Source organism: Aulostomus chinensis, chromosome 18, assembly GCF_037954235.1.
Source record: "Aulostomus chinensis isolate RoL2024-O1b breed Wild chromosome 18, RoL_Achi_v1.0, whole genome shotgun sequence".
In the NCBI taxonomy this organism is placed as follows: Eukaryota; Metazoa; Chordata; class Actinopteri; order Syngnathiformes; family Aulostomidae; genus Aulostomus; species Aulostomus chinensis.
In genome coordinates, this window is record NC_141337.1 from 22114610 (window position 1) to 22176717 (window position 62108).

Sequence of the window (62108 nt, forward strand, 5' to 3'; positions counted from 1 at the left end):
GGCCATCCGTTTGTGTAGCGCTTGTTTTGTTTCCCCAATGTAAAGACCGGTGCAATCCTGGCTGCACTGGACCACATAGACTAGGTTTCTTTGCTTGTTTTTGGGTGTGGTGATCCTAGGTTGGGCAAGCTTCTACCTCAGAGTTTGGTTTGAAGTGAACTGGTCTGTGGTGTTTGTTGAAGATCCTTCTGACTTCCTCAGACACTCCTGCCACAGAAGGACGTTGTTCCTTTTGTCCTCTTCCTCTCAGTCTGCTCTGAATCTCTGGACAAAAGCCATTCAACTCACTCAGGCTTAATCCAGCGACGTGGTTATGGAGCCACTCCATTCCATGTTGACAATAGCTGAGCCAAACATTCTGTCACAAAGGTTTCCCCTCAGTGAGTGACTCTTGTGCTCAGGAGGACGATGTGCTCCCCTACCTCATCAGTGCCACATGCTCACTCTTGTGTGGACCGTCTTTTGCCCAGTGAAATGTAGACTGACAGCAGACTTGCGCCGTTGACTGGTCATGTTCACTCGTTAGTGACTGGAAATGATGTCTCCTTTTGGGTCCACGACTTCCCCCTCTGTCGTCTCTGCTCTGTCATACACGCTTTTTCTTGTCTTCCGAAGATCTCTTCAATGCTGACTTCATGATCATAGGTCAGGTCCGTACATACTGAGAAAGCTAGCTGCCAGTCCTCTGTATCCAAGCACGCGGTATCCAGCAGTTTAAAGGCCAGCACTCCACCAGGAAGCTACACCTCATATTCAAACATCCCCACATAAAATTGATGACAGTTCACACTGCTGTCCCTCACGGAGCTCCATCAATCCCAATCACAACTTCATTTGTCAATTTTCACATGGCTTCCCTTCACCCAGGCCTCTGCCGCTGCTGACCAATATCAGAAGTTGAAACTTTTGGTTTATTGGTTTTTGTAAAATTCGGTCAGTCGGTTAAATCATATAATTTCATGGTCATTGCGGCGCACAGGCGGGATTTGCTTTGGACCTGCTCACACAAATTGGCTTTTCTTTCTTTGTTATTCAAGAAACTACCAGACATAAACAGTCCAGGATAAACGGAGAGAACAAGCGTCACTCAACTGGGCTCCCTCACGGCTCCAGGTTTTTGCAGAATGATATGATGTCGAGTCAAAGTTGACCTTTGACCGTTTCAGTATAAAATGAATATAAAACGTCACCATGACACATTTGAGAGAAATTCTGCTCTCATGATCTAAAGTTTTGTGGAGACACTGTGACCTTTGACCATCAAAATCTAACCAGTTCATCTTTGTGTCAAAACGAATGTTTGTGTCAAACTTGGAGGAATCCCTTCAAGAGGCGACTCAGAGATGACGTTGGTGAGAATGGGACTGATGGTTGTGTCGCGGGACACCCTGATAATTCCTCCCACCACGAGAGTCGCCGGCGTGGAGGCCTGATCAGATGAGAGCTGTTCTCTGACCTGAGAGTTTCCAGGCGACAGCGTGGATCCTGCAGTCCAGCAGACAGCAGCTTCACTCCTGAATCCTGCAGCAGGTTCCCACTCAGGTCCAGGTCCCTCAGACGGGAGGACTGAGAGCTGAGAACTGAAGACAGAACTGAACAGCTTCCCTCTAACAAGTTGCACTCCTCCAGCCTGAGGAAGAAACATAAACATCTGAAAACATGGCTGTCAAGACAACTTTTCAATGATTGAATCTGTAATATTTTTCTGGCCAAAGATGAGTTTTTATCTGTCGATTCCAACTGTGGTTGCCAGTCAGCCTTCACCCCCTCTGAGCCCAACATCTCCACTTTTCTGCCTTTGACCTCATCTGTCAGCGCATCTCCACACGACTCTCGAGGCACGACAGTCGCATGAATTCTGGTGTGACGACTCAGACTGAGGTCCCATCGTAAAAAAAAAAAAAAAAAAAAAAAAAATCAGATGTGTGTCTGACTTAGGGTCACAAACGTGAGAGGCTCAAATCTGATGTGAACGGATCAGAGTCCCTGGGGTTTGTGCGGTTCACACTGCCATCAAACAACAACAACAACAAATAAATTGTCAGCAAATAAACAAATCAGATTTGGCTAAACCTGTAGGGAAGAGCAGGTTCACCAGACTCAGAATCTGGACAACCCTTAAATGATCTCTATCTGTACACGGACTGAGGGGCAGGGCTTAGTCCATAAATGGGTGGGACTTAAATGGGGTGGGTGTGGTTTAACATGGAAGCATGTGTTTCAGGAAATGTCAAGTGTCCAGAAATTATTAGGGATTGATTCGAAGTTATAAAGTGAGAAAGGGAGTGTGTGTGTGTGTGTGTGTGTGTGTGTGTGTGTGTGTGTGTGTGTGTGTGTGTGTGTGTGTGTGTGTGTGTGTGTGTGTGTGTGAGACATGAGGAGGACAAAGTAAAAGGGGGTGTCATTTATTTCCAGGCCCTTTGTCAATGATGACATGAACTGACAGTGGGACTGTGGACCTGATGACGATGCTGACGATGCTGCAGTGCTGATCTCCTGGTCTGTTTTTCTGTCCATCCGAAACCTGACGCAGGATCAAGCCAAGCTTTATCCAGACGTGTCTCAGCACCAGGTCCGATGACCTACAGCTCTCTACTTATTTGTCAAGTTCCAAAAATTAGCAGGTGGATGGAGGAATAAATCTAAACTAAACAATGTATCAACAGCAGGGAGAGAAGGAAATCCTGTATACAGAGAATTTGTGTCTGGGCTCAGCAACAAGGACACACATCTGTCTTCTGTGTGATGGCAAAGGCAGCTGGAGTGAGTTACGCCTCTCAGCATTGGGTTTATGTGGGGGGAGGGACTCTGTGTGTGACGGACAGGCCTCCTGCCTATCAGAGAACATTGTGGAACACGACCACTTAATGAGGACTTTCCCTCCAAACACCAGCTCATGGACAATCACACTGTTACTCATTAGTTACTCTGCCTCCCCCCACAGGGGCTGACACTGGAGCGAGTTCAGGCAGACAACGCCAGCTGATCAGCCATTTACATCTGACATTCCCCACTCTCAACATCGTCACTGAACAATCCCTCCTATTCGGCGGTACATTTAAAACAAGGAAATTTCCCAGCTCTACCTCTGCTTGCCAGCGAACTGCACCTCACTCAGCATCATTGCCGTTTCTAAGCCCCACTGCCAACCCAGAATCCCCCTGTAGGCTGTGGGGGATTTTAGTTTAATTGCGCATCGCTCCCCAAGATACACTTCTATTTATTCAAACAACTGTGCGGAGTGATGAGGTCGGAGTCTAGACGCCAAACTCTGAAATTAACATTTTAAATCATGAGTTGTCTGACTGAACTGCAAACTCGTTTCACCTGAGTATTCGGCTCAACCCTACACATTTGCCTGCCACGTGAATGTAGATTCAGGGTCATCAAGTGTACGCAGTGCTCCGCAAACTGCCAACATGGCTCCAACCACCAGCTGTAAATATATCTAAGCCCCCAATATGATGAGGAACCGTAGTGAAGTCAAAGAGCAGTTTTCATGAGAATGGGACAGGAGGACAGGTGGAAGGACGCCCTGAAAACACAACGCCTCTGACCACGACTGTCGCCGGCGTGGAGGCCTGATCAGATGAGAGCTGTTCTCTGACCTGAGAGTTTCCAGGTGACAGCGTGGATCCTGCAGTCCAGCAGACAGTAGCTCCACTCCTGAATCCTGCAGCAGGTTCCCACTCAGGTCCAGGTCCCTCAGACGGGAGGCCTGAGAGCTGAGAACTGAAGACAGAACTGAACAGCTTCTCTTTGAGAGGTTGCACTTTGCCAGCCTGAAGGAGACATGGAGACACTTAGAGACCTGCCCCGCATCGCCGATGCAGCAGCACTTACAGATTTTTGTATTTGAAAGTGTTATTTTTAGACCCATTTAGAAACATTTTCTTCCAAAAAGAGGGAGGAACCATATTTTTGATGGCAGTACTTTTTGACTGATGGAGTGACAAACAGAGACATCTAACATCCCCTGAGTGAAAAACTCTCCTATGTCGACAAAGTGAACAAGATTTCTTTTATTTGGCTTCATCCAATGTTGATACTTCTTATCCGGTAATGGTCATTTGAAAACGTTCAATTAGAAGGCGCCTTATTTGCATATTTCAACATCAGGTTTCAAAAAGCTTTTAATTATCATTAAAAAAAATTTTTTTAGCAGTTTTTGTTTTGCATGATGGAAAATCATCGTTATTGAAATTCCTCTAATCGTCACCAGTATTCAGTTAAACTGTCCAGTGGAACAGTACAGCCCAATACAGGCTGGGGGAAACACAACAGGACATGAGAGACTAGATGGTGGTCATCAGCTTTTGCCTGTCACTAGTCGTCACACACAGAACACGTAGCGTGTAGATCACGTGTCCGCGCACCACAGGACCCCACTAAAGCCACGCTGCCACTGCAAACCTTAACGCTGAAACCCAACTCTTGCTCTCAGCTATTGTGTTTGGCTGTTCACGTTTGCTGTCGCAACGCGGCCCATTTCAGACCCCAGCCTGAACTCGTCACAGTCCTAAACCCACACACGTGTGTAGACAAACAGTAACCATCATGTGACACAAAGCTTGCTGTCTTGTGGAAGTGAAATTGAAGGCAACGGACATCGGTGTTTATGGGTTCATATGCAAGTTGCTGCTCAGAGGAAGTCAGCGAATTCCTGAGAAGATGAGAACGAGATGGGGAACAAGGAGAGAGACAGTCGCATCTTAATGATGACTTTTTAGTGGAGCTGCTGCAGATGTGTGTGTGGCTGCAGAATGGAAGCAGGGATGGTTACGCCAATGGCTTCAGACAGACTTACTGTATTTCATCCAACATTCCAGGGTGAGAGGGTTACTTTTGACCTCATCTGTTCGCGCCTCTCCACGTGAGTCACGGCTCTGATTTGTCCTACAGTAGACCTGGATGTGAATGTTTAGTTGAGCGTGGACCCGATCAGCTGATCTGACTGACGTGACAAAGGTTCACTGCTGGTGAAATTGGGGACTGATCTGAAGACGCCCTGAAACCACAACACCTCTGACCACAACTCTCGCCGGCGTGGAGGCCTGATCAGATGAGAGCTGTTCTCTGACCTGAGAGTTCCCAGGCGACAGCGTGGATCCTGCAGTCCAGCAGACAGCCGCTTCACTCCTGAGTTCCCCAGCTTGTTGTCGCTCAGGTCCAGTTGTCTCAGACGAGAGGACTGAGAGCTGAGAACTGAAGACAGAACTGAACAGCTTCTCTTTGAGAGGTTGCAGTCCCTCAACCTGAAGAAGAAATGGAGACATTGGAAAACGTGGCATTTAGTACCAACTTTTAAAATACGCAATCTGTAATAGTTTTCTGGCTATTGAGCATTTATGTGTATCTTAATAGTTTGTTATTCTTGGTTAAAACGGTGTTGATGGTTACACCAGTGAACAAAGACATCCATCCAGCCATGTTCTACCGCTTATGGACAGTGTGGTTCAACGCCAACACACAGCTGCAATGTTACAACCTTTCATCTTTTTACAAAGATCACTTCACAGTTTCAGATCAGAGGGCCTTGTCGCCACTTCCCTCTGGGAGCGGAGGAGTAGAGAGTTTCACTCTTGGTGTCTGTTTATTCTAAATGAATTGAAATACGTTTATTCCATTCTCTAAACTGCTTCAGAGGCATTTCTACTGGCAATGATAAGAAAAGCTTTCCCATCAGGGCTGGGACTTTTCCCTTTAGCAACCCCTGGGAAAGTTTCAGGACCTGATCCCTGTCAAAGAGCAGAGCGCAGCCGAAACAGGATTCTCAAAACCTGTTGTCATGTTGCCTCATTGTAATATTTCAGAAAACTTTAACAGGATATAAATATGTCATTTTGGAAAATTGAGATTAATATTTCCTCCAGATGGGCTGCACGGTGGTGCAGTGGTCAGCACTGTGGCCCCCCCAGCAAGAAGGTTCTGGGTGGAGCCCCGGCTGGAGCACAGGATCTTTCTGTGTGAGTCTCCATGTTCTCCCTGTTCCTGCTGGGTTCTCTCTGGTACTCCAGCTTCCTCCACAGTCCAAAGACATCAAGAGGGGACCAGGTTAATCCAGACTCTAAATTGACTGTAGGTGTGGCTGGGAGAGCCAATGGTTGTCTGTCTATATGTGTTGGCCCTGCCATGGACTGGTGACCTGTCCAGGTGAACCCCGCCTCTCGCCCGTTGACGCTAGGATAGGCTCCCCCCCCATGACCCTTAATGTAGGAATAAGCGGAAGACAATGGATGGATTTCCTCCAGACATTACTGAGATGGTGTTGAATAATGGATGATGACTCATTGATGACCTTTGACCTTTTGAGTCACTTAAAGTCACACAAATAGACACGGAGTGAAATTCGTCAAAAAGGGAGTGACTACTCATTAATGGCAAGAAAATGTGTTGTGCAGTCATTGTGACCTCTGAAATACAGTCATCGTTGTCCATGGAAGGGTTGTGCCAAATTTGAAGAAATTCCCTCAAAATGTTAGCGAGACGTGATAAGGATGGATGGATGGATGGATGGATGGATGGATGGATGGGAGGGTGGAAGGGAGGATGGATGGGAGGATGGAAGGATGGATGGATGGATGGATGGATGGATGGATGGGAGGATGGATGGGAGGATGGAAGGATGGATGGATGGATGGATGGATGGGAGGATGGAAGGATGGATGGATGGATGGATGGGAGGATGGATGGGAGGATGGAAGGATAGATGGGAGGATGGGAGGATGGATGGGAGGATGGAAGGATGGATGGATGGATGGGAGGATGGATGGGAGGATGGATGGATGGATGGATGGATGGATGGGAGGATGGATGGATGGATGGATGGATGGATGGATGGAAGGATGGATGGGAGGATGGATGGATGGATGGGAGGATGGAAGGATGGATGGATGGATGGATGGATGGATGGGAGGATGGATGGGAGGATGGATGGATGGATGGATGGGAGGATGGATGGGAGGATGGATGGATGGATGGGAGGATGGAAGGATGGATGGATGGATGGATGGATGGAAGGATGGACGGATGGAAGGATGGATGGATGGATGGATGGATGATGGAAGGATGGAAGGATGGATGGATGATGGAAGGATGGATGGATGGATGGATGGATGATGGAAGGATGGATGGATGGATGGATGGATGGATGGAAGGATGGATGGAAGGATGGAAGGATGATGGAAGGATGGATGATGGAAGGATGGATGGATGGATGGAAGGATGGATGGATGGATGGATGGAAGGATGGATGGAAGGATGGATGGAAGGATGGAAGGATGGATGGATGGATGGATGGATGGATGGATGATGGAAGGATGGATGGATGGATGGATGGATGATGGAAGGATGGATGGATGGATGGATGGAAGGATGGATGGAAGGATGGAAGGATGATGGAAGGATGGATGGATGATGGAAGGATGGATGGATGGATGGATGGATGGATGGATGGATGGATGGATGATGGAAGGATGGATGGATGGATGGATGGATGGATGGATGGATGGATGGATGATGGAAGGATGGATGGATGGAAGGATGGATGGATGGATGGATGGGAGGATGGATGGGAGGATGGATGGATGGATGGGAGGATGGAAGGATGGATGGATGGATGGATGGATGGAAGGATGGACGGATGGAAGGATGGATGGATGGATGGATGGATGATGGAAGGATGGATGGATGGATGGATGGATGGATGGATGGAAGGATGGATGGAAGGATGGAAGGATGATGGAAGGATGGATGATGGAAGGATGGATGGATGGATGGAAGGATGGATGGATGGATGGATGGAAGGATGGATGGATGGATGGAAGGATGGATGGAAGGATGGAAGGATGGATGGATGGATGGATGGATGGATGGATGATGGAAGGATGGATGGATGGATGGATGGATGATGGAAGGATGGATGGATGGATGGATGGAAGGATGGATGGAAGGATGGAAGGATGATGGAAGGATGGATGGATGATGGAAGGATGGATGGATGGATGGATGGATGGATGGATGGATGGATGATGGAAGGATGGATGGATGGATGGATGGATGGATGGATGGATGGAAGGCAGATAGAATAGATCGGCACTGTGGAGGCCTGATCAGATGAGAGCTGTTCTCTGACCTGAGAGCTTCCAGGCGACAGCGTGGATCCTGCAGTCCAGCAGACAGCCGCTTCACTCCTGAATCCTGCAGCAGGTTCCCACTCAGGTCCAGGTCCCTCAGACTGGAGGACTGAGAGCTGAGAACTGAAGACAGAACTGAACAGCTTCTCTTTGAGAGGTTGCAGTCCCTCAACCTGAAGAAGAAATGGAGACACTTAGAGACCTGACTCTCAGTACCAACTTTTCAATGATAAAATATGTTCTACTTTGGCTGATGATCAGCTTTTATAAGTTAATATCAATGCTGTTTGTGAGTCCGCCTGAAAAATGACACTTGTCAGATTTTGTTCTTATTATACTCAGTTTTAATAAAGAGTTGCAAAAAAAAAAAAAAATTCCAGAGGAGTTCTTTCTGTAGAAATATGATCATGAGTTATTCCTAACATGCTGTACCACTTCAGAGTGACAGCTGTCAATCATCAAGTCCCAAAAAAAAAATCTTTCCACGATGTCATCACTTCATCTGAGGGAGAGTTTATGAAAGGATCCAAAATATACATCGGTCCAGCTCAGGGTATTAAGCTCTTTGGACCAAAACGTAGACAAAAAGTTTCCTTGATGTTTCGGAAAAATTCTGAACTCAGAAAAACAAATGCATCCGTAGTAAAACTTCGAGAGCAATGCCCGTCTTCATGACCACTGAGGCACGCAAGAGGCAACCTGTTTCAAACAGAGGGTCTTCCTCAGGGTCGTACAGAGCCGAAAGCATGACGCTGATGATCTTGCATAAAAAAGCCTACATTGACGTCACAAACCGCCATCTTCCACGGATTTTCTCTGCAAACTTGATCAACTCCAGGCCACCACGGACACTGAATCCCTCTACACTCAGGATTCCACAGCAGGCACCGACTGAAAACATCGAACACACCGACAGAACGTCTGACAAGCTCCCTCGTGATCTGATAAGTGCTCTGGCTAAGATGTGTCTGGAGACTATTTCATGTCAGGTGATGATTCTTTCCCCAAGACATCAAACATGGCACAGACGGTGGCGCTGCCCCCGGCATAGTGAGCCAGTATTTGGGATCTCTTGACTATGACTGGATGAAACCCTTCTATAATCCAAATCTGTCGTACAGAGTTTGATGGCTCCGATCGATAGATGGTCTGTTTCTCATTCCTCACAGCTCAGTTGAGTTCAACACTCTACTCATCTAAGTGGATGAAACCACTGCTGATATTGCGATGGACAGCAGAGCCACAACGTCAGCCATTGAAGCTAAAAAAACAAGTACACGCCTCAACATCACAATTTGTGACAACTGTGGGAGTTGCAGGCAGGCGGGCGTGGAGCCAGAGTCTAAGAGGTCTCAGGTTACAGGTCAAAGTACAGAAGTACAACATCCATGTTCAATTTCTGAAAAAAAGCCCAATCAACCTGATGGGTAGCGACTGCTTTGTAAATCAAATGCTACAGTTCTTTGTACTCCTGACGGTTTTTATTCAACCATTTCTGATGATGAGGCCATGCTGATTGTCTGCTGCTACATTTGAATTCCCAAAGATCACCTTAACACAGTTGCATCCCACACACCAAACGAGGACCTGGGAAAACCTCGCCTTTTCTGAATACCCAGAGCGTAGCCGTCATGCGTTTGTTTCTGTGAGGGTAAAGACTGCTATTCTGTTGGCTGATCTGAGGCCTATATTTCTGTGCCACACCTGACGCATCTCACCTTCAAATCTGTGTCCCTCCCGTTGAGCCCTGCCTCTGCTCTGTGTTGCATGTAGGCTTCCTATGGAGGAGCAGCATAATCACAGCCTCGTGCAGCCCGGGTGGTTTAAATGTGGTGTGTTTTGTGTGCCACAGTGGTGATTATTTGTTACCTTTTGTTACACATGTACATGTACTCAGTGGGGAAGCTCCATCCCTTCATTTTTGTTCATTGCACTTAGCCTGCATAGCTTCCAGCTTCACTTTCAGCACTTTTGGACCTGACTCGGACCACATTCTTTGTACGTGACATCAGCCCAATGTCCACCCCGGTAGACCACATTCTCAGCCTAATGAATCCGTGCTGCAACCACACTCACACACTCAACTTCACGATGACAAGTTACAGCGACTCAGCTTCTTAGAGGATGGGAATGGAACGAAAATGTGGTATTTGTCATGTATTCAGTTAAATTCGCTAAACTGTGTTCATTCATCAGTTGTGCATCCACTTACAGAGATTTAGTTGAAGCTTTGACCACTGGCAGCAGCCTCACAAGACCCTCCTCTGACGCGGAATATTTTTTCAGGGAAAACACTTTACGATCCTCCTCTGATGACAGTAGTATGAAGACCAGAGCCGACCACTGAGCAGGGGACAGTTCATCTTTGGAGAGAGGTCCCGATCTCAGCTGCTGTTGGATCTCCTCCACCAGAGATCGATCGTTCAGTTCATTCAGACAGTGGATCAGGTTGATGCTCCTCTCTGCAGACAAATTCTTATCCATGGTTTTCCTGATGAACTGAACTGTTTTCTGATTGGTCTCCGAGCTGCTTTCTGTCTGTGTCAACAAACCTTTGAGCAGAATCTGATTGGTCTGCAGTGAGAGACCCAGGAGGAAGCGGAGGAACAAGTCCAGGTGTCCATTTGGACTCTTCAAGGCCTTGTGGACAGCACTCTGGTAGAGGTCTATTGCTTCAGGTTTCTTCCTCAAGACTTTGGACTGTTGGGAGGTTTGTTCTCCAGCCAGCAGATTAACTCCAGAGTTGACAAATTTTAGCAGGACATGAAGAGCAGCCAGAAACTCCTGAACACTAAGATGGATGAAGCAGAACAAGCGGTCCTGGTACAGTCCTCTCTCCTCCTTGAAGATCTGAGTGAACACTCCTGAGTACACTGAGGCTGCTCTGATGTCGATGCCACACTCTGTCAGGTCGCATTCATAGAAGATCAGGTTGCCTCTCTGCACCTGATCAAAAGCCAGTTTGCCCAGGGACTCGATCATCCTCCTGCTCTCCGGAGTCCAGTGTGGATCCGTCTCAGCTCCTCCATCAAACTTGACATTCTTCAGTTTGGCCTGAACCACCAGGAAGTGGACGTACATCTCAGTCAGGGTCTTGGGGATCTCTTGTCCCCCACCAGTTTTCAACACGTCCTCCAGGACGGTCGCAGTGATCCAGCAGAAGATGGGGATGCGACACATGATGTGGAGGCTTTGGCACTTCTTGATGTAGGAGATGATGGTGTTGGCCTGCTCTGAATCTCCAAATCTCTTCTTGAAGTACTCCTCCTTCTGAAGGTCGGTGAACCCTCTGACCTCTGTCACCATGTCAACATACTCAGGAGGGATCTGACTGGCTGCTGCAGGTCTTGTGGTGATCCAGATGTGAGCAGCGGGAAGCAGTTTCCTTCTGATGAGGTTTACCAGTAGGACATCCACTGAAGTGGACTTGGTAACATCAGTCAGGATCTCACTGTTGTGGAAGTCCAGAGGGAGTCGACACTCGTCCAGACCGTCAAAGATGAACAAAACCCGGAACTCTTCAAACCTGCTGATTCCTGCTTCTTTAATTTCAGAGAAGAAGAGATGAACAAGTTCCACCAAGCTCAACTTTTTCTGCTTCAGCACGTTCAGCTCTCTGAAGGTGAATGGGAAGATGAAGTCTATGTCCTGGCTGGTTTTGTGTTCTGCCCAGTGCAGAGTGAATTTCTGTGTTAAGACTGTCTTCCCAATGCCATCCACTCCCTGTGTCAGAACGGTTTTGACGGCTTTCTTTCCTCCAGATGAACCTTTAAAGAGATCTTCTCTTCTAATGATTGTTTCTGGTCTGGTTGGTTTCCTGGATTCCGTTTCAATCTGTCTGACCTCATGTTTGTTGTTGACCTCTGCAGCCCCTCCCTCGGTGATGTGCAGCTCTGTGAAAATCTGATTCAGCAGGGTTGGGTTTCCTGCTTTCGCGACCCCCTGAAACACACACTCAAACTTCTTCTGCAGGTTGGACTTCAGTTCACGCTGGCAGGCTGAAACTAGAGTTCCTAAACAAACACACAAGGGAATCAATTAGATGACGTCTCAGGAAAGTCGACAACATTAAACTGCAGGTCTCTGCGTCTTCCATCCCTATGAAGTCTATGTAGCCTCCCAGTTGTGGTCAAACAGTTCCTGGTTGCTTTGAGCTTGAATGCTTCTGAGGGATACATCATAGCAGGGTGTCAGACATGGCAGTGAGGCATCAACGACCCTTTGAAACCACTCGCCCTTCCATTTCCTGTCTACTTAAAAACTGAAGGGAACATCAACATATCCTGAACATTTCCTCCTTCAACATAAACCTGTATGACAGGTGTCTGAGCATGTGGATCAAACCAATGTGAAAAGAACATGAGAACCGTCAGAAATACTCAGACGTTGTTTGAGAACACACAGGGATTTGCTAATGACTGCTGCCAACACTGATTGTATTATTTCACCCAGTTACGATGACTGGAGGATGCATGATTTCGCTTTACTGTCAGGTTTTTAAAAATGTTGTACTGAAACGAGAAGGTAATGACAGATGTATGGATTTCAACTGAGGAACATACTGTTTCAGTATGGCCACGTGTACTCGTCATCCAATCACACTGAAGTGCCTTTAGTGAGGAGAGGGGGAAGGGGAGTGGGGGTGAATGCAGGAGTGTCTGCATGTGTTTGGAGTGAGACGGCGCTTCCTTCACTGAAGTCGCCTCCTCGCTGACACCAGTGCCACATCCAGGATGGCTCTTGTCAGGGATTTATCGATACTGATTACACTACTGCTAATCATTATCGATCCTTGATGATGATGATGATGATGATGCTGTAAAAAAAAATTCTCCCTGCTTGCCTCAAACTGGGCAACTCAACACCTCGCGTGACTTCTTGTGCGATGCTGGCTGTTCAAATTTCCTTTGACGAAGTACCTATCAGGGACGGGTCATGATTTTTGACGACTTGGATATTCATTCAATATTATAAAGTTGGAGAACGATGAAACTATTGCGGACTTGGCTTGAGTCTTTTTTAATTTTGCCTGTGCTGCAGGCATGTTCAGCAACCGCTGGGTTGTTTTATGAACGAGGACATTTTTCTATCTCTGTGCTGTGACAAGTAAAGCGATTATTCAGACGGAGTGTGAGAAGCCAAAGAGAATCTTTCTGTGCCGCAGCTCTGACATCATTAGCTATGTTACACTGACTAATGATACATTGTCAACACAGATAGCAGCACCGCTTGTCAAGGACCTTATTGTCACTTCAATTCTGATGTAATCGTGTCGTGGGACCAATGAATAGCGGGCCTAAGTTCCCATCTCCACCGCCATACTTCGGTGAATTGAATGTGTGTCACTCGTTGTCATGGAAACATAAGGCCCGTGTGTAGTCTTTTTATCTGGCACTCCCCAGTGTGCTGTCGCGTCTTTTCACCCCTAAACACTCTTAATGAGGCATCTGTTTATACGGCCAGCAACCATGTAGGCAGCAGCCTTTGGTGTCTAAAGCCCCTTTCACACTGCACCAAAAACGCGGGTCAACACAGGTTTTTGGGGCACTCTGAAAGGGTCCACTTGGTATTTCGACTCGGTCAACCGACTCGCCAAGCGACCCGGGTGTTTAGTGGCTCGGCTCGCCTGCAGTGTGAACAAGGCAACCCCCGTCGTCTCAAGTTTCACGCGACCTTCCTGCCGCATCCTGATTTTGTCACTGTGCCGCCTGTCAGACTTCGCCTGGAGCGTCTTCGGCTCCCTTCCAGACGAGTCGCTGCAGTAGCACTCGGACATGTTCCAGTGTGAGTTTGTATGCTTTGCAAAAGAGACAACATAGCAATACACACAACGACAACACTAACGTTGGACTCAGCGATGTCCATGTTGTCGTTTGTTTACCTCTCAGTGTTCTGGCGCACGTTTATGTGAAATGATGACGTTGTCAGCGCGATGATGTACAAGAGAGAAAAACACAGGCACACAGCCTCACAGCAGGAGCTCAGACCCGGGTCTTCTGGAAGCTTGAATGCGCCCTGATGCCGAGCAAACGCGGGTCCAGAAACACACGTTTTTCAGTGTGAAAAGGGTTTACCAGACCCGTGAATGCCTCCCATGTTGCCTCTGTGCCTCCTGTAAACACTGAATCATCTTACTGCTCTGTAGACAGGCAGCCAGCTCCTCCTGCTTCATTCTCCTCAGGAAGTGGAGTGTGAGCTTCTGAAACACCTCTCTGATGCTCCTCTTCTGCTCCTCCTTCTCCTCACCACCATCCAACTCCTCACCATCCTCAGTCTGACTCCCCAAGCATTCTGGGTAATGTGGACTCAGAAGCCTCCGGACCGTCTTCAGCTCGTTCTTCACAAACGTGAGCAGGTTATCCTCCAGCAACTGGAAGAGAGTGATGAACTGGAGCTTTATTTCATCCGTCAGTCTGAAGGTTGCTGCTCCGAACACAGCAGCACCGACACTGAAAGGACCTGAAGGAACTTTGCTATTTCATCTCTAACTCATCTGAAGTAGGAGGTGAGTTTGTAGAAGTACAGACCATCAGTATGGAGTCCAGCTGTGTTTGATGTGAGCTCTGCTGCTCCTCGCTGCAGAGAAACACTTAATGAGTCAGACCTGCACACTGCTCATCACAAAATTGAAGATTTTGTCAAAAAACAAAAATGATAACTAAAGTAAATGCTGCTCTGATTACTGGGCATCTAATTTTTACCTTTTTTCAGCAAAGTGTCCTCCACTAAACGTGATAGGGACCTTCATTGATCTGTCACTCCTCATGGACACCCAGCTGGGCTGAGGAGAGTCTGGCCTCTCCTGCTGCACCCTGATTCAAATGAAGGAGTACACAATCACGTTCATAAGAAATGTCGTCCCCAGACTGAAAAAATTAGACGTTTGATTCATATTATTTTTATTTAAGCCAAGATTAAACGGTTCTGTACGTTAAGTGTTATCTTAAGTGCGTTGGTTCTGGGTAGAGGGAAAGTAAAGTGACCACTTGGCGCCTGTCTTGTGTTCTAAGCGTGTTTCTCATTTGCAGGTAAAAACTGTAAAAACAAACTGAATGGTTTGTGTGACAACAACCTTTAAGAACAGAAGGAGGCTGCAAGCCTTTCATCCTCCCTCCTCCATGAAAGCCTGGCATGCAGAGCATCCACACGCCTCCTAACAGAGCAGCGCAGTGCCGGCCTTGCCGCTCTGTTCTGAGCGAGCTGAAGTTTATTAAGATCCTGCTTCCATGCACCAGACCAGAAAACAGGCCAAGGACAAGCAGTCCAGATTTGACAGCACTGGAGACTGGAAGAGGAGTCTGATTGTTGCATTCGTTAGCAGATGAGCACTCCTTCTAACTGCATCCATGCCATTACTCATTCTCACCACTGTATTATGAATCTGAGTGGACCATGACAGGGTGTTGTCAATAGAGACACCCAGCAATTTGACTTCTTTAACTTGACCAATAGTGGCATCCTGCAAAGAGAGGCTTCAGTTCTGATCCATCCTGACAGCAGATTTAGAACCAATGATCATGCATTTAGTGTTTCAAACATTCAACTTCATCCTATTTTCCATGATCCATTCAGAAACCAGGTTTAGCTCCACTTGAAGCTCATTATTAACATGTTCAGTGCTCTCTGATGGAGCATACATGGATGTGTCATCCCCATAAATCCCCATTCCTGCATTTTTCAGTACATGTGGCAAATCATCGACAAAAATAGAGAAGAGAAGCGGACCAAGGCAACGTCCCAGAGGAATTCCACACTGAGGTGTCTCAGCCATTGAAAGGGAGCCACTGAACATCACACATTGTTGCCTGTTCAGTGAATAACCCTTCAAGATCAAGAGGTCTAAGTCCAAATGTCATGAAGGACTTATTGTCTCTCTATGTCCCTGACTTAGATTCTTATCAAGATTTACTGTCCAAAAAAAAGATAACAAAAGTTTACGCTGCTCTGATGGATCTGCTCCACCTTCCTGCTGGTAAAGGAAGGTTCTGGTGGCTGCTGTTGCAGGATGTGCTGCTGATGGAGAATTGTTGGGTGGAGGTTCATTGGAGGAGCGATGTGCTGGACCTGCTCTACTTGGAAGGAGTCACGAGATCACTTTGGTTGTGGTTTAGCACCGTACAATCAAAACTGACTTGACTTGATGACTGAGCAACTAATTTTTACCTTTTTTCAGCAAACTGTCCACCACTGAACGTGATAGGAACCTCCATTGATCTGTTACTTCTCAAGGACACCCATCTGGGCTCAGGAGAGCCTGGTCTCTGCTGCATCCTGATACAAACATGAACAGCAACAGAACAAAGTTATTGAAAAAATGTAAAACTTGCAACTAACATCCACACTCATGTCAAGTCAAGTCAACTCATGTGTGAACGCTCATCTTCCCGCAGAACTCACTGTTTGCCTGAAGCGTTACATTGTTAGCTGCAAACAAACAAACAAACAAAAATTTTTGTTTGTTTGTTTTGTTGCAGATGGTCATCTCACCTCTGAGCTCTGGTCTGGCCGTCAGCTTCCCCACACAGAGAGCTTTCAGTGGGTGGGATCTGCTCCTCTCTGTCGTCACTCATAGTTCCGGCTTCAGCTGCATGGACACAGAGACGCTGCTGATTCTCCTTCTCATTTCATCCCTCCATTTTGAGTCAAGCTACTCTCACAGGCTACAAAGGTCTACCTTCTGCTGATGGTTGAGGGCGACATCACCACAAGGGCTGTCAACAGTCACGTTTAAGTATTCCTTCTATCGTGAGACTTTGTTTTGCTGGAGCCACTTTATCCAGAACGGAAACTCCAGTCAGAGCGCATACGTTGACACAGGGACAGTTCAGGTTCTTTAGATAGAATTCAATGACTGGCAGCATTACAGATGAATCTTCAGGTAATGAACTGTAAGATGAGGGATGGAGAACATGGAGTGTAGAACACAGAATGAAGAATGGTTTCTGTAAGACCAAGTAAAATTATACAAATAATATTCACAAAGTTTAAATACTGACAGCACTGAGTTTACTGGTCAAGCAATAACATGCAAGTGCAACGTAGAGAGACATGGCTGACAGAGTAACCAGGCAGAACAGCTTAGTATAACACGTATACACACAACACAAATTAGCAATGTAAGACAGCTAGCTGGCTAGCACTACCTTAGTTTGTGAGTGAAGTTAGTGAGTGGAAGCGTGGATCAGCTCTTCACCCTCGCTGGGGTACTGGAGGGGGCATGGGAGTTTGCACAACCAGTCCACATGTGTTTTGTGGATCTGGAGAAGGCTTACGACTGTGTTCCCAGGAGCACCCAGTGGGGGGGGGGGGGGGGGTACTCCGGGAGTATGGGGTGGATGGCCCCTTACAAAGGGCCATTCAGTCTCTCTTTGGGAGGAGTCAGAGTCTGGTTTATGGTGCCAACAGTAAGTCGGACTTGTTCCCGCTGAGGGTTGGAGTCTGCCAAGGCTGCCCTTTGTCACCGGTTCTGTTCATAACTTTTATGGACAGAATTTCAAGGTGCAGCCGGGTGGTGGAGGGGGTGGAGTTTGGTGGCGGGTAGATGATGTTTTTGCTTTTTGCAGATGACACGGTCCTCTTAGCTCCATCAAACCACGACCTCCTGCTCTTGCTGGGACAGTTCACAGCCGAATGTGAAGCGGCTGGGATGAGAATCAGCACCTCCAAGTCTGAGGCCCTGGTCCTCAGCAGGAAAAGGGTGGTTTGCCCACTCCAGGTCGGGGGGGAGGTCTTACCTCAGGTGGAGGAGTTTAAGTATCTCGGGGTCTTGTTCAAGAGTGAGGGTAGGATGGAGCGGGAGATTGACAGGTGGATTGGGGCGGCGTCCACAGTGATGGGGGTACTAAAGCAGTCCGTTGTGGTGAAGAGGGAGCTTAGCCAGAAGGTGAGGCTCTCAGTTTACCTGTCAATCTCTGTTCCAACCCTCACCTGTGGTCATGAGCTTTGGGTAATGACTGAAAGAACAAGATCCTGAATACCAGCGGCTGAAATGAGTTTCCTCCTCAGGGAGGCTGGGCTCTCCCTTAGAGACAGGGTGAGAGGCTCAGTCCTTCAGGAGGGACTCAGAGTAGAGCTGCTGCTCCTCCATGTAGAGGAGTCAGTGGAGGTGGTTCGGGCATCTGGTGAGGACGCCTCCTGGACGCCTCCCAGCCGGGAGGACGCCTTGAGACTGACCCTGGACACGCTGGAGGGATTATATCTCTCGGCTGGCCTGAGAATGCCTTGGGATTCCCTGGATGAGCTGGTGGAAGTGGCTGGGAGAGGACAGTCTGGGCTTCCTTGCAGAGGCTGCGGCCCCCACGACCCGGATCAACCGGATAAAGCGGAGGACGACAACGACGATTGTGTTGTGTTAATGTAGCTCCAAGTCCAGAGAACACTTTATCAGGATGTTCTATAAATGATTAACACCTTAATTTTAAAGGTTTCAGGACTGAATTCACCAGCAAACACCAGTCTGGATTAAAGTAGTTGTGTATGATGATGCTAATCTATAGTTACTCTGAAAACAGTTTCTAACCATTCAGCATATTAAAATTGCAGTCCTAGTTGTCATGTGTCAACTGGGACTGCAACTCAACTGGAGCTCTCTTTAAACCAGGACAGAACCTCTTGATTGGACAGTCAAACGACATCAGTCAACATCTAAATACTGATTTGTGTTTACAGACACTTTGAACTAAAACAAATGGAAACAGTTACTTACCGGAGCTTCTCACGGATCCCGGCTTCCCAACAGAGGAGCAAGTGAAAATAAAACTTTTATGACACCCAATAACACCATCAGGATGGAATGACTGAACTCTGGACTTCGTCAGCGAGTGTGATAAAGTCCATGATGAATCACCCTCCGTTCAGCTCCTATCTGAGCTTGGACGGTATAAATCATGAGCAGCATTTGTCCCAGTCCAGTCTGTCTTCCAGCAATAAACTGATAAAGTCAGAGTGCAATAAAGATATCAACAGTTTCATTCGCACTGTAGAAACTCTTTTGCAAGATTTCTCATCTCCATTTAAAAATACACCTATAAATTCACACGATGCATCAGCAACTCTCCAGCCTGATTGGGTTCTGTTGAGGGTCACAATGGCGCAGTCATTGTTGGGTGCTGCTTCTAAGTCTTTGTGTACAGTATATGTGGTTATTAAGGGTACACACGATAAGCGAAGGCCTTCAGAAATACCAAAGATGTGATTGTTAATGCTGCAAAACCTCCCAAACTCTTATTATGAACCTGATGGTGACAATGTACTGCAGGGAGCAACATACACCACCAGGGGTCAGTCCAAGCCCCCATTCCCATGGCCTGTTGCAACAAATTCACGGGTTAGAAGTAGCTCTGTTTTATGATGAGGCAGTGCTGTGGCTGGGGTTGGGTTGCAGTTGGGAAAACACTATGACCTGGCTTAAAGTTGTGAAACTAAGAGCTGAAGGGGCGGGGGGGGGGGGGGGGGGGGGCTACAGGACTCTCAAACCGGTGAGCCCCTGATTCCTGCGACACGTCCTGGTGTGTGTTGGTCTCACCCAGCAGCCCAGCCTGTTTACTAATGAAAACTTTCCACAGGCGCGTCATCGTAACATGAACGCCTACGATCACGTCACAGGAGACGGCCCCTCCCCCTCCCTCAGAAAGCAAACACCACACAGCCTGTCAGGTGTGTGTGTGAGTGTGGGTTCACTTCGGTGTCCGTGCTAATTATGTAGAGCGGGAGCAGACACACAGCTGGCATGAGCAGCGTGGTCTAGGCCCACACCCACTCACCATGGGGTCCACTCTGTGCGAGGTCACACTCAACCACCGGAGGGAGTGCTCTATTGAGGGGGAGGGTCTAAAAGAGAGGCACCTGCCCCTTCCCCTGGAAGCAGGGCAATGTGACAGCCTTGGTCATGTCAAGCTTTTCTTTGGCTGCATTTCTTTTTTACAGGTTTTTCATGCTAGCTTGTTATTCTGATGAAGCTTTTTCAGCAGTCACTGTAACTGCAGAACATCCACTCAACCATGAAAGCTGTTTTTACTGATGCTGCGTGAGTCCAGGGAGCACAGGAAGACAGGACACTACTACAAAATAAAGCAGGCACAGGACACAAGGATCATGACAACAGCATGTTGAGGCTTCAGGGCACTCGGATTCCTTCAGACGAGCAGTATGGAGGCTTTATTTTACTTGTTTAGTGACTTTTAAAAACTGCTTCCCATTCAATTCAAATGTTTGAGGTGAGATTATTTACCTGTGGAAGACCAGCAGTGTTGGGCCAAAGCAGCTGGGAAAAAAACTAAAACAGGACAGAAGCACCATTCTGGAGGTAATTAATGCACCAATCAGAAATCTTTGCACCTTCCAGTCGTAGATTTCCCCCTGAGAGCACGCGCCCCCAGGAGAGATACAGAAGAGGTTTTATGTAATATAAAAGTCAGTGAAACAGATGGATGGAGGGATGCCAAGGCTCCCTGGAGGTATTAACAGGAAATGAGAGGGACGGGGACAGACACTGAAAGCTGATGAAAACATCAGACGAGCATTTAGTGGATGGGATGAAACATTTGGTGATTGGAAAGGATTACAGGATTACTGACACAGCTGACCGCACGGAGAGTCTCCCGCCACCGTCATCACCAAACCACATCACTCGGTCTTTGAGTCTGTCTCTGTCTTTGTCTCATCCAACCGAAGCAGAGGACATTTCCTTTTCCGCACCAGGATGGACACATCTTGGTTCCTCAGCAGAGGTGGGTCACGCGTCAGGGGAACGGGATGCTTTTACATGAAACATAGAACCAAAGCGGAGGGTTCCTATTTAGATGGAAACTGACTTTAATTCATTTTTGTTATTTTGATTGTGGTTGGCTTGAGTTTTTATCTTCATAAATGCAGACGTGTTGAAGTCCAATACCTCCTACTCTATTTTTAAAGAAGTACTGACATGCAAATATCTTTGATGGTCATTCTGTAGGACAAACAATAAAACCTTATAGAAAAGGACTTCTTTGTATTGAGACGCTTGTGAAGTTGTAGCTGCTTTCGTGGCAGTGCTGCAGTCAGAGAGGACGAGTCCTGCTCTGCGCTGATGACTGCGATGATGTAATTATACTTGATTGGACAAAGGAGGTGAAATGTGACGAGCGGCCTCAGAGAACCAGACTTTGACAGCAACCATGCAGTGAGGCTGAGTGGCTCTCATGCTTTTTACTGATTGCGTGCATTGCATTGCACGAGTCTGCCACTAATCTGTAGGCTGCCGACTTTGATGAGCGGAATCTTCCAGATGCAGTAAAACATTATGATGGCTTATGGAGTCCACAGGTCTCTACGGAGCCCTGGAGAGGCCACTGACAGAGGTTTTTTTTTGAGAGTGTATATTTCGAGACCTTTAAAGAATTTTCTTATATTGAAGCCACAAGATATAACTTGTTCCCTCCAAATTTTGGGAGGCCACAATATTTGAGAGGTTTTCCCTCTGATTTCATTCATTCTTAGTTACAAGATATAACAGTTATATAGGTATAACGAGAATTTAGTTGTTCTTAAGCCACAATGTAGAACTTGATACCTCAATTGAAATATTTTGAGGGGTCTAGCTACAACTTGTTCCCTCAGTTTAAATAATCCTTGGCTTCTTTCCTCAATGTAGTTATTTTGAGGATTTGTTCCCTTGAGTTGCTCCGGGGCCACAGGTTACATCTCGTGGCCTCTTTATGGCCACTCCAGGGCCCCGTAGTCATGGAGCCACTGTTGACACGGTCTGATGGACAGTTCTCCCTTTAAGTCACACTGGTGGACAGGGAGAGCCCAAACACCACTGAGGGAACGTTCTCCCTGCCAGGACTAAAAGCAGACTAGGTTCCTGCACCATACCAAATATGACTGCTCCTGGCTCCTGATGTGACCGCCCCGGTTACGTAAGATGAATTAGGTTTGTGGTTCGTCACACTGCTGAACATAAAATACAAACAACATATATAAACATAATTGTTCTGAAAATTAGAAAAAAATGGTTCTGAGTAGAACAGTGGAAAAAGGTCCAAGGAGTGGGTGAGGCATCCACGTGGTGCACTGTGACTTATAATGTGAGAGGAAGGTTAGAAACACAGTATTCAGAGGTATTTATGGCTCCTTAAACTTAGAGTTGTATGTTCATGGAAAGAAAAACTTGTACTCTTTTTGGTTTTTTTTACGTCCAGTTGCTTCAATGCTGACCTCGAGCATTGCTGAAGTGAACCGAAGAATCAAACTCTGAAGCTTCACTCAGGGATCTACACTCCTCCCCTGAACGAGCCACCCAAGGAAACATGTGCCTCCTCTTCCTCGTCCTATTCTTCATTCTTTTCACCTTTTATCTGCCCCCTTTCCTCTTCCCATCTGTGGAGTGTTCACAGTCATGCCCACACCAGTGCCTTTGCTACGAACACACTGACCTGGTGGACTGCCGTGTCCGTGGGCTTGTGCATGTCCCCAGGGGCCTCCCACACGGCACCTGGCTGCTCGAACTAGGAGGAAACAACCTGAGTATGATTGGCACCCGAGCCTTCACCGGTCTGTGGTCACTACGGGTGCTGGTGCTGACCAACAACCAGATACAGGACATTCAACCACAGGTATGAAGAGACAATGAGATGGACCAGAAAAATCTCTCGCTTACAAGGGAAAGACTGAGATGTTTTAAAATTCTGACTTTCTGATTCTGTAGTGTCACAGTGAAGATGAAGCTTTGAAAGAGTATTGAAAGTAGTTGCGGTGTTCAGTGTCAGAGCTGAATTCCCAGCAACTGGGGAGAAGAAGGTGAACTGAAAATGAAGGTGATCTGGGATGACAGTATCCAGAATGTCAGTCCATGTGTACGCACTGCAGAGTTGAAGTATAACTTCAAGTTCAGTCCATCCATCCATTGTCTTCCGCTTATTCTTGTTAAGGGTCGTGGGGGGGTGGAGCCTATCCCAGTGGCTACGGGCGAGAGCCGGGATTCACCCTGGACAGGTCGCCAGTCCATGGCAGGGCCAACACATAGAGACAGACAACCATTCACACTCATACTTAGGGTTGATTTAGAGAATCAATCAGCCGAGTCCCCAATTACAGGGAGAACATGGAGACTCACACAGAAAGACCCCGTGCCAGAGCTCGAACCTGGAACCTTCTTGCTGTGAGGCGACAGCGCTGACCACTGCACCACCGTGCCGCCTTCAAGTTCAATATAATCTGAAAATAGTAGTTGTGTCAGATGAAGTGTAAGTGCTGCACACTTAAGACGGCTGATAGATGACCCTAACCTTTGACCTCCAAAGGTGGCTCATGCTAATTTTGATGAGACTCCCTTGAGGAGTTCCTGAAACATCGCATTAACAACAATCAGACAAACAAACTGACTGAATTCCGTCCTTCAGAAAACTGATGGATGACTCAGGTAAAGCCCACTTCACACTACACGATTTTAGGCGTCGGCAACTTCCCTCCCCCAAATCGGGGTGAGGCAGTAACGACAGCAGCGACCAAAGTAATGAGGTGTGAACTCGAAGACAGTGGACTGGGAGGTCGCATGCCGCGCATAGCAAACTGACAGGGAAAATCATGTAGTCTGAACACTCCCGTCCGCCGACAAATCTTGTAGCGTGAACAGCAGCCCGATTGAGCGTCGGGTGGTGTGAACAGCAGGGCGCGTCGCCGACCAAAAAAGTCATGTAGTCTGAACAGGGCTTAAAAGATTAAAGATGGAAGGAGGAAGGACTTTTGGAAAATAAGAACTCTGTCTTTCCACAGGCATTTTTGTCATTGTCCTTCCTGGAGAAGTTGGATCTGAGCTGGAACCAGATAACAACTCTGCCTGTCGACTTCTCAACCAGTCTGTCTGCACTCAGAGAGCTGCGACTGGAGCACAACCACTTACATCATTTATCAGGATACAGGTGACGCAGTAGCCCATCCCTCCTCACTATCTGACTCCATATTCCTCCCAGCTCCCTCCAGATCATCCTCAAGCCTGAAACACACCGGGTCCATGACCTGACTTGAGTCAGTAATCTTGGGAATCAGTCTCAGCCTGACGTGCTTGTGACAGTGCAGCGCACCTCTAATTTTTCGTGGCAGGTCCATTGTTTCCAACACTGGCACCCCAAAACGTGATGCAAATGCACAGTGAGAAACTACGACATCAAACTCCTCCTGCAAGTTTCCTCTGAAACCCAAGCACAACTAATTTCAAGGATGTGATTGGGGGATGTCTGATCTACATTAGTTCCTAGAGGGCAAAAAGAACAACAGAAGTTGATGCCATTTTACCAAAAAGGCAAAGTATGAACAACCTAGAATTCTCAAAGCAACCGTGTCTGCGTTTGAAGCCTGATAGACAACGAAGATGAGCTCCACAAGTTTTCAAGCACTTACTCTGCCTCTGCTGGCATGGCTCCACAGCCCCACCTGCAGGCCTGGAGGGTCACGTTGTCACATGAGAGACGCCTTTAGGCAACAGGCTCTGCATCATCAAACATTCTTGTGAAAACAAAATCCCAGTTCTTTCTGTTATGCATGATCCTCCTTTTTTGTTTTGTTTTTGCTGCAATTCAGACAGTTTTGACTTGTGCTTGTTTCTCTGAGACATTCATATCATGAACTGAAGATTCCATCTTGTTTGTGATTTTTGGGACGTCCTGTCACTCTCATGTTCCCCTGACAACTTTCAGATGGCAGGCCAGAAAGATTTGGCTCATCTTGGTTCAATGACCTTTTATGTGTGACCCCCTACAGTTAAGCACTGTGTAAACCACAAGTTATGTATGGATTTATGATTCAAGTCATGCAAAAATCATACAAATGCACAAAGGGTTACAATCATCAAATATGAGTTGTTGACCCTTTCGACCCTATTTACTGATGCTTCCCCTCCCACTGGACAATTGTTCAGCTGAGCAGTCGTAGTGAGTGGAGCTCCTGCCATCCATTCACCGCCGGCAACAGGGCTATCATTTAGGTAGCCTTGAAGTCTCAACTCAAGATCAGCTGCTCTGCTTGTAACTGCACGGACCGTTTCCAGGCGTCACTGTGTGTTTTTACTGTGCTGCACCATTTGGAAGCATCTATGTCTCTTCATTCTCCACTTTTGTTTTCCGTGAGCTGCGATGCCGGGAGAGTTACGTCATAGTTTAATCCGGTGTCTGTGAGTTTGTATCTGGGAACTTCCGTGACCCTCAAAACTCTTCTTTCCGCTTTTTTTTTCTCTTCCATTCCAGAGTATGAGGAAAACATTGAACTTTTGCGGTGGATTTCAGAGAGACTGAACGAACAGGGTGCCAACGAAAGCTAGCAAAGATGTTATGGTCCCTTGTCTGTTCATGTGTTGTTCCATGCTCCTGCTCCACGAGTGTCATTTCAATCCATTTATGCAGAAATGCAGTTTCTTCAGTGAAACAGCGGTGGAGGGGGGGTAACTGTGTACTACACAGATTGACTGATGCCAGGCAATACTTGACTGTCTGTCTGTCCGTCTTTCAGTCTGGAGTACCTGGACAACATGGAGAAGCTGGACCTCAGCCATAACCGGCTGGTGTTGGTGAGCCCTGGAGTGTTCAGGGGCCTCTCCCGCCTCAGACAGCTCTACCTGCACAACAACAATCTAACCGTGGTGCAGCAGGGGAGCCTGGATATGCTGCCTGGACTGGAGGTACGGAATTACTACTGTGCGTACACCATGTTGTCTGATTGCCTGTCTATAACCCGAGTGTGTGTGTGTGTGTGTGTGTGTGTGTGTGTGTGTGTGTGCGCGCGCGCATGCGTGTCTGGGTGTGTGTATGTCTGGGTGGGTGGGTGTGTGTGCGCGCAGGTGCTCCAGCTGAGTTATAACAACATATCCCAGATCGACAACGGCGCCCTGGCTCCTCTCTACAGCCTGGCTATTCTTGCTCTGGAGGGCAACAACCTCCATCACCTCAAGTTTAAGACCTTCATCAGTCTTCATACCACAGCGACACACATCCAGCTGTCAGGTGGCAAACGTCACTGCAAGCAGCAGCCATGTCCTTGTTTGGTCTTGATTTATGAAGAGGCAACAGTCAATTTCATTTAAGTCAATATTCACGAATATTCAATAATTTCACCTTTTATGATCATGGATTTCACTGCTTCATAGTCATTTTCTGACAATAAATGGGTAAAAACTACACATCAGAAACCACCAGCTTCACATCTGCCGTTGGGCGTATTGATTAATAGTTGTTGAATTGGCATGATAGGCAGTTTCACGGTCACCATTTTGGGCCATCCATCCATCCATTTTCTACCACTTATCCTGTTCAGGGTGGTGGGGGTGGAGCCTATCCCAGCAGCCTTCCCCCTGGACAGGTCACCAGTCCATGGCAGGGCCAACACATAGAGACAGACAACCATTGGCTCTCCCAGCCACGCCTATGGTCAATTTAGAGTCTGGATTAACCTGGTCCCTCTTGATGTCTTTGGACTGTGGAGGAAGCTGGAGTACCAGAGAGAACCCAGCAGGAACAGGGAGAACATGGAGACTCACACAGAAAGACCCCGTGCTCCAGCCGGGGCTCCACCCACAACCTTCTTGATGGGGGGCCTCAGTGAGGACCACTGCTCCACCCGGCTGCCTAAACAAAGACTCTGTTAGAAGAAACTGATTAGAGCCCTGTTCCATTAGGCTGGGCTGCAGCCAACGGACTGGTTGTGATGTGACGTGGCTCAGAGGTAGAGTGGCTGTCTAACAACTGAGCGGTTGCTGGTTTGATCCCCACTTCCTCCGGTGACCATGTCCAAGTGTCCTTGAGCAAGATACCGAACCTCTACTTGCTCCAGATAAGCCTGTGACGAACTGGCAACCCGTCCAGGGTGAACTGCTAGGATAGGCTCCAGCCCCCCCCCCCCCCCCCACCCGTGACCCTTAAAATGGATGGATGGATGGATAGATGGATGGATGGATGGATAGATGGATGGATGGATGACTAAATAGATCACTTCTCAAAATTTTGTTTCAGTTTTGTGGTACTGCTAAAAGAGAAGAACCAGAATATCAGAAGGAATGTCATTCCTCCCTGGTTCCTAAAATCAAAGCATGTAGTGCGAGGCTGTGTAGTGACTTCTAAAGTAATAAATCAATTTCAAAATGATCAAAAGCTCTAAAAGGTCACTAACGTACAGACTAAGATCCTTTTTTAAAATGGGGCTTAATGCTCGATGCAGTAAAATGGAGCCACACTTGAGACTTCACTCATTTGGCAGAACCGAGCTGTGTTTTCATGAGCCTTGTGTTCCCTTCAGAGAACCCCTGGAGCTGTGACTGCGACCTGCACCGCGTCTTCAGTAAGATCCTGCATGTTCGCCATCTCCACATCGACGACTACCACAACGTGACATGTCAGGACCCGCCGCAGCTGGCCGGGGCATCACTGGCTTGGGTGGACAGCCAGCTCTGCATCGCAGAGACCGCCACCGTACTGGTCATCACTGTCACCGTGCTGGTCACTGTGGTGGCGGCTGTGGTCATGGCAGAAACAAACAGGAAGAGGAACCATGGAAAGAACTGGGATACTGAGTCACAGACGCAAACCCAGAGCCCCCCATCCTAAAGGGAAGAGGTGTGGAGCAGGATTCACAAAATCCAGGGTTTGGTTCATTTCATGATTACTGTGCTGAACCGTGACGAGCAAACCCAACAGATCTAAAGACAAGGAAGTCTGCAGCGTGCTGTCCAAGATGGCTGCCACAGGTCGATAGCTGTTCTGCATCATTAAATATTTGAAAATGTTTGCAAAGCTCTGAATGTACAGTATATTTTATGTACTGCTACGGCTGCTACTGTTTGTACAGGATACATTAATTTATTTTTCCATCCTTTATCCTTCTGGTCACATGATCAACCACATGATAGGGTTATATTTGAGAGGATATGATTCATCCCCGTCATCATCCCCGTCACCATGTGATGCAACACTACAGTGTAAATATTTCAAATAAGGAATCGATGCAATAAAATTGTTGCAAATAGATGTAATGCAAAATGGTGAAGGAATTAATCTCACAGCTCGTAAATCAGTCACTGTCCATTCATCTTCAACTGCTTACAGTATCTGAAGCAGGGCTGCAGAGGTCGCAGCACGGTGAAACACAGAGGGAAGCCATTTTGGCCGCTTGCATCCGCGATCTCCCTCTTTTCTTTCAGACACGACCCATATTTCAGGTGAGAGAAGGAACACAGACTGACTGGTAGATCGATAGCTTTGCCGTCTGCTCAGCTTTTGTCTAGTTACAAGGAGGCAGTGAAGCCAACTCAAAACTGCTCCTGCTGCTCCGATTTTTCAGTCCATCTCACACTGAGTCGTTATATTTCCTGAAAAGAGGACCCCAAGATACTAGAACTTGGGGGGAAGGACTCATTCCCTACTTGAAATGGTTGCTGGGAACTCCGATTTAGACGTGCCGATCCTCACCCCAGCTGCTTCACCCTGGGCTGCGGACTGATCCAGAGAGAACTGAAGGTCACAGACTCAACCAGTCGACATCATTCACACAAAAGAGTGACGCAGTCCTCGGCCCACCAAACTCCAACCCCCTGCCTCCAACCACGACTCCGCCTCCAAATCCTGTACCTGGAATTCCCAAACAGGATAGGTGACAAGGCACCCCCCCGGGTGGAGGCTGACCCCCATGGGGAACGGGTCTGACTTATGGTCAGAACTCAAACCCAACTCTCACTCTGGGCGTGCACGAGTAGGACCCCCTGTTGAATTAAATAAATTGGATCTTTCCCATGAAATGCCAGAAATGTAGATGGTTCAGTTTAGATTTAGATTGACTTTAACATTTTGTTATACTGCCTATGTTATTGAATTTCAACTCGTAAGTTGCAAACAAGTCACAAAACAGAACTTCTGAGAGGTCAACAGAGGCACTGAACATCAGAAGCACACAGCTTAGTCGCGGTGGCGTTGAAGTGATGCGTGCACGCTGGGGTTTGTTCCGATCATATTAGTTTTGCACTCCTAATGACTGCCTTCACGGTAAAAAAATAAAAAAATTAAAGGAGTCGTCATGACTGCTGATGATCTTCAGAAAAAAAACAAAATGTTTCAGTCTTATAAATGTTTGTTCACCACCGGTCTTGTGTTTGGCAAAAACTGAAAATCCAGCGTAAAAATCCCAGTGGGTTTTGGTCAAGGGAACATGTGACGTACCTGTCAGGGAGGTCTATTTTTATTATCATTAAAAGATACCTGAGCACCACAGAAAGCTCGACAGCTCCTCTACATGTTTGAAGGGAACGCTAAAGCTGCAGCTCAGTGTGCAGAGTAAGAAGATTAGTTCACCGGCCCAAATGTCACGGACAGCAGCTCAGTTATTGTTCATATGGATATAATCCTCCTCTATCCTGTCTGCTGACCTTCATATCAGTTTCTCTGTTTGGTTGTCAAAGGATTTCATCAATAAAAGTGAAAGAAAAAAAAACAACCCTCGTGAAGAAACGTTTATTAGATCAACCTACATCCACACCAGTGTCTGCAAACAGCAAAAGCTTGACCACCAACAACTAATCTTGTAGTCCCCAGAATCCTCATGGGGGCCCCTGAGGGGACCTGGAGAGGTTCACTTCCCAAATATATTCAACGCTTTTCTGGTGTAAATGAACTCACCAACTGTTTAGCTGTCCTTTTTAGAGCCAGACAAGAGGATAGAGAGACCCCCAGAGACCTGCTGACTGCTAGTTAGCTTAGCACAATGAATAGTGATGTATGGGAAGCCTCAGTGTTCCTCTGTGTCGCCTGCTTAGCTTCCAAAAACCTCTCTTTAAAAAAATAGGTCATGATTAGTTAGCAGTTTCCGAGTTGTCAAGAAATTTTCAGCTTCAAAAAACGAAACAAATCGGTATTAAGATCTAAAATGGGGCCAAGTCCGTGCACTCGAGGTAGGCGTGAACAGCAAAGACATTCATTTCAGTGGGCTTCAGACATTAAAAACACAGCAACACACATCGACTTGCGCCTACCTCAGGTTGTGGAGACAAAAGGAAACCAAAGTACAGCGTAGTTACAAGGCAGCCAACTCCGATGTGCCAAGGTGAGGACATGCAACACTTCTGATATGACCAACACCACACATACAAACTAAGGTTGTTGTTTTTTTGCAGGTTGCTAAATACTCTGTCCTTGCTCAGACCAGGCAGATGCAGTCGACGACGGCTGGCCAAAGATTTGAGCAGCAAATCCCTGTAGGAGTGAGTAGAAAGGAGTTCCAGCTTCTGTATGAGGCTGACTCAGAGGTGACAGCTTCTTGCCATTTCATGTTGTTATTGCATAGCAAATGTTATTGAAAGGCCCAGTTCTTTAGAGGCAGGCACAAAACATTTTTTTTGTCAGAAAAGTGTGGTAACCTGATAACGTCTGACTTCCACAAGCATTCGTTGTGCTAAGCTAACTAGAGGTCAGCTGGTCTCTGAGGGCCAAGAGGAGAGGAGGCCTCTTGTCTGGCTCTGTGGATGGAAGTGAAGAAGTGCATTTCCAAAAGGGTTGCCATGTTCCTCCATTTAATATCGCAAAATCTAATTAACAAGGTTAGGACACTGCTCGTGCTGGGGGACCTGGGCAGAGACCTCCATGCTTCTCTGCACAACGGGGCCCCTCTTTGTTAAGCATTTATCTTTGCAGTGTGACAAGCTGGCAGCGGTGCGGACAGAGTTCTTGATGAGGAGCATATGTCTCTGGAAGCCACTGAGGATTAGCGCTGGACTTATGGGAGGAAAGATAATGTGACAGAATCACAGCCCTGTCCAGGTCATAGAAGGAAAAAAAAAAGAAGCCAGATGTCACGATGAATAATGCTGGAATATACTTATTGACAGTGTGTGTGTGTGTGCACGCGCGCACGTGCATGTGTAGTTAAATGGACAGAGGCAGACTGAGAGCGAAGCCAGAGAGCAGACCTCCATTATCACATATCAGCGATTTCATCCTAAGATTCCCTCTGAAAGGTCAGAGTCCCTCTAGACGTCGCCGGCTGGATTTCTACAGCAAGTGAAGAATAATAAAATAGCAGTTTGAGGCAAACAAGAGGTAGTTCCAAAAGTTTCTGAGCCCAGCATTGCGTAACTGCGCGTCAGTGAAAACTGCAGGACAGGACTGATCATGCCGTGAACGAGGACCTCTGTGGCTCTTGTTGAGGTAACAGCATTTAAAGCTGGGCAGAACAGACTGGAACAACAGGGATTAGAGAGAGAGATTTACGTGTAGTGACTGAGAGCAGAGAGAAGGATTTACAGTCAGGCAAAAGGTCCCATTATGGAGAATTGGATTTGGTCTGACCGGGCCCAATTTCTACAGCAATGAGAGCTGATAGCTGATGGGGAAACACACACCTTTTGTCTCATTTCCTCTGCCCGTGGCAGAGTGTCATCACTGGTGTTTGTCTGGCTTCGCAGGACAACTCAAAAGGCCGTGGTTGGATTTTGAACGTGAACTTCGGTGGGATGATAGAAACGCCGTGAACGATGTCAGAACTGGTCCAAAACCAGGTCCACATCCGATGACGTCACAACAACGCATCACAACAACCACCATGGTGACTGTCACTAAAAAGTGTTCCCTCGCCTTTCAATACGCTGGTGATCATGTCCTCTCTTTCTCTCCCCGTCTGGACTCAGCAGCAGCAGTAAGATTTAGATTTCTATCGCTGTTGGTTCTTGACACAAGAGGAGGCGGTCCAGACCAAACGCCCCACATCTGACACAGACAGTGTCCGCTAATGACAAATGAAATGTGATAGTCATGTTTTGGCTGATTGGTGTATTTGTCTGACATATTCAACAACTTGGGCTGCACGGTGGTGCAGTGGTCAGCACTGTGGCCTCACGGCAAGAAGGTTCCGGGTTCGAGTCCCGGCTCGGGCGCAGGATCTTTCTGTGTGGAGTCTCCATGTTCTCCCTGTTCCTGCTGGGTTCTCTCTGGTACTCCAGCTTCCTCCACAGTCCAAAGACATCAAGAGGGGACGAGGCTGATTGATTCTCTAAATTGACCGTAGGTATGAATGTGAGTGTGAATGGTTGTTCGTCTCTATGTTGGCCCTGCGATGGACTGGCGACCTGTCCAGGGTGAACCCCGCCTCTCGCTGTAGATGCTGGGATAGGCTCCAGCCCCCCCCGACCCTTAATGTGTAGGAAAAAGCGGAAGATGACGATGGATTCAACAACTCAGTGAAACACTCGATGAGGACTAGGAACCTGTTCCAAAATAGCGGTGTCCATTTCCCTTCACTCTGAGGGTGATGGAAACACACCCGTGTCTGATGCACATAGATTCTCAATTTGCTTTACACCAAAAAAAACCTCCACAACGCACAACAGAGGACTCACACGCCCGTCTCAGCTACAGCTGCTGAGCTTTTTGGCTTCACTTTCAGCAACAAAGGAATGGCATTTCACCTAATTTTGCCGGTAGAACATTCCAGGAAGATGATGTAATGACTTAAAAGGAACAGGTGTTATTGGAATATAGACAAGAGACCTAAAAAGGAGTTCCTGACCTAAACTGTCCCCTAAATGTTTTCAGAACTTCCTCACTGGTCCCTGAATATCTGAAAAGGGACATCACTATACTCTTTAAAGACCTTTCTGAAGCATCCCCCTTCCATATCCCACATGGTGATGTCCTTTACAGCCCCTGGGATCTACTCAGCACATTCTAGGAATATTCCATGTCCAGCAGCCCCCCTCCCTGAGTCATGTTGATGGGACGAGTCCTGCCCTGGATGCACTGCTGTGCTTGTGAAGGAGCCGGTGGGAGGCAAAGTCCCAGCAGACGCAAATATGAAAGACTTATTACAATGGCTGAGTATGAAACATTGCCAGCTTGGGAAAGTGAGCAGTCACACCTGAAACAGCTCAATAGGACGGACAGTCCCTGAGCCCTCGTGTGTGTGTGTGTGTGTGTGTGTGTGTGTGTGTGTGTGTGTGTGTGTGTGTGTGTGTGTGTGTGGTGGGCATGAGTTAGTCAAACAGATTTTGTAACAAAACAGCTGCTGGTGGACTTTGCCTGCTGGGCACAGAGCCACTCCAACAGAAGCCTGGCAGGTCTGTCAGTGCTGCTCAGGTTTGCAGGAAGATGAGCCCCACCAGGATCCTGGTCAGTCCGGCTTCTGCCTGCCTGCCTGTCTAATCAGGTCACTAATTACAACTTTTGGTTATGATCTGGTTTGTTGGGGTGTCCTTTGTTGCAGATGTACTCTGTAGTGATGGTCTCGTGTGTAACCATGCTGGCTGCTGCGGCTTCAGTGGGATCTGTGAGTGACCAGCACTTTGAACCTAAAGCTCAGCGGCTCAGCTCTCTTTAAAAGGCTCCACATAACCAACTGCCTCCTTGACCTTCTCTACAGATGCCCAGTCAGACAGCAGCCAAATCACAAGGTGGGCAGTGTGTGTGTGTGTGTGTGTGTGGGGGGGGGGGGGGGGGGAGTGCATGCATGATAATTCCTGATCAGTCTGTATGTGTAAGTGTGTAACATACTGACGGTGTTGTGTTGATGCATACGTGTATGAAAACATTAACACTTCCTGTTTTAGTACTGCAAAGATCCCAACCATCTCAATGTTAATGGCGTCTGATGATATGATCTTTATGTCACAAGACAACAGGCTTTGTTAACGAGATAATAGAGCAGGATAATTAACTTGTTATCTTGACAAAACAGGACAAGTACAAAATTTACAATTAATATCAAAATAAGGGGGAGGCACGGTGGAGCAGTGGTCCTCACTGTGCCCCCCCAGCAAGAAGGTTCCAGGTTGGAGCCCCGACTGGAGCACAGGGTCTTTCTGGGTGAGTCTCCATGTTCTCCCTGTTCCTGCTGGGTTCTCTCTGGTACTCCAGCTTCTCCCACAGTCCAAAGACATCAAGAGGGACCAGGTTAATCCAGACTCTAAATTGACTGTAGGCGTGGCTGGGAGAGCCAATGGTTGTCTGTCTCTATGTGCTGGCCCTGCCATGGACTGGTGACCTGTCCAGGGGGAAGGCTGCTGGGATAGGCTCCACCCCCACCACCCTGAACAGGAGAAGATGGAGGGATGAAAATAATGGCTTCTCTCTCACAGTCAGATTATTATCAGGAGTTACAAGTTCTCATCTCATTCTCATGAGATAACAAGTTTCTTATCTTGGGATAACAAGATAAGAAACTTGTTATCATGTAATTTCGTCTTAAAAATGTTGTTGTAAGTTCAGCCTTTTTTTGACAAATCAAAATATGGGACATGTGAGCTCGTTAGGAGGGAGGCAGTTTTAAAGTGGTGATTTGGAGTTAAACTGTAATGGGCGTGTAGTTGTATTTGTGGTTGTAGTTGTAGTTGTGGTTGTAGTTGTAGTTGTGGTTGTAGTTGTAGTTGTAGTTGCAGGTGAGTCTGTGGACATCATCTCCAAACCAAACGGTGTCGGCCGAGCGATGTCATTCACGTCCTGAGGTGAGTCGGACAGTGAAGGTCAAGCTGGTTGAAGCTTGTTGATTTCTTTAGAGACGACCCAGCCAGCGCTGTGGGTGCAAGCTTGGTGGTTCTCAGTGGGGACTGTAAGCTCTGACTGCCTGTAGTGGAAGCTGGGAGCTGCAGGAGCGATCGCTGCAGACCACAGCCAGCCTCGTGTCAATAGACGCTGGTTCGATTAGATATTGTCAGAAATGAGAAGTGGCAGTGAACTTTTGGATGACGTGCAGATGTGGGGCTGTTTTTGGTGGTGGCGCTGAGCTCATCGAGCATGTCTGCATCCAGGTGTTGGCGATGGTCCACAGCCAAAACTACCTTGCCTGGACGAATTGTACTGAGGTTTGCTGTTGGCTACAAAGTCTCTGTGGTCGAAGATGAGATGTCAGCAATGCAAGCTCCTCTTAGCAGGGCCGATAAAACGATTCCAGCAACCGAACTCCTAGGAATGAATCAAAGTGCAGCTCTGCTTCAGGCAGACCACTCCCTGACTCTGAGACTGGCGTCACTGTGCCACGAGTGACGTTTTCACACCGATCTCATCAAGTATGTTTGAACTGAACTCTGGTCTGTTTACTCTCTTTTGGGTCGGTGTGAATGCAGCGTGCGATCTTGGAACAAAACTTCTGTGTTTGGTTTTACTCCTGTCCCACATTTGAATTTATCCTGGAAGTAAACAAACCGTCCTTCATTCACCCGCAAAACCGGCGTGATTCCTGATGAATGAGCGGGCGACAACTCTCATGTTGCCACTGTCGGTATATTTTGGTGCAGATGATATTCTGCCTGTGTGAAACCAAACTAAGAGGGAAAATCACCGAGTCTCATCCACTGATTCGGACCAGAGCGGATAAATGATTGGTGGGAAAACGCTGTCAGCGCTGGGATGTCACCATGGATACAGTGGCACAAACACAAGAGCTTCCAATCAACGTTGTTTTACTTCCTGTTGTGATGGGTGACGAATGATAATCTTCAATCTATGTCCCAGGGGACGCTGTTCTTTTTTTTGTCACTCACCAGGGCCAGCTGAGAGAAGTCCTCTTTGACCCGATTATCTTCAACCGGGTTTTGGTGAACCAGGGCTCCGCCTACAGCAACGACACGGGTGTGTTCATCGCACCAGTTGCTGGCATCTACCAGTTTGTGTTTGCTGCCCAGCTCTGCCGTGGAAACTTCAACAATTTTTGGTTCTTCATGGTCGGCGGGGAACGGAGAATGATGTGCCATGCACAAGTACATAAGACAAACTTGTTACCAGAAATCGAGAAAATGTAGCAAACAAGAGGAAGCTAGAGTGATGCATGAATGCGGTGGAATAAGGTTCATGTCTATATTTGTATATCCTTTGACAAAGAACAACAGCTTAGAGACAGCAATGGTCCAAGAACCACACACTCAGATCTGGTGTTGCCATGCGTCCTGAGTGAGGCAGTCTCAGGTGAACAGCTCTGTGTCCGGTGTGAACGCACCAAGGGGGCACTGATCCACGGAGGGCCTCCCCTCAGAAGCATGGGAATGGAACATGGCTATGATGTCATCTGCAACAAAGGTTGCTTCCTTCACACCTTCACGTACAGTTCTGATGTGAAGTGGTCGATAGAGAAATGAAAACATCCCGGACTCCCCCTGGTCATGTCGTCGACTCCAGGGCTGGAGCGTGGTTTCGGTAGTGGAGCTTCATGTATTTCTGCATTTATATGTTAATTATTTTTCTCACTCTCATTTATTTTCGTCACTAACATTCCCAGCATATAAAATGTAGATATTCATGGCACAGCCAAACACTCCGATACCAGTTACTGTTACACTACGTCCGAGGGTTTTGAAAGTCATAATCTGTGTACTTGTACGTCTGAGAAGCAGCTCCGTGGTATTATTTGTTGCTATGCTCCCATATTTTTTCAAATTAATACTTTGTGGACTTCAGCCGAGAGGTAACATGACTAAAGTGAACGAATACGATGTCCCTGCCTCCAGGTATCTGGTGGGGACACCACCCTCAACAGCTGTTTCTTCATGGAGGAACTGAAGAAGGGTGACCGTGTGTGGATGCAGCAGCTACCAAAGAGTTGCGCCTGGGCCAGCGCCACCTCCCAAACCATCAGCTTCTCTGGGGTGTTGCTGGCAAGCGAGGGGATATCAAAGGTGGGAGGGAAGTACCCCTCCTGTCCTCTACCCAGCATCAACAGGAAGATGGCGTCCAGCTCTGCAGGCCTGGCTGCTGCTTTGTCCAGTGTGACTCTTGCTCTGCTGCATCATTTCCTCTGACCTTGAGTTCCGTCTGTTTTATTTCATCGTCTTGAAACGTGGAGCAAAACTCTCAGGAAATTGATGTTTTTCTTCTCCAAAATGATCTGTGTTTTATAAAACCAACAGTCGTACAATTTTTACTACAGTTTTCCGGTACATTTTTTTGTGTGTATTTTTTTTTTAGGTGGAAGCCTTCAAGTTAAGTGTTTGTTTGGAATGTACAAACCAAATCAAACAATATCAGCAAAAATGCTCCAAGTCCAAATGATGGCACTCACGTTGGGGTGAAGGTCTCTCCTGGCTGCACCCGACCGCCTCCACAAGATCTCAGTGAATCCTAAAGACCAGGACAAGCCAGGAGACTTCTCAACAGTTTTTCACCACAAGCAATCATGATGTTGCATTTAGTTTTACACTCAACCTACCAAAAGTAGCTGACTCTCTTTTCTGACACTGCCAGAAGGATGAACACCAGTCAGATACTCACCACAGCCAGAATAGAATAACGTTCCAGGCAAGAACAGAGACAAGCAGACAGAGACAATTCTCACATGTTGTTTCAGATTTGTTACTGCTGTCCTTTAACCAGGGAGCTCTAGTTGAGTCAGGGCTGTAATAACTCTGGCTTTCCAGCAGATGGAGACACCTCGCCAATAACGAACAACCTGGGACTCCGTTGTGTGGCACATGCTTGCCTTAAAAATGCATTGTGAAGCAATGCCGAGGCCTCATTCATGAAATGTTCGTGTGCACAAAAACCGAAGGATTCTTTTTAAACCTCAGTTTAGTCTGCCAGACAGCAACAAAAGCCTGCTGGTACCTCTGCCATCGTCTGTTTCTCTTCCAACACGGCCATCAATGTCTGTACCACGAAGCTGAGGCTTAAAAAGCAAACAAAGGTTCTGTGCACAAACACGTGTGTGTGCAAGACTATTTCACAAATGAGGAGCATTGTGGATTCCTGCGAAGAATGTCTGATGATAAAATATCCAACTTAACTCATCGCTTACATGAGAACTCTTTTTCTGTCATAGCATTCCTTTATTAACAGGATGCTGTAAGTTTGTTCCTCACGTTTGACTGATCGTAAATGTTCTGCTGAGCTCCACATCTCTGGCTTCGCCTGTTGAATTTCCTTAATGATAAACCATTTTCTAAAATCAATTTTTTTTATAGGGGAGGCACTCAGTGGTCAGCACTGTCACCTCACAGCAAGAAGGTTCCGGGTTTGAGTCCCGGCTCGGGCACGGGGTCTTTCTGTGTGAGTCTCCATGTTCTCCCTGTTCCTGCTGGGTTCTCTCTGGTACTCCAGCTTCCTCCACAGTCCAAAGACATCAAGAGGGACCAGGTTAATCCAGACTCTAAATTGATCGTAGGTGTGGCTGGGAGAGCCAATGGTTGTCTGTCTCTGTATGTTGGCCCTGTGATAGAGTGGCGACCTGTCCAGGGTGAATCTCGCCTGTAGAGGCTGGGATAGGCTCCAGCCCCCCCGCGACCCTTAATAGAAAGGAATAAGTGGAAGACGATGAATGAGCTTTTTGATACATTAAGTTAAATGATGTTAATAGTACAGTCATGGATCCCTGTTATAAATATCGCACGCTGAATCACGGTTGAATGTGCACCTGGTAAGATTTTAATTGTTAGGAGCTCAAATATAACGATCAGGACGTGGCGGCGGAATGTGAGGAACTATGGATTCAGCTGGATTCATAGGTGGCTCTTTTGAGTGGAAGGGAAGAAGGAGCTGTCATGTAGAAAATCTCAAACTCATACGGCTGACCAGCTCTTTCTGTTTCTCTGCCTCCAGAGAGCATGCAACATATTCGTCATGCATACGACAATAAAGGGCGATCACAACTGAATACCTGGAACGCCTCCAGACCACTCCCCTTTCACCTCTACTCTGTTTCTAAACTCACAGTTGTGTGTATCGACGCCTTAAGTCCAGTCCGATCGGTTCCTGTGCAGATGTGTAGAAGTCACAAATGAATGATGTCAGGTCCCTGTTAGTTTCAGCGAGGGTAACAGCAACTCTTGCCGTCCATGTATATTTTTGCTTACAAATAAATTCATACACAAGTAGAATAACTTCAACCCTCCACAACACCCACCCCCCCCCCCAGCAGTTAAAACAGTACTTAACATCACAAACAAAAGACAGACACGAGACCCATGAACACAACCACAGTTCCCCCGCCAGCAGTAGTTGCGAGACATTCTGTTGACCTTTACCCAAGAATAATGTCGGAGGTCGCTTCTTCAAGATTTCCGTCTCTCTCACTGAGTACGCCAAACTATTCCACTGTGAAATGGCTCTAATACAGCAGTCTGACTCATTTCATTGGTTCTAGGTTGGGCAGTTGTCACATGTTTGCTCTGAGAAAATCGTATGATTTATGTTCCTAAATGAAATGAGTAGACTTGAGTGTTAATCTGCCCTCCAGCTTCAGCCAGGCACGATAGGCATGTGTTTGGTCTATGTTTTCTCCAATTAAGAGTAACAGTGAGAGTGTGAGAGTGTGTCAAACGGCTGAGGGTGATCATCATGGCCTCGTCACTCTCCACATGCACTTGTTACTTTCCTTCTTCATTTCCGTTTCCAGGATGGAGTCTAAACTCTCTCTCACCACGTTTCTGTACAGGGACATTCTTTCTCCTTGGTGTCAGTACTGGTAAACAGTGGTGAAGCATCCAACTTCATCATCAATCGCAAAACTGAAGGAACTTGTCTCCACATGGTCAGATGGTTTGGAAATCTCCGGCTGGAAGCTGAATTGAAGTCATAGTGCCCCCTAGTGGTGACAGTTGTCTGACGTAGCCACCATCATTTGATTTTCATTAAGTATAAAAACACTGAGCGTCCTTCACGTGATGTGTGTGTCCTCTAGCGCCACTTAGTGGAGAGATGACTTGATATTTGCACTCAGAGAGCTCTTTATGTGACAGTTCTCTCTCTTTTTTGAGAACCATCTTCAACCTTCCGCTTTTCTCCACAAGATCAAGGGGGTTCTTTGAATCTGAGACACAGGAGTGTCAGGCTCGGCGCAAGTAAAACCAAAACTAATGGCAACTGGATTCCCATCTTATTTTATATCTTTGCATACCTGGCTTCACCTCATCACTGATGTTTACACTCAGTGAGGAGTCTACTGGTGGGCAGAGGGGTTTCCTCGCTCCAAACAGAGCCTCCTCTGTCTCTGAAACCGGAGAGGTCAACATTCCTCTCTTCAGGCCTCAAATAGACCCAGATTCTTGCAGAAATAATTCAGGCTCCCACTGGGAGTGCAAACCTATCCGCTGTTCTCTGGGTTTCTGCCTCCTTCAAGGTGGACAATCGGTGTCTTTGTGAAGCCAAGCTGATGCCAACAGGCTGAAGAGCAGGTCCCCCCACCTGCTCTCAGTCCTGCTGCCTGAGCTGTGCAAAGCCTCCGTGTTGCTCTGGAAGAACTCTGGATTATCTGAGGAAGACACATGAGTTTGGCTTCATGAACATCTCAGAATCACAGATGACGCTGGAGTTATCTCGGTGGATTATGGGAATTCACAATCTTCATTTTCACACTGGATTTAAAAGCTGGGAGAAATATCATCATCACGTTTGGATTTGCTGCCAGCGTCAAAGAGCCTGCAGCATCGGAGAGGTAGGCCACAACTACTCCTCCCTTGATCCAGACACAGTACATGCTGCTCAGACGTGAGCCCCTTTCATTTAGACATTTTCACACCACAGAGAGAAAACAATCTGCACCCAACATGGACAAAAAACCTCAGAACAAACAAACAAACATCAAGAACAACACTTTTAACAGACTCTGAAACTCGTCTGAGCTTTTAAGCAACCAAAGCCAGCACAAAACCTTGATTCAATAGACTCTGGGTTAAAAATCTGCTCCATCCTCCCGTTTGACCTGAACTGCATCTATTTCTCTTCCTGCTCTCTGTTTCCTGGTAGTCACAGGAGAATAGAGGAAGCAGTATGCAAAGGCAACAGCTGCACAAATAGTACACAAGTCCTGCAGGGGCAGTCAGTGAGTCAGTGAGGCAGGATTCATTGTTAGACCACTTAACATGCTTTATTTCAGCATTCAAATAATTAAAAACATCTCAAATTATTATACATATACAAAATAGGTACAGATCCTTGTGGTGTTTTCCCCCATGGGTTCTTTCAGATGGCTCTCTTTCTGTGCATTTTAAAATCTCCGGTTCAATTTTTTTTTAGAAGATTCACCCCGTAATACAACAGAAGTTTGTATGAGGAGGGAAGGTTGCAGGAGAATTTGATTGGTACAAAGATGGAGGGGAGGTTCAAAACATTAAAACCAAAAAAAAAAAAAAAAAAAAATGTGAGGGAAGAGGTGAGATGCAGATCCACTTGAACTCAGAAACAGTGAGAGTTTGACAGTCAGCACAACCAAGGCTGGAAGTACAAGACGTCTAATTCTGGACACCAAGAATAAAAGCCACGGTTTCATTTTAGCACCAAGGAGGCCCGGCCATGCCAAACTGACGACAACACTAAAGAACAGAATAGCCAGGCTGCACGGCCGGATCCTCAAAGAATAAAATAGCACCTTAAGATTTAGCTGGTATTGTCTCTGTTAAAGTGTCAGTAAACCTCAACTACCCCACTGACCGCCACAACGACTACAGGTTTCACTTCAAAAACACTGGGCTCTTTTTCTTTTAACTGCTGGTATTCCTTGCTTTTCTGAGGTAGCCATAAGATTTTTCTTCTTTCAAAAAAAGAGTTTTAAACCCATGTTTCTCTGCTGGTGGTTTTAATGTGACTTTTTTTTTTTTTTTTAAAAAAAGGAAAAGAAATTGAAAGGAACAAACAAGAAAACGACCACAACACCAAACAAATCACAACAGCTACATCAGTCAGCGTGGTTTGGGGCAGGTGGAGGGGGGGGTGGCAGAACAACAGAGACAAACATGGCTGTCAGTTTCACCGTTTATTCATCAACACCTGAAACGTGGTACAAAGCAAATGGGTTCTGTCTGTTGGGACTGTCCTTTCATTCCTCTCACCGCAGGGTTGTATAAAAATACAAAAGTCACCTGTGTGTTTCTGTAAACTCCAGAGAGGCCTGGTTTGGCTGGTTGAAGAGGGGATGTAAATTTTTACACTTTACAGAAGCATATATTATTTTCTTGTTGCCAGTGAAACGAAATGTCTTCTCTGCAGGATCCTTGGTGTTGGTGATGGTAAAAAAAAAACAAAACAAAAAAAAAACAAGAGTCAGAAACAAAAAAATAGTGGTCCCAAACACGACGATGTGGACGCTGCCACACTGCCGCGATCTTGTTGAAGTGCAGGTTTTTAGGCGAAGTGGACCATTGGATCAACGGCCGAATGGGAACTCGGATGAGGACCGAGGGGTCAGATTTGTCAGAAAAATGGCATTAGGAAAAAAGTTTTGGTGGCTTTTTTTTAGAAAGGGATGGCTGCTAGAAAAAATAAAACACACACACACACACCACAACAATTTCAAGTCCAGATTTCTCTTTTTACGAGAAACAGACGGGTCCAACTTCAAGGCCAAACTCTTGGTCTGGAGCACCAACATCCATAGGAGCGATATCAATGATGGGCAGGCGAGATGTTTTCGATGTCTTGTATTCGATGACTGTCTTGCCCCATGTACCGGCGTGTGACTGGATGGACAGAGCAAGAGAGCAGAGTTAGGGTCATCATCAACATCAGCTTGTTCTGAGTACCGGCGTAAGGTTCCTTACCGTGCATCCATCCTCCAGGACACTGTAGGTGAAGCGGCTGTTGCCCTCGGCTCTGATCTCAATCTCGTTGGAGCCCTGGAGGTTCAGGGCCTTCTTCAGGTTGCCGGTGGCGGCATCCATGTAAGCGATGCTGTTCTTGCAGTGGTAGGTCATGTTCTGGGTTGCCTCAGTGGACATGAGACGCAGGAAGGTCATCTGGATGTTGACGTCCTCTGGAAGAGAGCCCTCGCTGCCATACTCGAACTGTGAGAAAAACACAGAGGGGAGGAGTTAGTGGCTGGAAGTGCAATGAGAGAGGGTAAGGCGTGATATGGGGGAGGAGGGGGGGAGGATGGATGAAACTAAGATGGAAGCTGACCTAAAACAAGACAGGGTGGGATTGATTTCGATCCTTTGAAGGAAAGCAAGGAAAACCTCCAAACATTAATGACAACAAAGAGTGTAGAGAGGTGCAAGACCTTAAAGGGAAATTGAAGAAGCTACAGGATGGTGAGAGATTTGAGTGCTCAGGTTGTAGGGTTTGTTCTTTTCACCTGGAAGCCGTCGTTCATGGTCTCTCCGAACCAGACGTGCTTCTTCTCCTTGATGTTCTTGCTAATGTACCAGTTCTTCTTGGCAATGTTTTGCTGAGTTGGGGGTACGCAGGTCTCACCAGTCTCCATGTTGCAGTAGACCTTGATGGCATCCTGAGTGCAGCCCTGGTCGGGGTCAATCCAGTACTCACCTGAAGAATAAACGGTAAAGATTTCGATCAGTGGTGAAGAGCTCAGAGAGGTTTGAATGTCGGCATTCGTTTTTGTCTTTCAAACAAATTCTCCAATCCTAAATACGTCCTTCTCCCGTCGGGGAAAAAATCAATCTTATGTGGTGTGGACGCATTTCATCACCAGGTTGTGTGACGAGCATTCAATTGTCTACAACTTTAACAAAAAGACTCACCGCTCTTCCAGTCAGGGTGGCACATCTTGAGGTCACGGCAGGTTCTGGCAGGGTTCTTGCGGGTTCCATCAGGGCTGCGGATCTGCTCAATCTGCTGGCTCAGACTCTTCAGGGTGCTGTCCACCTCCAGGTCACGGTCACGGAGAACGTTAGCATCATCAGCACGGTACATGCGGAAGGGATCGGGAGCCTTCTCCTGGGGCTGGGAAATGAAGCCAAGATCAAATCCACCACCAGGGGCACCTGGTGCTCCGGGAGGTCCAGGAGGTCCAGGGGGTCCCTAAGGGAAAGAACATGGGGAGAGAAGAGAGCATGTTGATTAGTTCATTACTGATACTGGCATTACAGTACATCTATATTGCCAAAAAAAAATGTCAAGGAAGACAGTTTGATAAACTTACAGCAGGTCCCATCTCTCCAGAACGTCCACGAGGTCCAGGAGGTCCAGAGGGTCCAGGAAGACCAGTCATACCATCCTTGCCAGCAGCACCAGCAGCTCCAGAGGGGCCCTATCAATAGCAAGGAGTCAGACCTCAAATCAAAGTACCAACTTACAAATGGAAAATTCAAGGACTCTTCAAGCAGTAAAAGATTATTTGGTGTGTCAGCTCACTCTTGGTCCAGCAGGTCCAGCAGCACCAGCAGGTCCCTGGTCTCCACTAGCTCCCTATGGCAGCACAAAACAAACCCATGTGGTTGGCGAGTGATTATATTTTGCATGTGCTATTTGAATACGTGTAGCCATGAGTGCAAAGTGACATACAGCAGGTCCGGGAGGTCCCTGCATGCCAGTGAATCCTCTGTGTCCCTTCATGCCTCTCTCACCAGCCTCTCCGCTCTCACCCTTGTCTCCACGGAGTCCAGGAGCTCCCTGGTAGGAGAGAGAAAAATTATTAAATCTTTCCTCTTAGCTAATCAGTTAAAGCTGTCAATTAATGAGGATGATCTTGTCACTTACACCAGGACCACGAAGACCAGCAGGGCCAGCTGGGCCAGCGGGGCCAGCAGGTCCCTGAAACATACAAAATTCAGTGTCACATGAAGGCAGATTGCTCGGAAAAAAATATTTGTGTTCCTACATTAAATGTGGCCAACATTTAGATATTTTGGTCAAAAAAAATAGTTCTGCTACTCACGGTCTCTCCACGGTCACCGTTCTTTCCAGCGGGTCCGACAGGTCCGGGGGCACCAGGGGGTCCGGGGGCACCAGGGGCTCCAGCAGCGCCAGACTCTCCACGATCTCCCTAAAACCGCAGAGTCATCTAATTTCAGCACATCTCTGTATTTTAGAACCAAGTTGCTGATTCAGCAATTGACTGGTTCAACTGGAACTTTTAAGTTTTCTACATCTCGTCCCTCTGCCTTGACTCAGAAAGCTAGCTGTTGCCCTTTAGCTTGCAATCATGTCGTCTGAACTTACTTTGGGTCCAGGGGCTCCATCGCGACCAGCTGATCCCTCGTTACCAGAGGCTCCCTAAAACCCAAACACACAGCAGGTTAACTGACTAGAAAACTACTACAGGAATTCCATACTCAAACACACACACACATATACACATATACACACACACACACACACACACACACACACACACACACACACACACACACATACACAAAAACACCCCCACAAACAATCACACATACACTTGAATAGCACAGAACGGCAGAGATGGTGTATACAACTCTGTATTCATACCTCGCGTCCAGTCTCACCAGGGGCACCAGCCAGTCCAGGGGGTCCCATGGGTCCAGGGGGTCCACGCTCACCACCAGGGCCAGAAGGTCCAGACTTTCCAACCTCTCCCTATGAGTGATACATGCTGAATCAGTCCAGTTGCAGAAGCCTGAGCAGCATTCGTCATTGTAGTTTGAGCTTGTGTTGAAGATGTCAAAGAGATGTGACGATGTCAGATGGAAGTTACTGATTAGATGTAAGAGCACTGATCTGCAGACATGTGGTGGTTCTGAACTTTCTGTTCATAGTTGGGTCTCCTGTTGTGGCCACTGTGTAGTTTAGTTTTGCAGCTGAGTAGGAGGAGCTTACAGCAGGTCCAGGCATGCCAGGGAAACCTCTCTCTCCCCTCTGTCCAGGCAGACCAACGATACCACGAGCTCCAGCAATACCCTGAGGTCCAGGCAATCCAGGGTTACCCTGCAGGGAGTGGGCAACAAGTGGTTAGACAAAGTGTGTGGTGGCAGAACTGGCCGAAACCAAGACCTTAACAAGAATGCATCATATAGCATTTTATTTGCAAAGAAAATGTGTCTGACAACAAAAGGCACTTTTTGGGGGGGGGGGGGGGGGGGGTTGGTAAAAAATAACTTACGGAAGCACCATCAGCACCAGGGCTACCCTTCTCTCCAGCGGGTCCTGGGGCTCCGGCTACACCAACCTCACCAGGGCGACCAGCAGGTCCAGTGTCACCACGGTTTCCTTTGAGACCCTCTTTGCCACCAGGTCCAGCGGGTCCGGCAGGTCCAGAGCTGCCCTGTGAGGGGTCAGGGTAAAATACTGCTTTAAGCCTTTCTAATCTGGCTTGAAGGCACAACAACAAATTCCGGCAACATCCACATGTTCTTGTAACATGAGCTACAGACTTACAGCGGGGCCAGGGGGTCCAACTCTGCCAGCAGCACCAGGGAAGCCAGTAGCACCCTAGAGAGACAGACAGATATTACATTAGTTGGAAAAGCAATGTCTGTAAGTCAGTATAAACAATAAAAACTAAAACAAATGATGTATAATGGGGGCTTCAGGCAGATACTACACCCAAGTGAATCTGAACTGGACTGACTAAACCTGATTGTTTTTAATCACTGTATAATCATGACAACAAATCAGGGGGACCTATACACCACTGTTTGGGATGAGCTTGATCTAGTAGATGTGGGTGGATTGGATAGGTGGGTGTAAATGAAAATTTTGTAAGATGGAGAGAAGAGAAGAATAAGGGTTGTGACTTACAGGAGGTCCAGCGGGGCCGCGAGCTCCCTTAGGGCCTGTGTTTCCAACGGGACCCTGAAAGAACACATTGTAGTGTCAGTATTACATGGGAGAGCCAGCAGCAGGTGGTGTATCCATAGAGAACGCATAGTTTTTCTACTACAATGAGGTTTGTGTTCACAAACCTGGGGTCCGGGGGCACCAGTGGGTCCAGCAGCACCGGGGGGACCAGCATCTCCCTTAGCGCCATTGTCTCCAGCATCTCCCTTGGCACCAGCTTGTCCATCAGCACCCTGAGGTGAAATGGTGAAGAATAAGAATAGAGAGGGGGAGGGGGGGGTCTCAATTAATTCTCAGATAAAAATTTCAAATAAACAGAAAAAAGCAGGGCATTTTGTAAGAAGAGACTTACAGGAGGTCCGGCAAATCCAGCAGGTCCAGGTGGTCCAGCCTCTCCACGCTCACCCTGCGGAGGAAGAGCAGGAAGAAGAATCAGCAAAGGATTTCGAAATTTAGGATTCAAGCAGTTCCACTGGGTGTGGTTAACATGCTACTGAAAGCCTCTTGCGGCTGCTGAGCCAAAACAGCTTATTTCTCCACTTCTGGACACAACTTTAAAAACTGGTCAATGCAGACAGAGAAATGGTTACTTACGGGACCTCCACGGGCTCCGACAGGTCCAAGAGGTCCAGCTGGGCCAGGCTCTCCCTTGTCTCCAGTGGCTCCAGCGGGTCCGGGAAGTCCAATTGGTCCGGTCAAACCACGAGCACCATCTTTGCCAGGAGCGCCATCAGCACCCTTGGCTCCTTGGTCGCCCTGGGTGAGTGGATGGAGAAGACCAGTGAGGAGTGGTCATGCATCAGATTCTGTGTTATTGGATATGGTCTATAGATGGAGCTGGTCATGTGGTGTACAGTGGTGGAGAGGAGGTGGTGTGATGATGGTGGGACTATTGGCCACTTAATGTGAATGAGCTCTGATAAAGCAGAGCTGTTCTGTCAGATACACAAAGAATATTACTAAGATTGTAGTGGCAACTCACTCTATCTCCCCTCAGTCCTGGAAGACCGGCAGCACCACGCTCACCAGGCATTCCCTGCAGTCCAGGGGTACCCTGAGCTCCGGGAGCACCAGGGGCTCCAGCATCTCCCTAGGAAGACAGCAAGTACAAGAGAAAGCAAAAAAAAAAAAAAAAAAGATCATTAACATGAATGCATTCTATGGAACTGGGAAATGCGCCTTCTGCCTGAATGTCCAAAACTGCAAAAATCAGAGGCATTTTCTCTCAACGCCTGTTGGGATTACCTTAGCACCGTCGTTTCCACCAGCTCCGGGGGATCCACGGGCACCAGTGGGTCCAACGGCACCAGGGGCACCACGCTCACCGGGGAATCCTCTGTCACCCTGAAGGGAGAGGTGAGCCGAGAGTTGGGTCAGTATAAATGAAGACATTGTCAAAGAAATCTTCAGGACCTGACTGTGGATCATTAAGCTTTTATACCAGAACCCTGCAACGTTGGTTCCCCAACAGGAATAGAGCTTGGCAGGGTTATTCCTTAAATGGCCTTACAGTACTCAAGGGTTTGATTCTGACTTTACACCATCAGGTCTGACTTCAGTAACCAGGAGCTCATTAGCATTAGCCTGTTAGCTGCTAGCATGAACCTGTTAGCTTTGATATCAATTCCTCTCGAGCTCCCATGATGATGACAAATGACTTACTCTGGAACCAGCGGGTCCTGTGGCTCCAGCCTCACCAGGCAGACCCTAGATTGCAGGACAAGAAGAATTAGACTCCTGTTATTTCACCAGTATATGGCTTTTTAAAAACAGTCACTGACAATAAAACACTTATCCATTACCTGCTCTCCAGGCTTGCCACTCTCACCAACAGCACCCTGGGGTCCTGGAAGACCCTGGAATCCAGGAGGTCCGGCAGGTCCCTGCTCTCCTCTTTCACCAGCAGGACCCTAGGGATCATTGAGAAAGGGAACGTTAGAGCTCATAGAGAATAACCAGAAGTGCAGTATTGTGTGGATTTGAAGCTTCTGAGTTATTTATCAATGGATTTGAGAGTGCGTGTTTTACTTACAGCAGGTCCAGAGGGGCCCTGAGCACCAACTTCACCATCCTTACCAGGGGCACCCTATGTAAACAGATACCCAGATTGTAGATTAAATCATGCAGGTTCTGAAAAACCATAAAAAGATCTCACTGGCTTATTGGAGAGAAAATATCTTACAACAGCGCCAACAGGTCCCATCACTCCTCTCTCACCGGGCTTTCCAGCCTCACCCTAAAGACAAGGAAAAGGAAAGCAAGATTACAAGAGATACAATTTTTTTCAGTCGCCTGATTGAATCTGATCATAGATCATGAGCAGTTTGAGATTCATTACTTACAGCAGCTCCCTTGGGTCCAGGGAATCCCATGACACCAGGCTGGCCTCTGGCTCCAACGGTGCCAGGGGGTCCGGGGCGGCCGTCTTGTCCAGGGGCTCCCTGGTAAAGTGGATTTATTAAGGAATTGTTAAAAAAAACACACCAAAATAAAAGCCTTGATGACATAAAGATCAAATTGACTGCACTGATGATGAACTTACAGCAGGTCCGGTCTTGCCATCAGGTCCAGGGCTGCCAGGGCTGCCAGTCATACCCTACAGATCAGAAGCCAGATGTTCAGAGAAGGGCTTGTGCTGTACGGCGCATGATCATGTTGCTTTATGATCAACAGTTAGCTGGAGAGCTCACCTTAGCTCCGGGCAAACCAGGCTCACCAGTGCGGCCAGGCTCACCAGTGGAACCTTTAGGTCCAACGACACCGGGGGCACCACGCTCACCAGTGGCACCCTACAATTGGCAGAAAGTGGGAGAGAGGGTGGTAGGAGAGAAATGTTTAAAATAAGCTCTGGTTTAATGATGCCTGTGTGGGATGAAGGTATGACACACTCAAAGATAGAGGTACCAGCGTGTACCTAAAAGGATGCCAAAACTTGCCGCATGGGAAAACACTTATGATGGATATTTGTGTAGGCAAAAGGATTCTTTTGGGATGCTGAAGACAAATACATCTCGAAGGAGACAAAGCTACTTTTGAGGTAACATCTTCTAAACTGTAGCTGTAAGTACAGAAATTAGCTTGTCCTACCTCCATTTTTGAGTGTGTAAAATCATTAAATTGAAGAGCATGGGGTGCACGTGTGTTTTTCTCACTTTGGGTCCAGCAGGGCCATCAGCGCCAGGGAAACCACGACCACCAGGGGCACCCTGCAGAGAGAATCAAACACAAGGTGCTTAGCTCCATAAAGAAACATCAACCGATAGATCTTGATGTGACTAGCTCCTCACTGTGACATCAACATTATAACAGAACTTCTCTGTAATGCTAGGTGTGTCCTTGAGAGTAAAAAAACAACAAATATACTGCCCCACAGTAAAATGTCAGTGTACAGTATCTTCATAAACTTTCATTGTTCTGGAGCATTGTTGGTCAGTTTGTGAAAAATATTTGGGCAGCCGTCCCTCGGCGTGTGTCTGTAACCACCTCCTGGTGCAGGCATGAGTACACCGTACAGATCTTGGTAACGCAAGGTTTCTGTTCTATCATAGTTCAATTGTGGTCTTCTGTATGATTGAGTATGATTTTTGGCCTGCAGGGGGAACTAGAGAGATTTGTTTACATTTAACTGATCAGCCACAAGGGTGTCTGCAATTTAATTTGTACTTTATAGTTTGTGATGCTTTGACCTTTGACCTAGAGTGTTTGTCATATCAGGTAAGGACTATTTGGCTGAAAGAACAGTGATTTTCAACTTGAGTCTTTAGCGGCGTCTTCAAACTATTTCTCCTGACTCACTCTCATGTTGTATTAGTGCACAATAAAACCAAAACTTGGTGAGATGCATACTCTCTCTCCAGGAGCTCCACGGGCTCCTGCAGCACCAGACTCTCCTCTGGCTCCTCTCTTGCCCTCCTCACCAGAAGGTCCTGGAAGTCCTTGGACTCCTGGAGCACCCTGTAGAACACAAATGTGGGGAAAACACAAGACAATGAGTGTACATACAGTGTGCATATGCATCTACAGAGCTAAACCAGGTTGCGTGTGATGAACTTACAGCCTCTCCCTTGGCACCAGCCTCTCCCTTGGCTCCTGGGACACCAACCTCACCCTGAGGGACAAAAGCATATATAAACAAACAAACAAGAACAAAAGCAAACTAGCAAATAAGTTGTGATTAAATGATGAGAATAGCAATAACTGGGTTGGATTATTTTGTGCATGTCTGATTCAGTAGTTTTATTTGAGTGTGCTCCATCCATTACTGAACAAAGAAAGTTCATTTTTGCCTTTAGTTGGTTCTGAAACAGCTTTACTCACAGTGTTACCCTTGGGTCCGGGGGCACCAGCAGCACCCTGAGGTCCTGGGGGTCCACGAGGTCCGGGGAATCCGGGAGCTCCAGCAACTCCAGCAGCACCCTGCAGGGGGCAGCAAAGAGACATAACATAGTTACAAGATGCTCTACAGATCTGACGTTCTGAGGTGACACCAAGCCTGGCTGGTTACTTGGTGTCTTCCTTCCCCTTTTGACCAAAAACAGCATTCAATCCTCACATGCTTATTGTACAAAATAAATATGTTCTATACTTACAGGGAGTCCCTTGGGTCCAGCGGCTCCATCAGTACCAGGGTTACCCTGAGAAGCAAAAGAGAGGACATGTAAACAAATTGAGCCTTCACAACAGAGTAATTGTCCTTGATGTTTAATGTTGGATGAACATAAAAAAGCCACAGACAATACCTGTGTCTATTATACAGGGTTTTTGATTTATACGTACAGCAGGTCCGGCAGCGCCAGCGGGTCCAGGGTTGCCAGGCTCACCACGGGCTCCGCCAGGGCCTTCAGGTCCACGAGCACCCTGAGCTCCAGCCTCACCCTGGACAGGGAGGAAGCAAAATACAGGATTTAAAATTCAAAAGGCAGCTTGGGTAACAGCATTTGCCATTCTACTCCATCTTTGCCTTCATTGTATTATCATAGATTACACAGTAATCTTCAAAATGTACCATTTCAACAGTTTGTATGCTGGACGTCCCTCCGAGCACGATGTCAGAGAGTTGACCACTGAACCAAGCAAACACTTAACTGGTAGTTCAATTATAGCTCAAATACGATTTCAAAACTTCCTCCACTTGTCCATGTGCGTAGCTGCTGTGCATTACAACACTGTGCCTATGCAGACCACAGAATCAACAGCTAGAATGGGACTGAGACACGCAGCACCATGACCCTTTATGGACCACAACCCGAATGACCCATTTTGGGTCAAAGGTCAAAATAAAGGTCTACTGGCAACATACTAAGAAGAATACGTCAACATGCTTGAATGTCAGGTCTCTCTAATGACCTCTCCTGACCTTTGCTGTAGAGAACTAGCTGTAGTATGGTGTTGTTTTGGTTGCTTAAAACTGTGCATCAAATATTTTAAATATAGAGAGTGCTAAATGTTATTGGTGTAATCGTGGCTGTACCTTGGCTCCAGGGCCACCAGGGAATCCGGGAGGTCCAGCGGGGCCAGTGGGACCCTGAAGAGAAATGATAAAGCCAGGAAATTTAGACAAACGTAGCCAGCGAGTGCCACCACAGTTGATATAGAGTTTGGTTTTTTAACTGTATAAAACAAATTGGAATGTCATATTTGCATTCTTGAGGTGCCTAAAATTTGAAATTATTCCTTTTCTCTACTTTGGTTATTGCTTTTTTGTACATTCATACGTGCATATAACAGGCTTTCCAAGTTGTTGGATTCAAAATCCTGAACATTCGTGGATCCGATTTAAGCTTTAGAGAATGAGCGTTGGAGACTTACGGGAGGTCCGGCAGCACCAGCAGCTCCATCGTTACCACGAGCTCCCTGCAGCACATACACAAATGGGATTGTTGGATATGCGTGTTGATTATTTGACTGAATGGTTGCATTAGCTCTATTTGTGTAGACTCACAGCAGCTCCAGTAGCACCACTGCGGCCTCTCTCGCCAGGCAAACCACGAGGTCCCTAAGATGGAGAAAGTCTCTTGGTTAGACTCTTTGAATTCGCATTGAGTGAAAGAGAGGGCAATAATCTAAGATGGCAACTACATTGTTGGATGCTTGTTTTACTCACCATAGCGCCAGGGGTTCCGTTCTCACCAGCGGCTCCGGCCTCTCCCTAAACACACACACACACACACACAAATACACACAGGCTGGTGAGGCTATGAGGATGACAACTGTATTCTTTATACTGTCAGCTGGCCTATATGGCTGCTAATAGCTAACGCTGTTGCTCCTATTGCTGGTTGTTATGTAACCCCAACTGACAGTGCGCATCTGCTAGGGGTCTAACAACATCTCGAGTCCTTCTCTGTTCACCATAACTTCTTTAGAACCTGTCTTGTGACTCTCCTTGTTTTATGAATGCGTGATAAATGGAGTGCTACACACAGAATACTACGAGCACGACACGTACTAGTACTACCACCACTGTTGATGATAGTTCAACACTACAGAACCATTCGTAACTGTATTGCTGCTACAGCCTCTGCTTCCATTATGATTTTACTTTACTACTGAATCACATGTTCAAAGAGAGAGAAAACAGAGTGACAGTCACCTTGGGTCCAGCAGGGCCACTGTCTCCCTTGGCACCATCCAGACCACTGAATCCCTAATGAGGAAGAGAGATGTACAGGTGAGACAGAAGCTAGCAGAGAGGAGGTCATTCTGGTGAGTTGAAGTTTGATGGACGCAGAAATGTAAGGTCACTCACTCTGTGTCCCTTGATGCCGGGCAGTCCAGGGGTTCCTGGGAAACCACGGGCTCCCTGAGATGAAGATGAGTGTGAGAGAGAGGAGAACAATTATTGTTACACTTTTTTTCATACATCATACCTTTTAGAGAAAGTGTGTGGCAACTGTGACCTACCTGTGGGCCAGGGGGTCCGCGCTCACCACCACGACCGGGTTTGCCAGACTCACCCTGTTGTAAAGAGAGAGGAAAAACAGGGGAAGGGTGATTGGGTGAAGTCATTCTGCACAATAGAGTGAGGGAAAGTTCTGCCAAGTGAATTAAAGCTGATCCAGTCGACTTACATCCTCTCCGTTCTTTCCAGAGGGGCCGGCAGGTCCACGGGGACCCATGGCACCCTGCAGAGACACAGATTATAAGTAAGAATGGCCAATGCCAGCAAGGTCCAGAGCCTGTTTGTGTGTTAGTGGCTGTATTCCTAATACTCACAGCAGGTCCGGCCTCTCCAGGCTCACCAGGGGGGCCAGTGAATCCCTGAGGTCCCTGAGGGAGAAAACAAAACCTCTATCAATACACTGCACCAGTCCTGCAGTGCCACCGCATCAGATGTCTACAGCTTTCTGTATGTGAGTGCTGTCTTTGCTTGACCATCGCTGGTAAAGCCTGGTTTGGAACAGCAGCAGATGATAAACGCATCAGCAGTGAGAAAAAAAACAAAAACAAAACTAAATTTCGCTGCTCACTCTCAGTGACTTGTTGATTAACATTTGTGTGTATTTGAAGAGAGTCCTCCAAAGCATTGTTGAGATTTATCCAGGCTCAAGAGAGACTTCGTTGGTTGTTGTTGTGATGAACTGAGGAAACCTAGTCCCCCCCCCCCCTCCCAGCTTGCATGCTTTGAGTCATTCTTGGATTGGTGGGAATCATGTTGAATACTGCTGGCAAAGCGCTGGCAAAATATGTTTCACTGGTGTTTATTATGCTGTGCTAGTATATCCTGACATTTGCTAAAGACTTTTCATGTCATGTCATGTGTCAAATGTGGACACACAACCTCAAGTGCACACACACACACACACACACACACACACACACACACACACACACACACACACACAAAGTATCATAATACTAACTACATTACTGTGAAGATGGAGCTTATATTTGCCTCAATAGTGCAATATGATATGAAGTGTGCTGGGGTCAAAGGGAATGATCGCCTCAGGGTTGAAAAAGTTCACATCCTGCTGCAAAATGCTCTATCCCCCAAACACCGGCATGGAATCATTGTTATCCAGGAAGGAGAAATGATGCACTTACACTTGCACCGGGAGATCCAGGGGGTCCACGAGGTCCCATAGGGCCCTGTCAATCACAAATGGGTCAGGTCAGACCGTGCATCACTATGATTCACCACAAGTTAAACGGTACACTGTGTACATGCCCTACCATGGGTCCAGGCACAGGCATGGCAGGAGATTTGTCGTCGTAGCCGCCAGACATCTGAGGGGAGAAGTTCTGAAACGAACAGATGCAGACAGGTCAGATGCAAAGATATTATTTTACATTTACGTTTTGATTTCCTACATCTTCTTTCCGTGGACACACACAGCAAGACATGAATAAAATTCCTTTTAGATGTCTGGTCCCCAAGTAATACATGCACGCTATTTGGTTTTGGGGTGTTTCAGACATAAACCCTCCTCCTCCTAGCTGGTATACCTTCATATTTGACATCCAATTGTTTTGTTGTATTCCTAACCTGCTTCATTCATGTTTTAATGATTGTACCTGCTGCAGATATAAACGCAGGTGCAGTTGAGAAAACCTCAGTATTCAAACGATCTCTGTCAGCGAGAATCTTCCACTGTTGGCAGTGGAGGTGTGGTTTGTTTGGTGTCATTGGATGCTACTGATTTTTTTTTTTGGATCATGTAGTCCTGACACACACACACACACACACACACATACACACACACACACACACACACACACTGCTGTAGATGGACAATATATAATCTGAAATGATGTTCACCTTGGCAAAAACAGACACGATAGCCTCTACCAGGTTACCACTGACAACTAGTCAGCTCTACAGGAGGTGAATTTGAACGGTGGAGTGTTATTTAAGAATACCACATGAAGAGGAACGTTGATGGGGAACATGGGATATATCATGATGAATCAGTAGTGATTCGATTGTGGTAAACTATGAATCAATGGTCCATTATAACAAATAAGATTGGAGGCCTAATCTATGTTAGCTTAACATAGCATATTAGCATACAAATCGGAGGAAATGTCTGTCCAAGCATGCGAGATAAGACTGTGGCACTCGGCTGGGTTAGCTGCATGCTAGCTCGCAGTTTAGACTGGGGTGCTGAACCGTGTTGGCTTAGCAATGTGAATTACCAAACAAATCAAAGGTAAATTCTATGTAAGTATTCAGCATTCTAAGGCTGAGATGATAAATATTCTAGCTTAATGTAGAAAGGTAGCATGTGAGTCAGTGGAGAATTCTCCATGAGCAGGCAAAGTTCAACCTGTTCTGAGTCTTAGCTGAGTGGGGATAGCATTGATGCTAGCACTGGGTATGGGGGTTTGATGCTAGCACTGGGGATAGCATTGATGCTAGCACTGGGTATGGGGGTTTGATGCTAGCACTGGGGATAGCATTGATGCTAGCACTGGGTATGGGGGTTGGATTTTGAATCTTAATAGACTCAACAACTGCTGGATGTACTTGTTAGTCCATGGAGGTGTTTGCTGAGCATATTCAGATGTTTATGTTTTCTCTTGGTACGATTGACCAACCTTCTTTATCCATTCAACAATAAACAAATCATCTCATCAATCAAGCATGGTTCCTCTTCACTACTGAACTTCAAACCTCCATGTCAAAGTCTATGATTTAAAATCCACACCGGACCATCCAGGTAAAGGACTGAGAACTCACAACGACTCACAATAACGATCCTCTCATACAAACAGATTTGACACATTTTCACTTCTCAACACAAGAAGAGAATTCAATCAAACAAATTTGGCATAGATTCTAGTTTTAGACGATTTACTAGCAAGCCCCCCCCCCCCCCCCACCTCCCCGACACCCAAACCCATCTAAGTCAAGCTAATTAGCTGCCTGCATCAGTGATGGGAAGGTGTTTACTGTAGTTTTATCATTTTAGACCCAAATTAGTCAAATGCAAAAATAAAAGGCACGACTTACTCCACCGAGGCCAGGGGGTCCAGGGGGTCCGGGAGGTCCAGGCAGTCCAGGCTGGCCGGGGATACCATCGTTTCCAGGGGGACCAGCAGGACCCTGCAGGTACAAGAAGAGAAAAGGAAGGAAGCACTTAGGGTCAGGAGTCTTAGAAAGAGGGTCACTGGGATGCAGGGTGGTTCTGAAGCTAGAACACAGCAAAGAGCGCAGCAAATGAAAGGGAACACGAGAGAACACCTGAACTGATCGGTGCCATCCCTAACGACATGAATGTCCCCACTCAGGTGTCTGTGCTAATTACTGTCTAATTTGTGTGCTTACAGGCTCACTTCCTGCCCACAGTGTTGAGAGCTGCAGCAAAGCAGGACCAAATGACCTCATGACTGACCATGTGACCAACCAGGAACCAGGATATGAGCTGGTACCCATCGTGTGACACCGGGAACTTTTCTATTAACGCTACACTTTGCAGGGAATTACATCTTCATCACACACCTGAAATAAATTCAGTCTTAATGACTTGAAGGTAATAAAAATCACATCATAAATAATTAAAAGGTATTTAAATATTGTAATCAAAGATGCAGGTGTGTAACCGTGCAAACAATCCACCTGATTTCTCTGCAGATGTCTGAATCTTATCAAGTAACAAGAGGAAAAAAAACAACAAAAACAAAACACCACCGTGAAAATAACAGCATGACAGTGACAGTGCAGCAGTTTCACATGAAGTTCCGCCACCACCGGAACACTGGAACGATCTCTTCCTCACAAGAAATACCGAAAATCTTAGCTGGAGAATCTCAACAGTTTGTTGGAGCAAAACGTGACATGTTCTTACTCCACAGCAGAAGCCCTCCGGTGCCTACATGTGCGTAAACATCTTGACCTCTGCATCTTTTCTCTCACACACTCACACACACACACACACACACACACACACACACACACACACACACACACACACACACACACATTTCACTGCCTTCATGCATGACCAAACCTGCTGCACAGCAAACTCATTCACCTCAATGCCTCAGAAAACATAACCAGAGGTAACAATCACACCGAGTCCAAGATTTATCCTTAAAGGTGACTAATAAGACACGTTACCAGTAACCTGAGCAACACCTGACTGGCGTGTGCCGCCATGTTTACACGGGAGCTCAACACACATTTCCCGCGTCTTGTCGTCACACGCAGGCTATAAATGCTCCCTTAGATGAAGGGAGCCCTGCTTCCACATCTGCTTGAGTTGCAACACAAAGCAAACGTGTCTTGGGCTCCAGCGGAGACACACAAGGGCGTCGGACTGTGAGGTCACCGCATGTTGATCACATGACCAGAGGCCCAAAAGAGTCTTGGCAGGAGGAAGAGAGCTCAACTCACCCTGTCACCCTTGGCTCCACGTGGTCCCTTGGGTCCCTGTGAGTAAAATGAAAAAAGAAAAAAAAAGTCAGTGTATAATAGAACTGGTTCATGTAATTAGATTGATGACGACATCATAACTGATTCATATATATTTGGTTAAAGTTATTGTTCACCTTGATATGCGATACACTCAAAACCACAATAAATTAGCACTTGGGGCAGTCTTGTTTACTGAAATCTTCTCCTTTGTGTGAAGATAAATATATTTTCATACTGTACTTGCTTTAAAAAATGAATAAATATCGTAATTATAATGAATGAAATAATATTTACCTCAACCTGACCTTGGAAGCCTGCAGAAATGCAGAAATATGAAGTTAAATTATGAGAGACACGCCAGAAAAAAAGAATCCAATTATTGTAGAAACTGAAAATATAAAACATCTAGAGGCCCACTTGAATTGGAAAATAAGCCAAGGTGTGTATGCTACGTCATGACAGCGAGATAAATGAAGGAAAGGAAGGAAGGAAGGAAGGAAGGAAGGAAGGAAGGGAGGAGGCAGGCACCGTCATCCGGGCAGATGGGGCAGCACTCATCGTGGGGGATGACTGGGTTGGGGCAGTCTGTTGTGTCCTCGCAGATGACCTCATCGCACATCACCGTGCCGCTGTCGCATACACAGATCTGGCATGGCTCTGGCTTCCACACATCCCGGTCCGCAAACACCTGGCCGTCCATGGTGCAGCTTCCGCCCGTGCCTGAGGGGGGCGACAGAGTGACAGGTGAGGTGTCTGAACACAGGTGAGGTAAACATGGAGAGAATCGGAGGGCTCCAGAGGGAGAGCTCGAGATGGAGAACTAGCGAATGAAGAATACAGAAAAAGATGTACTGTAATAGCATTCGTTCCCACGAAATACTAATGACTGATGAACAAATAGGATCCTTTCGTGAACTCAAATGTAAACGTGAGAATTATACAACTCGGGACATGTTCACATGTATGTTTGTTGTGTATGTTAGGAGAAGGATTCATGCTGCACGAGACAAAGATCCAACACCAGAATAACAGCAGACCAAACTGAGTGGCGAAGGCCTGAAGAGGACCTGGGATCGGAATCTGGGCCGGTGAAAGGTTTGGCTGAGGTGACGCGGAGGCCACCCCGGTGCTGGCCACGGGTCACATGACCCAAGGGCGGACAGACGCTGGCTCAGAGAAGAGAAACTTCTCCAAAGTGAAAAACCCAACGTCACATTTTCCGCCATCGCACGCAGCATCTGCTGCCGCTGCTGCGGATTTCTCAGCAAAAGCGGACTGGGGCTCGTTTGGGGGGTTTAAAAATCTCCCAGAATTCCAAAGTGCTGAGCTCAGAGGGAAAAGCAGCAGACTGTAGGCTTGGCAGCAGCTGTAGGAAACTGTCTGCATGTGTTTACAATTAAAGAGGGGAAAAAAGAATGGAAAGATGGAAGGGTGGAGGAGGGGGGGGGGGCGCATTACGTGGCCGCCAGATGTGTGTGCAGGTGCACGGAGGAGTCGCTAGGTGGCACTGTGAGACCGTTCAGGGAGAACTGCACCACATCTGCTTCACATAGACAGACAGTGAGACAGGCAGGCAGACAGGCTGCGTCCTTTCCAGACAAGAAGTACATCTGGAAAAAGTGAATATGGGCTCGTCTTTCCAGCGCTGAGCTCGTCTTTGTCCTTTCTGAACGCCATCTACCATTACATTTATCAGCGCGGTCGCTACAGAGTGTAACGCTGCAGACGCCAAATGTTTCCAGCAGTCAAGTCTCACTGTCTCTCTCTCTCTGTTTTTTTCCCAGGTGACTCTCTCTCTCTCTCTCTCTCTCTCTCTCTCTCTCTCTCTCTCTCTCTCTCTCTCTCTCTCTCTCTCTCACATACACACCTGGGGAACGAAACATTTAGCCTCAGGCAACGATTTACTCTGCCACATCAGCCAGGCCCGTGGAGAAGCCTAACCCATCTGTCTCATGTCTGGAGCTCTGCTGCCGGTGGCGTGCTGCCGGATTCAGGCAAGCAGAGGATGGTATAGCATATCAAGGGCCTATCTGTCCTCCCGAATCCCAAAAAAGTCGAGTTTATCGTCTTTTCAGGCTGTTTGCCGGATGCCAGGTACTACAGGCGGTCAGAGGTGTCAGATTGAACTCAGAATGCCTGAAAATGTTTCAGCTGATACAACATGCATGACTGGGAGGCTCTGTCAGAAACCCTCGCCTGGAGGGAAGCGTGGAAAACCTGCAGCAACTTGCTCTGCATGCATTAGGGGGGTGGGGGTGAGGGGGTAGAGAGAGACAAGGAGGGAAGAGAGGGGCCTTCTTGAGATGCCCAATGCATTACGCACACCTATCTATCTATCTATCTATCTATCTATCTATCTATCTATCTATCTATCTATCTATCTATCTATCTATCTATCTATCTATCTATCTATCTATCTATCTAGAGACAAAGGAGAAGTGTGCATCAAAACTCTTCTCTATTTCACTTTCTAGATCTCAGCAGTCGTCCACACGAAGAGAAAATATCCACTTTCAAAAACCAGAAAAAAAAAGTCAAAGGTTGTTGTCCAGTAAACAGTGATGAAACTTACGGTCGTCCTCGCCCTGGGCTCTGACCAGGAGCACTGCTGCGCTGAGCAGCAGCGCCAGCCGCAAATCCACAAAGCTGAACATGTCTAGATGCCACTAGACATGTAGACTCTTTGAGGCAAGAGAGGAAAAAAGTTGGGGTCGTCTCTTCCTGCTACACTCCACTCATACACGGGTGTTTGGGGCAGGGTCCGCTTGTCTGTTCACAGTCCTCCTGACCCCAACAGAAAACTCCCTACTGCCTACATTCACTTTCCACCAGGGTTTTTATATGGGAGTCTGAAGTACTGGGAGGTGCTGGGACTGGAGCGACTGGGACGCACCCTCATTACCCTGCTGCTGCTGCTCACGTTTAGGGAAGACAAGAATGGACCCCTCCTTCAAAGAAAAAAAAAACAGACAAAAAGAGAGAAAGAAGAAGAAAAAAAACAGCAGGTCCCTCCTTCCATAATGCCACAGCAGAAGGGTTGGAGTTTGGATCAGAGGAGGAAAGAGGGGGTTGAGCAGAGGGAAACTTGATCCTGAAGAGCATCGGAGGCTTGAAGGAGGATCTCCTTCTGTAGCAGCCACAGGTTTATTCCAGATTTGATTCTGGTTCTGGTCTACTTCCTGATGCACTTTGATTTTTAGCCCAATTAGTCTTTCTTCAAAAGTCAGGCTGCTGTTTTTAGCTCTATGTCAGAGTGTCACATCCTCTGTCCAGCACTGGTGTGTAGTAGTAGTTGGTTTAGGCCAAGTACTTGAACTTTGAAGCGCTTTAGCTTCAAGATCTGCCAGAGTTGTTTTAGTTTCTGGCCGTGTTTTCACGGCTTTAGCTGCCAGGCTGTTGACGCGTGCTGAACGCAGCTGCAGCCTCCGAGTGTCTGGTGCTGGTTTATAGCTTTAGCTTAGCCTGTATTTTTGTTTCTGTTGCTAATCCTGCTCAGATCAGTGTGAACAGGTTCGTGTTGGTCATGTGACTCTCAGTGGATTCATCTCAGGTTTGGAGTTCTGTGTGTTAACCAGGAGTCAGTATGGTTCATGGATGGAAACTCCAGGAAGTGACATCATCACTGAGAGCAAGAAGACTTTATCACTGCCATTGATAAAAAAAATAAAATAAAAAATGAATGAACAAAGAAGGGGCAAACCACTGAGAATATCAAGGTGCATTATGGGTATTGAGGCATCAAGCATGTTTAAAGCCACTGTCATGGACGACTGTTGATCTACTCAGACTGAAGGATGCTCAACCGAGCCGCCAAGACCACCTTCACATTCACACGGGTTACCAACATGGTGGCGGAGCGTCGGCCTCCATACTGACCCGATCTCCGTGTGAGCTGAGATGAAAACGTTTCGTTTTACACGTGTCAACAAATGCCACGCCAGCTCCTGAGGCGTTCCGTGTGTAAACGAAGGGCTTCTAGCTTTTAATGTGTGGTTTTAACCTCCACAGGCGCAGGTGCTTGCCCTCTAACGCACAGATTTCATTAAAAACAACACGCTTGTGCTCAATGCTCTCAATTTGCAAAGCAATATGAAGTGATACGGCGGTTCACGTCAAAGCCTTGACGTCCCAGCTGTCATTGTCAACAGTTGGCAGAAGTGCCAGCGCACTTCCTGTTTCTCTGGAAGTGTGCTGGCACTTCCATGGTTAACTGAG

The 62108-nt window shown here is 47.0% G+C and overlaps 4 protein-coding genes across 5 annotated transcripts in view; 2 read left to right on the forward strand and 2 right to left on the reverse strand.

The window, feature by feature from the left end:
• Nucleotides 1-18920, reverse strand: part of LOC147245702 (protein NLRC3-like) — a 20591-nt gene extending 1671 nt beyond the window's left edge. The window contains exons 1-12 of one of the 2 annotated variants that reach the window (XM_086183783.1): nt 18841-18920; nt 16810-17021; nt 16623-16719; nt 16299-16406; nt 14837-14947; nt 14663-14711; nt 14271-14505; nt 10348-12148; nt 8135-8308; nt 5082-5255; nt 3609-3782; nt 1457-1630 (exon numbers count right to left, since the gene is read on the reverse strand). In XM_086183783.1, the coding sequence (XP_086039909.1) occupies nt 1457-1630; nt 3609-3782; nt 5082-5255; nt 8135-8308; nt 10348-12148; nt 14271-14505; nt 14663-14711; nt 14837-14947; nt 16299-16406; nt 16623-16705 (3083 nt within the window). In that variant the 5' untranslated portion in view covers nt 16706-16719; nt 16810-17021; nt 18841-18920. Of the gene's footprint in view, nt 1-1456; nt 1631-3608; nt 3783-5081; nt 5256-8134; nt 8309-10347; nt 12149-14270; nt 14506-14662; nt 14712-14836; nt 14948-16298; nt 16407-16622; nt 16720-16809; nt 17022-17278; nt 17418-18840 lie in introns of those variants that run through there. The other variant, XM_086183784.1, reaches the window with a different exon arrangement.
• A 1117-nt stretch (nt 18921-20037) lies between these two features.
• LOC147245703 (uncharacterized) lies at nt 20038-29534 on the forward strand. The gene is made up of 6 exons (XM_086185765.1): nt 20038-20863; nt 22316-22729; nt 23889-24034; nt 25617-25785; nt 25945-26107; nt 27396-29534. Exons 2-6 carry the CDS (start codon nt 22424-22426, stop codon nt 27701-27703), a joined length of 1092 nt encoding a protein of 363 aa, XP_086041891.1. The 5' UTR covers nt 20038-20863; nt 22316-22423; the 3' UTR covers nt 27704-29534.
• A 3637-nt stretch (nt 29535-33171) lies between these two features.
• On the forward strand, nt 33172-38473 carry LOC147245704 (uncharacterized). Its single transcript, XM_086184590.1, has 5 exons — nt 33172-33244; nt 33339-33401; nt 33495-33525; nt 35582-35826; nt 36571-38473. The coding sequence occupies exons 1-5, from the start codon at nt 33224-33226 to the stop codon at nt 36859-36861; spliced, it is 651 nt and encodes a 216-aa protein (XP_086040716.1). The 5' UTR covers nt 33172-33223; the 3' UTR covers nt 36862-38473.
• A 3318-nt stretch (nt 38474-41791) lies between these two features.
• Nucleotides 41792-60719, reverse strand: col1a1a (collagen, type I, alpha 1a). Its single transcript, XM_086186165.1, has 49 exons — nt 60466-60719; nt 58422-58613; nt 58188-58207; nt 57873-57908; nt 56490-56582; nt 54710-54778; nt 54581-54625; nt 53750-53803; nt 53605-53658; nt 53438-53491; nt 53283-53336; nt 53127-53180; nt 52638-52682; nt 52476-52529; nt 52343-52387; nt 52005-52058; nt 51311-51409; nt 51124-51168; nt 50852-50950; nt 50589-50642; nt 50381-50488; nt 49687-49740; nt 49225-49323; nt 49077-49130; nt 48877-48975; nt 48717-48770; nt 48567-48620; nt 48337-48444; nt 48197-48241; nt 47780-47878; nt 47517-47624; nt 47129-47290; nt 46887-46940; nt 46660-46767; nt 46496-46549; nt 46133-46186; nt 45858-46019; nt 45575-45682; nt 45227-45334; nt 44948-45001; nt 44664-44771; nt 44486-44539; nt 44291-44398; nt 44141-44194; nt 43929-44036; nt 43528-43807; nt 43122-43312; nt 42589-42831; nt 41792-42507 (listed from the first exon to the last, which is right to left on the reverse strand). The coding sequence occupies exons 1-49, from the start codon at nt 60545-60547 to the stop codon at nt 42361-42363; spliced, it is 4341 nt and encodes a 1446-aa protein (XP_086042291.1). The 5' UTR covers nt 60548-60719; the 3' UTR covers nt 41792-42360.
• Nucleotides 60720-62108: the final 1389 nt, after the last annotated feature.

Excerpts from the sequence above, each read along its gene's own strand:
- LOC147245704 (XM_086184590.1), top strand. The coding sequence starts at position 33,224 with ATGAGCCCCACCAGGATCCTG. Across the intron at positions 33,245-33,338 it reads TGAGCCCCACCAGGATCCTG|ATGTACTCTGTAGTGATGGT; the intron begins GTCAGTCCGGCT and ends CCTTTGTTGCAG. Across the intron at positions 35,827-36,570 it reads GAATGATGTGCCATGCACAA|GTATCTGGTGGGGACACCAC; the intron begins GTACATAAGACA and ends CCCTGCCTCCAG.
- col1a1a (XM_086186165.1), bottom strand. The coding sequence starts at position 60,547 with ATGTTCAGCTTTGTGGATTTGCGGCTGGCGCTGCTGCTCAGCGCAGCA. Across the intron at positions 53,337-53,437 it reads GCGGACCCCCTGGCCCACAG|GGAGCCCGTGGTTTCCCAGG; the intron begins GTAGGTCACAGT and ends TCTTCATCTCAG. Across the intron at positions 45,002-45,226 it reads CTGGTGAGACTGGACGCGAG|GGAGCCTCTGGTAACGAGGG; the intron begins GTATGAATACAG and ends TTTGGGTTTTAG.
- LOC147245703 (XM_086185765.1), top strand. The coding sequence starts at position 22,424 with ATGTGCCTCCTCTTCCTCGTCCTATTCTTCATTCTTTTCACCTTTTAT. Across the intron at positions 22,730-23,888 it reads TACAGGACATTCAACCACAG|GCATTTTTGTCATTGTCCTT; the intron begins GTATGAAGAGAC and ends GTCTTTCCACAG. Across the intron at positions 26,108-27,395 it reads GACACACATCCAGCTGTCAG|AGAACCCCTGGAGCTGTGAC; the intron begins GTGGCAAACGTC and ends TGTTCCCTTCAG.